The following is a 72,089-nucleotide window of genomic DNA, read 5'->3' on the forward strand; positions in this document are numbered from 1 at the left end:
AGTATATAAATATATGGTTATTAGAGGTATCAATCGATAGATAATTTAAAAAACCTATTGAAGAGGCAACAAGCCAAGCGCTCCCTCTTGATAATACTATATTTAATTGCGTCATTCAATACTATATTTCGATATAACCCTTCACTAGAAAGATTAAAAATCACTTAAACTTCAAATATGAGGTCTATTTTATCCCTAATACAAAATTAATAAAAATTTGTAGACTTAAATAAAAAATTAAATTTGTAGGCAAAATTGTCCTAAAAATATCTTAAATATGCTGAATTAAAAATTCCTATATTTTACCACAAAAAAAATTAAATTTGTAGGTAAAATTCTCCTAAAAATATCTTAAATAAAAATTTGTAGAAAAACAAAATTATAAAAAAAAATAACATTAAAAAAAAAATATATACCTTACAAATAAAAAAAATTTCTTTAAAAGAAATAAATATTGTTAATGGTGAAAAAAACAAGAAAATTTTACTTTTTTATAACTTTTTAAAATAGCCCAAAATTTATTTTAAAAAAGATAGATTTATTTTGGGAGAAAGAAACAAGGGGAGGGATTGGTTTTTATTTTCTAAAATATTAATTTTAAAAAATATACAAAGAATTGGTGGTGCCAGCTAGGCTCTAAATTCATTCAAAATTAAAATAAGAAACATAATAATAATATGTGTATTGTGATTTGATTTGTGACTAATAAATTGAATTTATTTAAATGTATTATCTTCCTTTAATCTTTTTTTTAATTGTAGAATTTTTAGATTAGGAATTCTTTATTTCCAAACAAAGGATATTAATTTTTGGAATTTCGATTAAGTTCATGTTAACAAAATTTCCGTTAAATAGAGTTTAAAATTCCTGAACCCCAACCGCCTTGGCTGTAACGCCGTGGTTCCCTCCATTTGCATCGACTGTGGCCATCCTATCGAATCGAAAGCTTACCATCTGTTGCACTGCAAGTTCTCCCATGGACGACAACCGCGTCATAAATCTATTAACAACATCCTCCTAGCTGCTCTTAAAAAAGTTAATATTCCATCCACCCTCGAACCAGTGGGCCTCTCAAATGAAAACGCCATACGCCCCGATGGCATATCTCTCATTCTCTGGACTAATGGTCTCCCCCTAGCTTGGGACTATACCTGTGTCGATTTTGCTGCCAAGTTCAACCTCTCATTTTCTGCCATAGAAAAAGGCCGAAATCCTAAAAAAAAACAAATATGCTTGCCTCACTAATACCGTGTTTATCCTAATCGTTACCAATACCCTAGGCATGTTCGGAAGTGATGCTCTCAATTTCATCAAAACTATTGGAAAAAAATGAGGCAGATCTCAGGGGACCCAGGATTTTACCTTCGCCAGCAGATTAACATTTCCCTGGAAATCTGCCGGTCCAATTTTTTAAGCATTCACTCTTCTCTATGGTGATTTGTACCCTTTTTTTTTTAAATTTTTTTTTTTTTATCTCATTTCTCTTTTATACATAGAAATTTTTTAAATTCATTTTTAATATATTATTAGTTTTTTTTATATATATATTTTTAATTATAATTCGTAAAAAATTTGTGAAATTTGTTATTTAAATAAAGTATCTCATCCATAAAAAAAAAATTGGCAATCTAGCAGATATTTTTTTCTTATTATTGTTAAAAATAAAATGTTAAGATCTAAACATGCCCATTAAGAGAAATACGATGTTCAAACATTTTATACGAGTAACCATATTTATTTTTTATCCCCGAAGTCAAACTTATATACACCATATTTAGGTAGAACTAGACTTATTTGATACCAATCCATCATATTATTTTGTGCCTATAATAATCCTAACCTACGTAGTAATTGCCATAGAGAGGTCTAATTATTCAATAGTTCTAATTAGCTATCGATTGATGCCTTTAATAATCATATATTTATATACCTTAATAAGGTCAAGGAAAAACAACTTAAAATATATTGGTTGTGCTTGTGGTTTGTGCTCATCGCTAGTTTAGTCGATTTTTAGACTTAAGCCACGTATCTGGGTTTTACACAATTAACCAATAAATAACACTTATATAAGCAATTGAGTTTCATAAAATATAATAAACTATTTATTGAGTTTACGACTCAAGTCGAGTCGCGACTTTAGTTCATGACTCAAGTTCATAACTCGAGTCGTAAAAATGAGTTGATTTTTTTGACTAAAAACTCAACTTAAGTCGTAGTTAAGCCGACTCGGCTGAGTCGTTTAATAACACTACCTCTTGCAATTGACCATTCCATCTTACCCCATTTCAACCTTCCCAATCACATTTCATTTGACACATCTACTATCTAATTATTTTCTTATATCATTGCCCATCTTGCCACATTTTCAACCTTCTCTATCATATTTCATTTGTATCATTCTCATTACTCATCATCCATTTACCAATTGACAATCTTCTTCCATCTATCCATTTGCCCATCTTGCCCCATTTTCACTATCTCTACTAATATTTCATTTTGTCCCATTTCACCATTATTAATTCCATCTCATTTGACGCTTTGATTCACCCCCATCCATCTGACAGCAGAATACATCTCTAAACTATTCATTTTTTCTTTAAAATTTTTTTTAAAACAAAACAACATTTTTACAATACCAATATCAATTATTTTATACATATAACATTGCTTTCAAAAATTCTAGATAAATATATAATCATTTACCTGCTACATTCATTCCAAAAAAATATTTAAAAACACCATATTCTAATCGGTTACCACCAAATAAATTGTCTAAGAATATATATATATTTTCAATCACTCATTAACATTAAATATATATTATCTTCCTTTTTTTTACATTACACATATTAGTATTATATTATATTTACAAGCATACATTCCTTCCATTTTCCCTCATTACCATCAACATCTACATAAGACAATTTAATTAACAAAAATTACAAAAAAAAAACAATCGAACAAATATCAATACAATTAATTTTCATCAATAATTCAAATTACAACTGTTCCAAAACCTCCAATTTCAATCAAAAATAAACTAAAATTACAATTAAACCCATCCACATAAAATAAACTAAAATTACATATAAACCCATCCACATATACTATACCCACATTATTAATACCATCCAATATAATAATCCACATTTAACATATCAAAATTACAAAACATAATTCTCTCTATACAATTATTAACTTTAAAATACAACTAAATTTAACCCCTACAAATCATTTATCTTTTAACTAACATCAAATATTATCCTTTACTAATTTCAACATTATTTCCATTTAAATATATACCATTACCATATTATAATTATGAAAACAACATATCATTTATAAAATTTACTCATTTATTCAAATTAACTCAAAATCAACCTTCAAAAATTCCTTCCAAATGTCGTAACACTTGGCTAACGTTGTTAATTATATTGATAAATCGTTTATTCGTAATATATGATATGCAATTATAATCTTGTTGAATATATCATATCATATTATACACTGGGAAGACATCCCACATTAAGTGGGCGCTCCACCACCCCATAGAGGGTGTCTCCAGTGCAGTGAATTTGCATTCACTGTTTGGCAGTAATAATTTACCCTACTGTCAGGGCCCGTTTAATTTAAGAGGAATTACGGTACCTCTCGTGAATAAGCAAAGTTCCATTAAATTGACAGTAATTTACCCTACTGTCAGAGCCCGTTTAATTTAAGAGAACTTACGGTATCTCTTGTGGATAAAACTAGCATCCACTGAGTTGATAAAGCTATATAATAGTAGGGTAAGAATTAGAAATTTATATTTAGTAAGAAAAAAAAGGTGTTATTAAATATATGTATATAAGAAAGAAATAAGTAATAATGATATAGGTAATAGAAGTTAGACTAAAAGGAAATAATTGGTAATTGGAGAAAAGATTTTAGATTAAATTGAGAAAAATTAAGATTTAGTATTTGTTAGGTAAAAGAAAAAGAAAGCAGACGATTTGATAAATTGATAGAAGAGAAGGGAAAATGCAGACAATTTAGTTTAAGGTTAGAAAATAACATGATGAATGTAATGTTATTAAGATTAAGGTAAATTAGTTGTAAGGTAATTAAAAAATAAGACTAAAAAAGGGGGGAAAAAAGAAGGTATAAATTATTATATTATAAAAATTAAATTAAAGGAATTGATATGGTTTTGAGAAATAGTGGTTAATAGATAATAGAGATAGGAAGAAAAGAATGATATAATAAAATTTAGTGGTAAATAAATTCATTAAGGGAGGGGAAATAATAAAGAAAGAGTTATATAAGGATTAGAGATTATATAGGTTAGGATAAGGATATTTAAATATTTGAATATACTTGGTTATCTTCTTAATTATTGGTTATGAAAGAAAAATATTATAAAAAATTGTGATGTAGGTACTGACAAAAATTGTGAGTATATTGAAAATAAATTTATAAGTTGAGTATCTTGTAGAGAAAATTTTCATTAATGTGTAATTGATAATATGAGATAAAAATGGATAAGGTAATCTAAAAAATAAAGAATGTATTAAGTGAAATAAAAATTTAGCCTAATCTTGAGAAATGAAGAGACATTGAAATTTGAATTATTTTTTTATTCACATAATTTATTTCATTTATATTCAGAAAGTTGAGGGAATATTGTTTATATCAATTCAACATCATCCATTTATCCGCAGACGACTTTTTTGGTATTGTCCCTCTAATTCTTATTTTTTTTAATAGGTGTTTTGTCGTATTGCTAAATCCAAAAAAATTGCCAATAGATTCCCAAAGATATGGTTAGTTAATTTAATAGATTCCCAAAGATATGGTTAGTTAATTTAATAGATTCCAAAAGATATTGTTAGTTAATTTAATAGATTCCCCAAAGATATTGTTAGTTAATTTAATAGATTCCCCAAGATATGGTTAGTTAATTTAATAAATTCCCAAAGATATGGTTAGTTAATTTAATAGATTCCCAAAGATATGGTTAGTTATGTTAATAGATTCCCAAAGATATTGTTAGTTAATTTAATAGATTCCCAAAGATATTGTTAGTTAATTTAATAGATTCCCAAAGATATTAGTTAATTGAAGTAACTATTGCTAAATCCAAAAAAATTGCCCATAGATTCCCAAAGATATTGCTAGTTAATTGAAGTAACTATTGCTAAAGCCAAAAAAATTGCCAATCAAAGATATTGTTAGTTAATTTAATAGATTCCCAAAGATATTGTTAGTAAATTGAAGTAACAAGGTTAGAGAGAAATCACAACAAATATCAAAGCTTATAAATTTAGAAATTAAAGTATATATTATTTAATTTACATATAATAATTTATATTTTTAAGAAAACTAAACAAAACAAAGATTGTATATTTTTTAAAGGATATGATTATGTGTTCCATAAATCTAGAAAGAAAGCAATCTATTTCACCTGTAGAAGAAAATGTGGAGGAAGAGCTAAACAAGTTTTCTAAAAACATTTAAAATGTTATGAGTTTATTTTATTTAATTTAGAATAAATCAAAGTTACAAATTTTATTTTATTTATTTTGAAATTTTACATCTATTATCAAACTAAAAAATCAGGCTTATATAACAATTTTCATATTAATATATAAAAAAATCAATCTACACAATTTATATAAAAAAAAATCAATTTATATAAACATTTAAAAAAAATCAATTTAAAGGTTAGTATTAATCGGTCATATCAACATTCCACCCTTTAAAAAAATGATCTCCACTCAGGTTTTTATTGCATTGAATCTTATCGTGCAGTCTTTCATAGTCTTGGAAAATGATATTTATTTTGGTTGTTCATATGATTGTTCAAGTCGGTCATAAGTCATTGTAGTCGTTGGCTTGATTCTATCACGTTGATTTGTTAATATCGTTCTGAGTACGCTGGCTCGTCATCAAGCTCAGTCATTATCATTGTCAATTTTACAAAATTGTTATTATCATCAATTGTAAAATTATCATTATTAAATAGGATTTCGGAATATATGAATAATTAGAGAATCGATCAAATTTGGATGTTAGAATAATAAAAGGATGATAAATCAACAAGGTTGTTTGATAATATTTTTAGCGTTTTTTTATTTCTTATATATTTTTTTTTAATAAAAGATGATAAGATGATATGTACGTCTGTACATCCACGTCTGTACATCCATCTCTCTCTTCAGAAATTTAAACTTTATGCCCTTATTTTTTAACTTAAAAAGTATTTTGAAATAATAATAATTCATAAGATTGTTTTTAGTAAAAAATAATTTTTTGAGCCTTAAATTTTTAGAAAAAGATCTCTTCATAACATCCTTGAGTATTATTTTAGAATGAAGATGTTTAGTTTTTATATGACTTCTCTTAGTGATACTTTTAATTGTCTTCAAATTTATAAGTCTCAAATTTTTTTTATCGCATTTAGTAAGAGTTTTTTTAATTTTATTATTTTCTTTAATCTTTGTTTCATTGTTTTCTTTAATGTTTATTTCCTTTTTTTTCTATAATCACTAATATTTCAAATTTTATTATATAATTTATCTCTTTTAGTTTATAAGAATCTCTTTCATTTTGAATATTTGGTTTTTTCAATTTTTTGTTACTAAGAGATTTATTTTTAATAGAACGATTTTCTTTTATTTCTGTAGGACATAAACATTTTAATGTACACAATGCTTCATCATAACTTAAATTTAACTCTCTTGGAAACACTGCTTACATGACTAAATATAATTTATCTGGTAAATTACCTATTAAGCTTAGAGTATTCTTACTATCATGAAATTTTAAATAATCTTCTAATTTGTCAATGGACTTTGTTTTATAATTATTATTGTCCCATATAGGTTTATTCATAATTTAAAGAGTTATGATTAAAATTTTTTAATTATTCTTTACTTTTTCAAATTAATCATTTCTTACGTGTTTTTAGAATGATATAAATATAACATTCCAGAACTTTTTTATCTAGTTGTCTATGTTCCAGTAGCTAAAATCTTATTGTCTGTGGATTTAGAATATTTTGTAAGTCATTATAGCCCAATTTTATTTAGTTCGTCTAATTTGATATATACCTCATGTAGTCTTCTTGTAAAGGAACCTGCTTTTTTCTATGTCCGAGATCTGAGTGTCCTTGAAGATGTCTTCAAATCTACTCAACAAAAGATCGCTATTGCCTGAGTATATTGGAAATTCAATATTTATATTAACATTATTATTGGGAACCTGTTTAATATTTATTTACGATTTCCTCGAATATGTAGCGGAACTGTCACCATAAAGTTTTCTAAAAATAGATGAAATGTTACGAGTTTATTTTATTCAATTTAAAATAAATCAAAGTTACAAATCTAATTTTATTTAATTTATTTTGAAATTTTACATCAAACTAAAAAATCAGGCTTATATAACAATTTTCATATTAATATATAAAAAAATCAATCTACACAATTTATATAAAAAAAAATCAATTATATAAACATAAAAAAAAATCAATTTAAAGGTTAGTATTAATCGGTCATATCAACACTTACTGTTACTGCCATAAAACATTTAGAAACTTGCAAACCAAAATAAATAATTTTGATTAATATTTAATCTTAAATTATTTCCTTAATTACTGAATTAATGCTTGTGTATTTATATTATAGTATCAAATGTGACCTAGACTGACGATTCATTCATTAAAATGCATCAGCGTCGTTGAATGCAAATCAGCTGTACCCGCCATTTTAGTAACCCATATGATAATTATTCTCATGTTAAAAACTACTATTAAATTGATAACTTGCTTCTATTACCTCGATGATCAGGTAATTCTTTAATAAAGTTTGCATCAGATATAGGAATAAATTAGGCTCTCGTTTAAAATTTTAATGATTACTGTAAGCAAATGGTGTCCCCAGCTGATTTGCATTGATGTACATTTTTAATGAATGAATCGTCAGTCTAGGTATTATTTATGTCATTGGGTGGACCCAAACTGATTTTTTTTGAATATATATAATAGTTCCGCGATACATATAAGAAAACATTATTGATTGATTGACTTAACTCCCAATCTTCACGTCAGTAACAACAAAGATAACAATCAAAATCAAATTTAAGATAATGGATACCAAGTTAAAATAAACGAGGACGTGCGCCACCCCCCGCTGGATCCGTTCGTCAGAATCTATGAAATGTGGGCTAAATAAAGGAGTTTTAATGCTACAGTATGTCTAGGAATTATAATTAAACAGGAAGTTTGGGTTAAAAATAATTTATTAAATGTTCATGAAATTTACTATTGAAGTCTACTTGATAATAGCCATGTTAGGGGGATTTTGGATATAATACAAATGGCATGTGAAGCTATTTTGCTTTCTCCCTTAACACCAAATCCTAATTACATTTACTTAATATGTTAAGACACTGGGTTATGACCCACCAATTATTTTTTATCTTCTAAATAGCCTATTGCAATGGGGTGGATACCACCAGTATTTGTGAGATAATAAGGTTTGCCACCATAATTGATTCGAATTTATGATGGCAGGCCTTTTTTTAAGAGTATTTAAATGATTCTTTGAGATGTAATGTAAATTTTATAAAGTGAGGATTGCATCTGGATGTGGAAAATTTGTTGAAAGATAAATATCAAAACTCACAAATCATTTTTTTTTATTCCATAATATATTTGGCCTTTTCTCTAAAAAATTATAGAAATCTTGAAGAATGAATACGGATTGACTATTCTGAATAATCATCGTCAAATGAAGGTAAAATTTATTATTTATCCATCAGTTAGTATTAAAAATAATAATATATAATCTAGCAACACATGATAATTACTATTGGCTTAACATTTGCATGAAAATTTTTATTGTATGAATAATTTTTAGAATACTATAGGTTAAATGTGATTTAGGTTGTGACACAGCTTTTACGTGATACGTGATATATAGCGCTTTTGCCCTCTAACGTTGAAGATTCAACAGAGCTACGCTAGGTTTTCCTCATTTCCATCTAATTGGAACAATTTAATTTTGGTATAAAAGTAAAAATATGAGGAGCCCTCCACACGTTTGTGGGCAAGCCGCACGTACTTGTAGGCACAACATTTCGAAAAATGTTGCTTAAACCTCTATAGGCTTTAATTTAAAAGGAGTGGGATAAAGAAAAAGCCTATACCCAAAAACTACAGTATAATTTAATTACTTTAAAGGTGGGTGATGGCTGATTTTAAGCTTAATTTCTTTAGTGTAAGTTATAATTACTATCAATATTGAGATATAATGTTCATAGAATCTGTAAATAAATATGATTAAAATAAAATAATATTTACCGTTCTATCACTTCAAATTCGTAAACTAGATTATAGATAGATACTACTAAGTCAAAGTATGAATCAATGATTTAAATCGTTTTACGATTTAATTGAATATTAGCTTTTATCAGAAAAAGGAAGGAGTTTTAAAATTTTTGGGGCATACTAAACAATTACCACAAAACTAAAAATCAAGATTATTTTAAATTAAGGGTAATCTTAAATTTGGCACAAGAACATCAATTGATAAATAACAGAAGCTAAAATTAAAAATAATACATTTCATTAATCAAAAAAATAAAAATTTTAAAATTGGGTTAACAGTTTTATTTGAGGATATTCATAATAGTATTCGTTTTAGAAAATGAATGATCCTCTTTCCGATTCACTGATATCGATTAGTTATTTTTTCAAAATAGTTTGCTGTAACTTTTCTAATTAAATATTAATATTTGATTTAAATCAAAAAAATCACAAATTTTACCAACCCCAAATTTCAAAGCAGATGCTAAGGTTTCAAAGGACCGATATTGGATATTTTTAAAAAATCATGTGCTGATTACATTTTTAATTTAAAATAGATTATGATAAATCTAAAACTTTTTCAGAATCTCTGCTGGAATAGGAGCCTCAATAAATTTCATAAATAAAATTCAGAACCAAAGCCTAAGATCACATAGGTTCAAGTTCCTGGTGAAAAGCGGAATATAAAATTTTCCCAGACAACATTAAATCTCAATATGTACATAAATAATGTTTTACAAAAGCCAAAATAAATATAATACTTGTTTAGAAAAATTTTATAATATTCTTAAAATTTAAGAAGATTGATTGGTTAATATAATATTGAAACATTTTAAAATAGAAAATGTAGTTATAAATCATCACCATAAATTATAAATATTATAACGAAAAGAAAATATTTTTGTCCAATAAAATATTTCAAAAAAATTTTTTTTCTGTAATCAATTATAAAAAAATTTGAGCATTCATTTATTGCTCGTATTCCCCTCCCCTTTGATAACGAGGTGGGAGATTAGCATCTCCATAATAATGGGAACTATTCGGTAGAGGTGGTTGGTATGGGACGCCTGATCTGTAGCCTTCCATCTCGTCTGGTAGATAATGGTAATGGTTGTTAACATAAGACGGTTCTTGGGGATAGTATTGGGATGACGGGGGTGGAGGTCTATTCTGATATCTAAAAATTTTTCAATTATATAAATATATTATGAAAAATAGCTAGAATGAAATAAAAGAACAAGAGATAAACATTAATTTCCCTAATCCTTTTAATGAAAACCTATTGACAATTTTATTAGAGATTAACTTATATTCGTAAGCCATTTGCTGCTGGGGATGAGGCCTAGAATGATACAGTGGCCCTTCTTCGTAATGCTGTTGTTGATGTGGCGGGATACTTTCGCCTTGATACATCCTATTCATCTTATAACCATCTGAAGACTCTATAGGATTTCTGTTAAAACTGGTATTCTCATTCATCCTATAAGAATAATAATTTTCGCTAGGGTTCATGGGATCCACGTTCCTTGGATTATATAATGGTAACGTGTGATTTGGAGGAGGCCTCGTACTCAAGTAGCTTTCAGGAGGAATATGGGGAGGGGGTGTTGGTTGAGTGTTGTAATACTCGTGGGCTTGCTCATAATGGTGGTGATAAGGTGGTGGTAACATGAGTTGTTGATTGTAGTAATCCTTATTATCTGCTTCTAAAGGATTTCTGTGAAAATATAATGCACTCATGGTTATTATTCATCATAAACCCTTGAAATAAATAAGTTATAATATCATTAGATTTCTATTGTTAGGCTTTAAAAAATGAAATATTGTCAACCGATTGTTTTAATACAACTGCTAAAAAAAATCAAAATCATTTAAGATTATCGTTAATGGCAGAGTAATGTAATATTACACAATTATAGATGTTAATTTATAATTTCGATTTAACACCAGATACTTTCCATTACACCATGTCCAAGCTCACTGAAATTAGCATGGATTTTCTCGTCGAATTTATGAAGGAAATTGGCTACTAATTTTAGTAATACATCTTAGCTAGGCAAATTTGGTCACAATAATTCCCAAATTGGGCTTGAAAATTCATAGCTAATATCAATGTGACAGGATATTAAAATTAAATTTGATATTTAAAGAAAATACTTTCATCAACTTGTTGCTCAATAATCGAGATGTGCCCGTTCAAAATTAGAATATTTCTTAAAAAAGTTACCCTTCTCCTTGAGTAGTTAAATTAGCAGTACTATCTTCGCCATTTGATAGGAGGAAAGAGGATGGTTCGAAAGTATCTTTCAAATCTTTGATATTCTTGGTGACGATGGTAAGCGATTCTGACCATTCCTTGAGCTTGGCGGAAATTTGGCTCCATTGATTGCTAGTTATAATTCTGTCTGTACAAAAATCCACAATGACACATTGGGTAGACTCATCGATACTGCATCTGACTAATTTGGTTCTTATAGCTAATTATTAAAAAAACAACAATATTTTTTCTTCAAGTGGAAAAAGGGAAAATAGAACAAAAACATGCATTAATATATATATATCATTTTTTTTAACGAAATTTTTAAAACCCTTAAAATTATTTATAGTTAATTTTTTAATTAAAAAATAAGAGTTAATCTTTTTAAAAATTTAATTTAATAGAAAATCCTCTCTTCGTTTTGTTAAATTACTAATATAAAATTTGCCCCCAAAACTCACCCTACTCCCAAACGAATAAAATATGTCATTATAAACTAATTTTATATTTAACAGAGACCTTGCAAAGGTACCATTTGCAAGGCCGATCCAGATTTTTTTAAATATATTACATTTATTCTTAATTTTTAAAGCCAATGGCGATTTAAAGTATTTTGGTTCTAAAATATTGAGCACAGCTAGGGTATTTTTTGTAAAAAAATTTTAAACCCAGCCCTGGTGTATATAAAACAATTAAAATATAGCACGGTAACCCAGGCCTGCAGGATATTAAAAATCAGTATAAATTAATAATTTTTTAAAAATATTGACTTTACTTTAGTATTATTATATTTTTTCAAAAAATGAAAAACTAAGGTTGTATTTTTAAAAATGTAACCGATGCAAAGTCCTTCAAAAGAGGGGCCTAAAAATACTTAAAAAATCACTGAAAATCCTGTTCTTTACAAAAATCCTGGATATGCAAGCAGTGAAAATGAAAAATTACCAAAAAATATTAAAAGATTATATTTTATATAATGATAATAGTATAAGTAGAATAAAAAAAAACAAGGAATTAGAGATATAAAAATATGTAGCATCACATAATATAGATATAAAAATTGTCATTGTAAATAACAAATATAGTCAAAATAACTACATCAAATAAATAAACCATCTATAATGAGATCTTCCGTTAATGTAGCATCTATATCCAATTCTAAATTAATTTTTTCGAAGGGAATATTTTGGCGTCCAGCTTCAGATGCAAGTTGTAAGAAGGTCAAAATTCTCATTTTGTACAAGTTCTCTTCGTGATTTAAACCTTCATTTATAAAAATTAGCATTAATTTTTTTTTATAAATTTATAAAATATGACCATCAGATAAGTTTTAATTTTCATATATTTTATAGAAGAGACTTTCAGAGGTATCATTATTTGCATGACCCAACCCGAATTTTTATTAATAATTTTCAGCCTAGGGCGGATTTTATATAAACAGGCCCGACCAAGTCTGGATTTTTTGTTGGCCAGTCTTGGATTTTTAAAAAATTTATTACATTTATTTTTAATTTTCATAGCTAATAATTGCGATTAAAAATATTCAATTTTAAAATATATGACCTTGCCCAGGTATTTTTCTTTAAAAAATTTAGAACCTGGCCCGGATATTTTAAAAAAAAATTTCGCCAACCTGGGAGGGCTTGCATGCAGGTCTCTGTTTTATAATGCTGTAAAGGTTATTTCAAAAAATAAACGCGCTACTCATTACACTTGAAAAAGGGAACACATTACCGTTATTTTGTGAAAAAAGTAACGCGTAATTCGTTATTTAAAAGTACCAAATATTATATATAGTTTCTATTATTTATTTTTTTCCCAGAGATAATAAAAATAAAATTATACAAAAAATGATATATTATAAGATAAGATTTTTTAAATAATTTTTAAAATTTTGATCAGATAAACAAGCGTTTAGTGCTAACACAGATTTAGCTAAGCTGTGCTAAAAACACGTTCATGGCGTAGAGTATGCGTGTATTATATTTAATAAATAAAAGTGTTAATTAAAATATTTTATTAAAAATATTTAAAGAACGAACTTTATTTTCGAAAATAATTATTAGATAATCATCACAAGTATTTTCACTCTGATCCTTGATGATTTTTTTTTATCTTTATCAGAAGTTAATTTGGTACGTGCTTTATTTTAAAAAAACCAAGTCTCATTTTTGTTTGTATTTGTCTTTGATATGAGGCATAATCACTTACAAAGTGTAAACCTAATGCTCTTAAATTTCTTTATTGGTGTAAAAAAAAGTTTCATACTGGGACCAGGGCAGAATCATCTTCATGTGAAGAAATAAATACTAGTGACATATATTCTTTATAATAAATTATAATATTATAGAATATAAATTAATATACTTTTATTAATTCAATATTAATTAAATTAATAATCTTGACTTTATAAAATTCAACAAAAAAATTGTAATAAATATGAAGAACTTTGGGATTAGATTAATCTGTATTAAATTCTCGGCTTAAATTTTTATAAAAAAAATATATCATAAATTAAAAAATATATTTTCCATATATTTCAAGAAAAAATTTAAAGTAACGGGTAACATTTTGTGTTACCGTTACTCAAAAAAATAAACGCGTTACTCACTATCTTTTGAAACAAGAGGCGAATGGTGCCTTTCCTTAAAGAATAACGCCGTTACTTTCATCGGCGTAACTTTACAGCACTAATATTATGTTATAGTAAATTAGTTTTGTGTAACATGTTAATCCGAGTAGTAATGAAATAATCAGATAATTTCTCAATTACCGGAAAAATATCTATGACTGCTAAAGCTCACATTTTATATAGTTCCTCTTGAATGATAAAAAAAATTCTATGGCCGCATTCAATGCTATGTTATAAATTGGATAATGTAGAATGTTTAAATTGTCAGATTTATTTCTAAATTTAGTCTTAAGTGGAAATAAATGTTTAGTTAATATTAGGTTTGTAATCTATGGTGTATGAATCAAATATTTCGTATTTTTGTGAAATTCTAACTATGTTTTTTTCTTATTTGGAGTGACAAATTCTCAAAACCTCCATGCACCAACTAAAGCAACGTAGATGAAGTTTATAAAAAAGGTCATTGCCATTTTTTTACATATATCAATTCTATAATTAGATATTCAATTATCGCATAAATGAAGATCTCGTCAACCAGAAAATTCGTAAGAGTATATCATAACCTAAGATTGATTAAAAATATTGAAGCAAACCTCACCCATATATACATATAATAAGCTTTTATAGGATTTGGTTGACGAATTTTTATTTTCCTTTGAATATCTTAGAACATTGAAGATTGAATAAGGACCATAATAAGTTGGCGCCATTATTAGTGTGACCAAAGAGTTATTGATTTATGATCAAAATAAGTTTTTTTATTTGGCCAATATTTTAATGTTTCAATTTACAGAAGTGCTTATAGCTGTGAAAATGTTTCCCGTATCAAAAGTTGCATTTATCCTCTTTAATAGTAAGTATGGACTGCCTGCTTAGATATCGCCTTCCTAGGATATCATATTAGTTATACTCAACGGATTTTTCTTTATTTTAATACCAATATAATACATATTTCTAATAAATATATTATTTTATAATGTTTTTAAAATATAACTTTATCTATATTTAATTTATAAAAATTTAGATAAAACTAAAAAACAAAAATGACCATCGATTTTTTCGATTAAACAGTTAAACATGAAGGTAATAAACATTCCTAGCAAATATCAACACTACGAATATTAAAGTCATTATTCGATTCAATTTGATTCCAAAATTTTCTAAAGCTTATAAATAGATTATTTGCAAAAAAAAACAGATGAGGTGTTTTAAAATGACACTTTTAAGGATTCTAAAACTAATTGCCATTAGCATATCAAAATTTATAGAAAATAACAAACGAAATAAAACCCAATGATTTCATAATGTTATCCAAATAATTTGCCAAAACACCCGATTTTAAGAATTAGAATTGCTTAAAAATAATAAATTATTTTCTATACGTTATTTCTTCTATCTAATATTCTAAAATTTGCATGATTATCATGTTATATATTAAATTATTTTCTATACGTTATTTCTTCTATCTAATATTCTAAAATTTGCATGATTATCATGTTATATATTAAATTATTTATTTTATTATTTTTGTAAAAAGTTTATTTTATTATATTGTGAATTTGCATATACAAAAAATGGGGATTTTATGAAAAAAATACAATAAAAAATTTAAATATTTGGCTAAATTACTACTTATATGTTAACGATAATCTAAAAATATCTGTCGAAAATACTATAATATGAACTAAATATACATTAGATCTTATTTTATAAACATCAAAATAGATCCGAATTCGACAACCAGTTTTTCAAGTATAAAGTCTTTCTAATGGTTTCTTCATTCAAATACATTTTATTCTTTATTATCATATTTGTCCACCTCCCACATGAAGCCAAAGATCCCTGAATGGATAATATATCAGTTGCCATTTTCGACAACATAAAAAAATGATCCCCATGCAGTCTCCGCCTTTCTAATGGACTATTAATAGAAACTATTCTTAATTCATTAAGATATGTTTCAACCTCACATATTAATGAGATGATATTTTATTTGAAAATTTTATCCAACTTTGTATTAATTATATATTTTCTTAAATTTTTTAAAGTTGATGTCTTTACGTTCAAAGAATTCCATTATAAATAATTTCGAATAATACGAATAAAAAATTAAATATTCGAGGTATACTTTTTCTCATTATTCATATTCATATTCGATTCAAATAATTCTGTTATTCGTATTCGTAAAATACGAATCTAATATCGAATAACAGATAATTCGTTTTAGGTATATGCTATTGCTATCAGTCTAAGACATTATTTTACTACACAACTATCAAGAGGCACGAAATAAATAATCAAAGCATCCAAAATTTATTATACAAAGTCGATGTTCCTTCACATCTGGAACCTCGAGATACTTCAGTTATAAATAATTTGCCAACTGATGGGAATGCTTTATGGAATATGGGAAAACACAGGTTCTGGGATTTTACAAGCATACATTTTTGCCCCCTCCAATAATAATCATGATTCAGGAATATTTAAGAAAAGAAAATCTCATAAATATTCGCATCTAGCAAAAAACAATATATTTATGTCCAATGTATAAGCAAACTGTTTATTCAGAAAAGAGTCCTAAAACAACAACTTTGAGAGACTTTTGAAAAGAATGATAAACATAGGATGGAAAATCCTATGAGGTTGGGAAATATGTATTGGATTTCTATTTTATTCAGAAAAGAGTCCTAAAACAACAACTTTGAGAGACTTTTTGATCAAATAAAAAATTAGTTTTGAAATCATACTCTTCAACTTTAAATAATTTAAATTTTTTAAATTGTTTTCATTAATTTTCTTAATATGGGCATATTTTTATAATCGTCATCTTTTTTTTATAAGTTACCTTTATGTTTTAAATTAACTGATTTCTAAAAAAACATGAATAATATCATTTTCAATTTATAAATTACCTTTATGTTTTAAATTAACTGATTTCTAAAAAAACATGAATAATATCATTTTCAATTTATAAATATCTAATATAGAATTAAAAGATCTTAACAGCCTTATAAGTTATATAATTAATTATGAGTTCATTCAAATAAAATGGCCAGTAAAATTACTTATTAGATTTTAAAAATTTGCATCATTATGAAAATTATATCATCTTAAAATTATATGTGTGATGCCCAAAAAAATATGTATATCTTAATAATCTTTACAAATTAAATATTAATTATAAAAATTGCATACCATTTTCTTCTATGAATGATTTATTTTCCTCATAAAATTTGACATAATCGGCCAGCTTTTGCTTCAAGAATATGTTGAATAACTAGAAAATAAATTATACACGAAAAGTAAATAAACTATTGGATGTAAAGAATCGAAGTCTGCATTGGGTGGGTTTTTAGTCCGCCCGCCTAAATCGTAGGGTAGGCGAGAGGGTTTAAATTTTTTTAAAGAACAGGTGGGCGAGCGGATTAAAAAAAATATTTAAATTTTGGCGAACAGGTTAAAAAATTTAAAACCTTAATTTGTTATTGATAATCATTTAAGTAATTAAAAAATATATGCTCTATGAAATTTTAACATTTTTATTACAAAAATTATGATAATCGAGGATGTGGATATCAAAATATTTGGATTTGATTTCCATGGAAGAATATAGCATCAACTTGTATGAAAATCTGATTTTACTCGTTTCCCAAAAAGCAAAAATAATTCAATTAAAGGTATTTAATTATAAATGCAATGTTTGAAATAGATAGCATCTACGTCATAATTAAACAAAAACAGATGGGAAGATGTGGCTGTTAGAGAGGATTTAGGCTACTTAATTTAGTTTAAGTTTACAATTTATAAACAATTAATTTAAATTACTTTTTTTTATTTATTATTAATGGTTTGTTTCACTTTTTATTCAAAATATCTCACTTGAGTAGGATATTTCAAACAAAGATCCTACTCTAGTGGGAACGATAAGAAAAATATTTATCAAAGCAATCAAGATAAGTTAAAAAAAATATTGGCAATTCCAGTAGCCAGTGCTTCATCTAAACAATGAATTAGCATTGCTGAAAGGTTTTTAGAATAAAAAAACCATAATCCAGAAAATGTCGATTCATTTTTTTTTTACATAAAAATTTTATTAGGTCAAATAAATTCCTTATCGATAATTTAAATTGAATATCTTTTTATGCTTAATATAGCAATTTCTTAAATTATAAAACATTTTTGTAGGAATGTTACACTGAAACTGAATCATTATTTAAATTAAATTTTTAAGAAAATTGAAGGAATAAACTTTTTAAATTTTATATGTAAATTCTTTTATAAGTAATGGGCAGGCAGATAAAATATTTTAAATGGGGCAGGTCAAGTTTTTCTTAAAATATTGGCCGGGCGGGCTTGTGGACTAAAACCTCCCCAATTGCAGACCTCTAGTAGATACACTTTAATCAGGACATTTATCTTGGCACGCATTTATATAAATTAACCCAAGGATGTTTTTTATACTTTTGTGGTGAAATTTCTTAAATTCCTAAGGTGGAGCAATTTTGCCTATTAAAGTATGTGCAAAAAACTCCCATTTTTGGCTGCCACAGATCAAATTATTAATAATGCAACCCTGAATAGTTTAAATAGTCTGTTAATTAAAAAAATGTGCACTCTTTACCTAAAAATATTTAAAATATTAAATAAAACTTAATAGGCTAGCTTAACCAAATTTTATAGATAAATTTTGTTTTCATTTGATTGTCCCTATTTTGGTCTGGACATAAACATTATATTATTACGTTAATAATTTGTAAATCTATACGATATAAAAATGATATTTGTTCTTATTAACATACATTTATAAAATTCACATTTAGTGAATTTAATTTATAATAAATTTTAAATGTTTAGAGCTTCCATAAATTTTAAAATTGTTTTAATAAATTTAAGAATCGAACTGTATTAAGTTAAGGTTAAAAATTTTTAGGCCTCATCATTTTAAATAACAATTTTCGGCATATCTTTAAGAACAACTTTTTTGAAAAAAAATATAAAGGTTTTTTTTGTATAATAGGGATAGAAGATGACTAAATGAATAAGCTAGGCATTATTTTTTTAATAAAATTAAATCTTTATTTCATTCCCAGCTTTATTAACCATTGCTAAATTCAATCTCTCAGATCTCTATTAGGTGGGACCTTAACCATAGAGATTACATTTATGAATTAATATTTATAAAATAGATCCTTACTTTATCAACCAAGTCATTGTGCAATGTGTTGATATTAGGGAGAGCCAATAAATGATCAAAAAGGTAGTTCTCGGGCTCCTTTATATGTAGTATAATGCACGATTTAAGGTCTTCTTTGTCAATCTCAACCTTTTCTTTGCTACTGGAACTCAGCTTAAGAAAATTTGTTAACAACTTTAGGCCCATGATTCTTCATTAAAAATGATATGCAAAAAAAAGGTATAAGAATAGCAAATAAAATAAGGGATATTATAATTAATGAACGCCTATAGGTAAAATCTTAAGAAAGTTCATTTTGGAAGTAATCAATAATATTATTTTTTAATTTAAACTTTTAATTTTCATCTCTTCTTATCTTAAAATTAATAATAATTTTTAATCTTAACTTTTTTTCCTAAAATAATAATTAATATTTTATTAAATATTATATTTAATTTGAATTAAAATATATTTAAAATAATTTGTATTTATAGTTGGTTTGGTGATTAGATGCCTAGCCTTAAACAAAGATAATTTTAGATCATGTTCATGATAACTGAGAGATTAGTACTATATATGATTTATTTAAAAATAATATGTTGAAGAAAATGGATTGAAAGACAAAATATTAGGATATATAATCATTAACTGTATTAATTTGATTTCTATTATTTTTTATAAGAATAAATCTATTTTTTTCATCTAATAATAATCAAATTTTAAAAATTTTTTTAAATGAAAACATTATATTATTTACGATTTTCCGCATGTATAAAATTTATCAACCAATAGCTTTATCAAATTTCGTTTTTCGTCATATTTGAGTCTCCAAAGAGTAAACCAATTTTTAAGCTAAAAAAAGTGTTTATATTTAAAAATATATATTATAAATATTTTAAATAACTAGACTAGATAAAGATTTTTTTATGAAATTAGAAAATTTAACATTTTTTAAAACAACATATAAATAATTTAATAACTAGATTTTCTTTATCAAGGTTATGCAAAGTTAAGGATAGATCTCTTACAGGATTTGATAAATATCCGAAAACCTGGTAAGTTAAAGTTGGCTTCATTTTTAGAAAGTATTTAATAAGTGAGAGCCAGCATATGTAGAATCACAAAAAAATAAAAAGCTTTTAAAAAAATATGAAATAGCGAACCGAGAGGGAGTGTCTAATGTTAGAACTGAATGATGGGTATGAGACAATAGTTAAGAATGAAATAGAAATATATAGAAGTTTTGAAATAATGGTTTATAGGAATGTTAACATTGAAATCATATTTAGACATTCCACATATTTGGCATATGAACCATAATGAATATTGGGTTAGCTTATGGTTAGATATATAATTGTTCAGTTTGTAAAAATAGTTTTTTTTAATTATAAAATGATTTATTTTTACATTATATAAAGTAATTAAAAATAACTTGCAAACTATGTATTAAAAAACATATGAAAAATTTTATAAATTTAAAAAAAATATATATACATTAAAAAAGGAAGTGAAAAGGAATCATCATTAAAAAGACAATGGAGAGAATGTCCTCTTTCACCTACTTGTGCTTGCATCTTTGACATTTATAGGGCTGCAATATTTTAACCCCCTGATTAGTGTTGCGTAATCGGCTAATTTTAGCCGACTACAAAATGGCTTAGCCGAGATTTTCGGTGAAAAATCGGCTAAAACTTAATTAGTCAAAAATTCTGCATCGGCTAATCGTCTGTAAGTGTTCCGTAAGATATGCCTGCATTGATTATTATTTATTTATTTTAGTAAAATAATTTATTTTATTTATATTTAATGTAAATATTTTATTATTATCAACAAATAAACATGATATGATTTAATATTTTTCATTTATATTATTATATTATAAAATGAAATGAAAATAAATTTATTTATTTGATGTTTTTTTAATAAAAAATAATATGCTGCTATTGTAATATTTTTGTTACAATTTATTAGTGATTTATTTTCACGCCTAAAATTAAGCAAAAAATATTTCATCATATTGAGTTGATAAGAATTTAAAATCAACTTTGTAAATAAATCTTTTTTTGAGGAATTCTTTTGTAAATTTTATTATATAGATAAACAATATTTTAGGTAAATTTTTTTATATAATTTTTGTAAAATTATCTATTGTACACATTAAAAAAGGTGTTTTTTCTAAATAATTTTATAAAAATATTTATTAAAAAATTTTTATGTTATTTTATATGATCTTTTTAAGGATAATATTTTAATGTGACAATTGTCATATTCGTTATTTTTTAACATTTTTGAAATTTTTGACACAAAAGGGTAAAAATATAAATTCTATGAAGATGTTCCTTGAAAAAATGACAATTATCATAATCGGTATTTTTAAACATTTTAGATTTATTTTGACGCTAATGGGCAAAAATAAATATTTTTAACATGTTAAATTAAAATTTCAATTAAGATGTACCATAGAAAAGTGACAATTGTCATAATCGTTATTTTTATAGTTTTTTGACGAAAATAGGTTAAAATAAGTATTGATAACATGTTTAAATAAAACTTCAATGAGGATGTACCCTAGATAAGTGACAATTGTCATAATCGTTATTTTATAAAGTTTTTTGAATTTTTTTGACGAAAATAGGTTAAAATAAGTATTGATAATGTTTAAATAAAACTTCAATGAGGATGTACCCTAGATAATTGACAATTGTCATAATCGTTATTTTTTAAGTTTTTAGAATTTTTTTGACGCAAATGGATTATAAAAAATAAATTGTAATCTATTTTTATCATATGTTTATAAAATTCAAAATCTTAACTTTAAGGGAGGGATGTTGATTGTATCATATTGATAAATAATATTCATATGGTTTGTAAGTTCTTTTCATAAAAATCTTGTCCTGAATTCAGACTCAGCACGATTTCGCGGTGAGCATGGATGCGAACCCGGCAAAATTTTAGCCCCGGGTTCGGTTTAAGTAAAAAATAAAAGGTGGGTTCGGTTCGGGTTTGGTTTATGGAAATATTTTTGAACCCGGGTTTGGTTCCGGGTTCAGCTCGGGTTTAAGAATTTTTGAATTGATATTAAAAAACTAGGCATAAATTTGGTTTAAAAATAAATTTTTTATTTTATTTATAGGCAAAATACATTTAAAAATACAAAACAGTCATATATCAATTTTAAAAATTTTATTTAGGCGGATTAGCATAATATCTTCCAGGAGTTGTTCACTCATCCTCGATATGTGGTGAGAGAATGAATTTCAAATGTGAAAATGATCTAGTTTCTATATAAATTTTGGGTTTTTTTGTTGATAGCATTTCTTGATATTTTGATTTTTCATTCATATAATTTAGATATTCTTTATTGTGATTTCTTTCCAGATGTCTTTCTAAATTAGACAAATGATTACCAGACATTTTTAATTTGCAATATGAGCATACTGATTTATTTTCTATGGTATCAAGAGTAAAATGCTTCTCAAATATGACTTTATCTTAAATCTATATAATAATGAGAAACTTTTATTAAACCTTGTAATAAAAGAGTTAAAGAGAATAAATTTTAAATAGCAATGATTTCATAGAATTAAAAAACAGATATATAAATTTAATTTCAATTATAATATACACTTCATTAATATATATTAAAAATTAATCTGAACAAAAAATAAATCAATATGATAGTAATCTTTGAGACTAAGTTATAAATTAAAAATAAATGGCGTGAATGTATTTAATTGCTTTAATTTTATTTAACACTCCAATAGGTATCTTTGAAAATAAATTTTAAAAAAAATTAAAAAATGGCGTAAATGAATTTAGTTGTTTAAAATTTATTATCACTTCAAAGGTATTATGATAATATTATAATATCTCAATTAAATTATTAATATTTGTATTTACAATTGTACAAATATCTTAATATATGATTTTAAACAATACACTGAACCCGCTTGAACCCGGGTTCATAAAAATTCCTGGGTTCAGTTCGGGGTTTTAAAAATTTTATAAATGGGGTTCAGGTTCGGTTCGGGTTCAGATTTTTTTATCAAAAACCCGGTTTTTGTATACGTGAATTCAAGGTTATACATTAATAGATGTACAAGCTATATTTTTAAAGACAAAATAGAAAATCTTAGAGATTATCAAAATAAAGAATATAAAAAAACATGGTTTATTATAATTGTTAAACATATTAAAAATTTTATATTACAAAATATTGAATAAATTTTATATTTCAAAATATTGGATAAATTTCATATTATAAAATATTAGTGCTGTAAAGTAACGCAAAAACGTAACGTCATTACCTTTTTTGAAGAAAAGGAACGCCATTCGTTACCTTCTTCTAGAGGTAAGTAACGGTGCAAAACGTTACTTTAAATTTTTTCTTAAAAAATATTATAAAAAGAAAAACATATTGTACTATTTTAATATAAATAATTCAAGCTGAATATTTAATTCATATCCAACACCATTCCTTCATTTTTATTTTAAATTCTCAGTTAATTTTCAGAATCAAAATTCAAAGTAAATGTTAATAATATTACTATTCTATTTTATAATTTATTTTAAGAATATTATGTCCATAGTACTTACTTCTTCAGATGAAGATGATTTAACCCTTCCCTGGCCCCAAGTTGAAACATATTTCAATTTATAAATTAAAATTATGTCCCAACACAAATATTACAACCTCAATGTCCAGCAGTTCAAAATTAAAAAAGCATATGAAGTTAAAAAGTGAATTAATATATAATTATTTTAAACATTACTTTAATAATAGAATATTAAATCATGGATATTATAAAATTACCATTAAAATAAGTATTCTTTCATAATATTTTGAAAAGCTTAATTATGAAATTAAAATATAAGCAAATGGATTATACTATAGTATAGGGCTGGGAACTAACATTAAAAACCCAAGATTAACAAAATATTGGTATTAGTTCAAAATACTATACTGTGTTTAAACAATATCTTCTATTTCCTGTTTTAGTATTGCTATTGGTTTAACTTTTAATAAATTTAAAGAATAAAATAGTGATTTAAAAAAAATTGTTTAAATATATATATGTATTTTTAAATAAATATATATGGAATAAAACTATGAAGTAGGGATGTTTTTTAATAATAATAAAATATAGAAAAGAATACAATAAAAAAACACCGTTAGACATTTTAGTGAATCTTGGTAGAAAGTTAAAATAGACCAGTCCAAAATTTTTGTTTTCTAAATTTGAATGATAAAAAATATTTCATCTAGAGGATAGAGAAATATTTTTTTACTATCATGAGTGTAAAAAAATGAGTAAATTTTAGTACAGTGGAAGAAGGTTGCGTACATGACGTGGATTGGGCCATGTTACTCAGTGGGTGTGTTGATTTAGGAGGCTAACGGGGTAGTATTTAGAATTTTTAAAAAAATATATTAAACCCATTTATTATTTTTATATTTTTGGTAAAAATAAATAATATTGAGGCCTAGCGGATAGAATATTATTTTTTTTACTTTTATAAAAAAAGGATTATGATTAAATTAAATTTTATAAAAGTATTGAAGCTAAAATATCTAATAGAAAATTTTTTATACCTGTCCAAACACTTATTTTATATAAAAATTAATAATTCTCAATTAATATTAAGAAAATGAAAGCTCACTTAGAATATGATCGTAAATATAATATATAAATAAAAAATTATTTATAGCCGAACTATATTTTTCAGCCGAGCGATATTTATATTTAGTAATAAATGATTGTCATTAGTCGAGAGACATTTTATTTATTATGTGGTTAGCCGAGCGACATTTAGTAATAAATAATTTATTATGTGGTTAGGCGAGCGACATTTCTCAGCCGAGCGATAAATAGACCCACCGGCAAAATTCTCAAAAATATAACTTAAAAATAAAAAATTGATAAAAAAAATATCATAAAAATAAAAAATTGATAAAAAAAATATCATAAAAAAATAACAAAAAATAAAAATAATATACCACCCGAGAGTGGCAGTAACCATTTATTTTATAGAGAAACTTTTAAAGAGAAAACAATTATAGAGAATGTCGTTTATAGAGAATCTCATTTATAGAGAATGATTTTGTAGAGAATCTCGTTTATAGAGAATGATTTTATAGAGATAGATTTTTTAGAGAATGATTTTATAGAGAATGATTTTATAGAGAATTTATTTTATAGAGAAACTTTTAAAGAGAAAACAATTATAGAGAATGTCGTTTATAGAGAATGATTTTATAGAGAATATCGTTTATAGAGAATGATTTTATAGAGAATTTATTTTATAGAGAAACTTTTAAAGAGAAAACAATTATATAGAATGTCGTTTATAGAGAATGATTTTATAGAGAATATTTTACAGAGAATTGTTTTACAGGGAATTATTTTACAGAGAATTGTTTTAGAGAGAATTATTTTATAGAGAAGGATTTTATGGAGAATAATTTTATAGAATTTTATAAAGAATGATTTTATAGAAAATGAATTAAGTATTATTTTAGAAATAAATTTTCTCAAAAAAACAAGCTAGATGCCGTCATATAAATTCTCGGAACCCTTGAATAAAAAAAGGGAAAAAATAATCTTAAAAAAATTTTCACGTCCCTGATTTGTATTGCTTATGAATAATTATGATAATATTTTTGAGTTTCCTGTTGTTTTTTTTTAAATACGCTAACAATTAGAAGTAGTAATGCTAAAGTTATGATAATGTTTCCTTCTTTATCAGTTTCTATTAGTGCTTTGCTTTAACTAGTAGAGTAGCCATTTAAAAAAAAACTATTAGCAACAAAGCTAGCCTTACGCCAATTGTTTTAGAAAATTTTGTCAATATTTAGTTGCTTTGTGCATTTTAATCTGCTTGGCCCGGCCCCGATTTTTTTAAAATATATTATATATTTTAAATTTGCCTAGATAATAATGGTGATTTAAAATATTTGGTTTTAAAATATATGGCTCGGCTTGAGTTTTTTAAAAAAAGCTTTTTTTGACCCGGCCGGTGTATTTAAAAAAATAAAATTTTGGGTTCGGCCCGGGTATATTTAAAAAAATTAAAATACGGCCCGGGTTTAAGGTCGGGCCTGTAGGTCTCTGATTTATAGTGCGCTTTTATAATTTCCCTTATAAATCTGATTTTACCAATTCCGAAGAGAATTTACCCTGGGAATTTCATACGATTGCGCTAAAAAATTTTTATATTTAATAATTTTATTTTGTTCTATTTTTTCATTTTAAATCATAAATTGAGCGCGTTTTATTAAATTTTAAATCTGATTTTGCCGAAAATACATTTTAATATGTGTAGAATACCCGCAATATAAATTTCAGAAGATCATATATTGAACCTCTGAAGAAATTTTAATTTACATTAATCTGAAATTTATAAGTAGTGTTAGTAGCCTAAAAATCAGCTAAACATAATTTGGCTTAACCGAAAAATCGACTCCGCCTATTATTTTTTATAATTTTTCAAAATAAAATAACATCTTGATTTATTAAAATATATTAATTTATATAAAAGAATGTAAACAAGATAAAATTTTATAAAAAAAACAAACGATTTTAATTTTACAATGTAAAAATATATTTTATGCGAATGTCCCGCAAAACATCCACAATTGGAAATCTAACTTGTATGTGTGTATAACATTATAGGAATAGGCGCTTAATTATCACGTATCGTGTTTAAATATATAATAAGGTAATGTTGTACTCATTTCAATGATAATTATTTTATTTATTATTGTTCAATCACATTATTATAATCATTGCAGGAGAGTGTATCTACATCCATTGCAAAACTAAAATATTCTCCAAAAATAAGAAATAATACAGATGCAACTACGGTTGCAGCAATTGTAATCACTTATCTTGTAGTACAACATTCACAGAGCTACTTATCATTACAATGTAGATAGAATCTTTCCTCATAATATTTAACGACTCCAAGATAAATGAAAACTTTATTTGTAGAACAAAAATGAGCAAGGATATCATCAATGTTTTAGAACCTGAATTCAGGAGGTCAATTATTGACTATTTGAAAGATGGGCATAGATATGCAATTCTAACAGATGCAACTAATAAGGGAAATATTAAAATATTTCTTTTGATCCTTCGCTATTTCAACAAAATTAAGGACTTTTCAAGAAAACTATTAATTTTTTTCCCCTCAAATAGTGAAAAATACAAAGACATAGCTAACCATATAATGGTAAATATAGGAGATTTGGGATTATCATTAAATTACATGTCAACTTTCTGATCTGATAATGCCTTAGTGAATTTGGGAAAAACCAGAGTGTATTTACAGAATTGAGTCAGCACAATGTTGGTTGCGATATGTTCCTAATACCCGCCATCTATAGAATTTTAAAATTTTATAAACCTTTGAATATTTCTTAAATAAAGATTATAAAAGCTGTCCTAACATTTTGAAAATTTTTTGCAGTAATGAATGGCAGAGGTTTATTTAGGAATGATTTTACATGTAGGAAATCTATTACATACTGTTAATGTGCAGTTGCAATCAGAAAAATCTTAACAAAGATTCACAAAATTATTCTACAGAAGTTAAAAATTGACAACAAATTTTATGGCGCCATTGCTAAAACTATTAAAATGTTCAAATATTTTAAAAATACCGATATACATTCATGTCTTGTTTGAGGATATTGTAATGCTCTCTATTTTTGATTTACAATGTAAAAAATATATTTATTTTATGCGAATGTATATATAAAAAAATATGGAAAATTAAATATAATGTTAATTATATATTATTTGAAATTTAAATAATGGAACTAAACGTTTACCGTCGTTATTAAGATATTTATAAAATTTCTGGCATGAAATATTATAAATTTGTTTAACCATTAGCTCGGCCTCTAATGTTGTTAAAGCAATCCTTTTTCCAGGCATTCATCAGGCTAGAAATGCGCTCGGATGAGGCATTAGAATGAGGTAAAGAAGACATACTCGCAATTTTTTTCCAAGCATGGGGATTTATTGTTATTATGAAAAACAGTTTCTCCTCTGCTTTTAGACAATCTTTAAGCATTCTGGTGAATCATAAAAAATAGAGAGAATTACAATCTCCTCAAACAAGACATCAATGTTCGATATTTTTAATATATTTATTAAATTACAAAAACCTTAATTTATGGTTTCTATTTCAAGGTCATAATATTTCTATATTTGTAAATAGAGTTATTAAAATCAAATTTTGATTGTAAATATTCTAAAATTGTCTTAATAAAAATATCTACTTCATTTAAATGTGTATTAATTAGAGTATTATTTGAACATTTTAATATAATATTTTTAGCAATAGCGCCATAAAATTTATTATCAATTTTTAACTCTAGAGATGAACAGAGCTGTAGGATAATTTTGTGAACCTTTATTAATAAAAAATATTTTGATTGCAACAGAATATTAACTGCATGAAGTAGATTTCCTACATGTGAAACTAATCCCAAATATGCTTCTGCCATTTCATACTCGAAAAAATTTTTCAAAATTTTTGGACAGCTTTTAAAATTTTTATTTAAGAAATATTTTTTTTAAGGGTTTGTAAAATTTTAAAATTCTTGATAGGTATATATCGCAACAACTCACACCATTCCAAGTCAGACCAATCCACCAACTCTTTGAATTCATTAACTCTTTTAGTTGATGAATTAAATTCGTTAAAATATCTCATCATAATTATTTCGACATCCACATGCTGCCTCAATTCGGTAAATACACTGGTTTTTGCCAAAATTTACAGAGGCATTATCAGCGCATAAAACTGACATGCAATTTATTGATAACCCTGAATCAGCTATATTTACATTATGTGGTTAGCTACATCTTTAGATTTTTCACTATCCGAAGAAAATAAGTTAACAGTTTTATCTGTCAGAATTGCATATGGTTGTCCATCTTTTTTCAAATCATCTAGAATTGACCTCTATGATTCAGATAGTAAAACACTTGTGATAGCCTTACTCATTTTTGTTCTATGGTTTGCATTTATATTGGAGTCGTTAAATATCATGGCAAAAAGATTCGACCCACATTGTGATGATATAGCTTTGTGAATGTTGAACTACATGATAGATGTATACGATTTTTGCAACTGTAGTTGCATCTGTATTATTTATTATTTTGGAGAATATTTTTGTATTGCAATCGATGTTGATATGCTCACCTGTCCTGATGAATGAAATGATGTTGATTTATTATTGGATAAAAATAAAACAGGATAGAAAGAAATTTATAAACTAGACATGTTTTTAGAATAAATATTTAAAAATATAAAAATGATCAATTATTGTCTCTCAAAATTATCATTTATATATTAAAAACGTTAAAAACTTTTTTTAAAAATTGCGGTAGATTTTTGCGGGAGATTTCCAATTTAGGTAGTTTTGCGAGAGAGAGATGTCTGCGTGTAAACTAAAAAATTGCGGGAGTCTCCCGCTGATGGGGGGAGACATGGCAACCCTGATCATGATACATAATCTGAATTAGCTGAAGAAGAAATGTTAGTTGAAGACAATAAACTAAATATTATTTAGGTAAATATGAAATTATCTCTTAAAAATTAGCTAAAAAAATAAGTTTATTAAATGGAAAAAGGATTTTCCTAATCAAAGAATAAAAACTCATCAACAAAATTTAGTTATTCATCTGCCAGGAGTAAAAATAAAGAAAAGAAGCTAATAATCCAGAAAAATGTTTTGATAACACCAAAAATGATTAAAGAGATTATTTATCATACCAATGAAAAAAATAAAATTTTATGTAAAAACTATACTGACCAATATGAAAGTTCTACTAAAGAAGTTGATGTAACACAATTCAAGACATTATTGGGAAATCTTTATTTAGCTGAAATTTTTAAATCTAACCATCAAAATAAAAAATATTTTTTTCCAAATATGTAAAATAAATTTATGTTTAGAACACATTAATGTTTTATGTAATAAATGTTTTGTATGTCAAATTTAACATATTTCAATGTTCTATATTTTTTGTTTGAATGTATTAGTGTAATTTTTTTTTCTATTGAAGACCCATATTATGAACATGATTATATGATAAATAAGTTATTTTTTTATTATTTGAAATTTAAAAAAAGTAAGCTTTTTTTAGAAAATTTTTGCACAAATTATAATTATCCTCATCAACTTTAATCTAAGCTTAAGAAATAAAAATAAATAAATATTTTATCAAGAAGGTTAGTTCTATCTTATATTCAAATATTAAATAAAAATAATGAATATAAGGAGATATATACATTTGAAATTGGGGTCTATTAAACCCCACCCGAGTACTAACGTCATTTTTTTCACCGGAGTATTGAAGGGTTAATATATTTTTTTTACGATAACCTTTGAAGGTTAAGAAAAACTTTATTTTAGTGTTAGAATTAGGGTTAGGAATCTTGCTTTTTATTACCACAATCATGCTTTTTACATTGGGTCGAAGAGCGTAAACAAAGTTAGACCAGGTTTTCCTAATTATATAGTCTAATGCAAATCATTGGTTACAGAGGGGGACATGGAGTGGTCAGTGGCGTCACTAGGGGAGAGCGCGCAGGGGCTCGAGCCCTCTAAAAATTTGAATAGCATACTGAAGCAAAAATTTTTTTTTTAATGGCTCTTTAATATCCCCTTGAACTAAAATTAAATTTGATTGCCCCCTGAATGATTTCTTTTATAATTCTATCGAGTAATATATAGATTTAATTTTATTATTTAAAAATTAATAAGCCTATCTAAATTTTTATTAAATGATTGTAATTATTAGATTAGACTAATACATATAAATTATATTTTCACTATGTCAGCTTGCAATCAAATTCTGTGTTATAATATAAATATCACTCACTAAATATTAATTTAGCATTAACAGTTGAAGCTTAATTGACTTTTATTATTTAAATTATTTATATAACCCCAATTAAATAAATAAAATCATTATTAATTGAAAATTGACAAATTTAATATTGTAATTAGCCGAGTTCAAAATCACTAATCAACTATATAATTCATTTTTAAATTTAATTACCATGCCTCTTCCTAAATATTTTTTAAAGATCGAAATAAGTATAAGAGATATCTTTATAAAAAGTAAATAGAATTATAGTTTATAATCCTCTATTAAATATCATTGGTTATAAAATATTTGGTAAAATGCCACTTTTACAGACATATTTGACAGTTATATAATATATTACAGTTATAATTTAATAAATTTTACTAATAAATGCTTTTGATAATAAATAAAAGAAACAATTTGCATTCAATTCTTTAACGCCATCTTTTTATTAAAATATTATTAAAAATTAAACATCTTATTATTCATATCATAAGTTTTAATAAATTAGATATATTTTTTTCTCTTTTTTACGTGTTTTTAGGAAAGCTATTTTGAAAAACAGTTTTGAGTTAAATTTTTAATACGAGTATATTTTTGATATTATTACAAACTACTATTATTTTAAGACATAATATACCAACTAGAGGTGGTGCGATAATAATACATAAAATCTTAATTGCTTTCATCATATCACTCTTGTTCTTATTTTATAGTTACAAAATGTCTCATTTATAATATGGCATCCTTGCCGTGTAAATAACTCAAGGCTCCAATATATTTGCATAATTTCTTCTAAATATTTTTAGTGTTTTTGTTTTATCAATTTATCATAAATTCTGATATAAGTTAACTTGAGTGTCATGACTATGACTGAAAATTAACCAGCATCTATTATTTGTGTGGCTATGTATTTCATCATCAGATTCTGAAAATCAAAATTCAATATTAGATGAATTAGAATTACCATGGCCCAAATATCAAAAATATTTCACTGTTTTAAAATCAATTCCGAGATATCCTTTTTTTTGACGTGGAAGAAGAGGGCAGATTGGAGGATGATAACATAGCTCAATTTTTTGAAACAATGGATAAAACATTAAATGTTTTTAATAAATTCCCCCTTTTAAAAGAATTGTTTATCAAGTATAACACCGCAATCCCTTCATCTGCCCCTGTTGAGCGAGTTTTTAGTATATCTAACGCTGTATTAACTGACAAGCGTTCATGCCTATCAGATAAAAATTTTGAAAAGCAATTATTATTAAAAATTAATAAGAAAATTTTTTTATAAATTTTTTTTTTATCGCTCTATTATATTGTATTTATAATTATATTATCAAAATAAAACTATTATTTTTTATCATGGCTAATATATTGTGTTGAAAAATATAAGGCATTTATTTAAATTAAATTTTAAAAAAAATTTATCATAAAATTTTGAACGTATGAACGCGTTCATGAACTTGAACGTATGAACGCGTTCATGAACTTGAACGCGTTCCTTTTTTTGAATTTGAACGTGAACGCGTTCGATTTTTGTCAATGAACGTTGAACGCGTTCGATTTTTTTAAAAATGTTTACAGCACTACATCATTCCTGTTCAGCACACACTTTAAATCTCATTGCAAGTGTTGACATTGAAGAGACACGTAACGATGCCCATTTTAAACCATTTCAAAAATTACACTTTCTAAATGTTAGCTATTGTGAAATAAACATGAGTAATCTTCAAACTGTGCATACATTTTTAAAACATGGGAAGATATCTGATTAAACCGGTTATAACAAGGTGGAACTCTTTTTGTAACTCCATTAAATTAATATATAGTCTTATTAAGGAAAATCGCCAAAAATTTGATGAATCCTGTGATAAATCTGAATTACAGAGATTTTCAGATAACGAGTCGTTCATGGATGAATATTGTATGATTATTAAGAAATATGATATGCATAAATATGATTTTATAGATTATGGAACCGATTACTACGGTTCTCAATTTGGGATATCTCACTCACACGATAACTATTATAATATTAAAACTAGGGGTGAACCGATATCACTTTTTGGAGGCCGATCTGATCCGATATTAAATTGATATCGGCCGATTACCGATCCTATATCATATCTAATTTTGTATTCTGTAAAGATACCAATGGTTTTAATTTGTAATATACTTTTTATTAATATAACATCTATAATTTAATTACATAACTTATATCATTTAAATATATTATAATAATCAGTTATAGTTTATATTCAACTCTATTGCTATTCTAAAAGTATATAAAATATTTTTCTTGTTAAATCACTTTTATATGACAAGTAACAACATTATATACATAATAAATAATAAACAAAAATATTATGAAATTTGAATAAATATTTAAAATAATATTTAACATTAAATATCGAAGATTTCTTTTTAGAAAAACCAAAATTTCAAATTTATCAGTCAGCCTGCGGTGATGGTAACTGTCAATATCACCTGCTTCACTAAAAAAAGATTCTGAAGAGATTATCGCACACTTTTATAAACAGAATGCGCAAAAAAATAACAATATGGCAGAATATTTATTAATTAATTATTTATATTAAAAAAATATGGATTTCGATTTTATTTTTAAAAATAATGATTTTAGATATAACTTTTTTTAAAAATTTTATAACATTTTATATTTGTTAAAGACGCCATTTCATATCGGATCGGCAAATTTTATAATATTAGCCGATAACCGATATTTTAAAATAGGTGAAATATCGGCTCCGATCCGATAAAAAATATCGGTACATCCCTAATTAAAACTTTAAAAATTGGCTTTAGATAATTTCAAGTTTTGTAAGCCGCTTATCAAACCTGGAAGGCATAGATAAAAGGTATACAGTTCAAATATTGCTTACAATATATATTTTGATTATCTTTTATTTTCAGTAGATTACACATCTATAAAGATGAATATATACTATCCGCAATAATTTACACACTATATTAAATGGATTGGCCCTGGATAAAATAGAGGTCAATAAAGGAAGAATGCTGGAACTTATTCCCAGTTTGAGAAAAGATCTTGATAATGAAAGAGCAAACTTAATTCATTTATCCAACACACACACACATCAGAATATTTTCTGATAAAGATTGTTAAGATGATCTATAAGCTTTTTTCAAAATAAAGTAGGGGTGTACCGATACCACTTTTTAGAGGCCGATCCGATATTCCCAATATTAAATTGATATCGGCCGATTACCGACCGATATCATATCTAATTTTGTATTCTGTAAAGATACCAATGGTTTTAATTTTTAATATACTTTTTATTAGTATAACAACTATAATTTAACTATACCATAACTTATATAATTTAAATATATTATAATTATCAATTAATTATAGTTTATATTCAATTCAAAAAAATATTTTTATTGTTCACTCTTATATAATAAGTAATACATTAATTTATATATATAATAAGTAATAAACAAATATGAAATTTGAAATAAATATTTAAAATAATATTTAACATTAATATATCGAGGATTTCTTTTTAGAAATACCAAATTTCCAATTTATCAGAGGTCAGCCTGCGGCGATGGTAACTGTCAATATCACCAGCTTCACTAAAAACTGATTCTGAAGAAATTATCGCACACTTTTATAAATAACAATATGGTAGAATGTTTATTAATATTATTAAAAAAATATACTTAAAAATGTATTTCGATTTTATTTATAAAAATAAACGATTTTAGATATAACCCTTTTAAAAATTTTATAACATTTTATTTTTGTTAAAGACGCCATTTTATATCGAATCGGATCGGAGAATTTTATAATATTGGCCGATAATTGATATTTTAGAATGGGTGAAATATCGGCCCGATCCGATAAAAAATATCGGTACATCCCTGAAATTTTAATAAATTCCCCGAATTAAAACTTTTATTTATTAAATATAATACAACTCTCACAGTAGGGAAAAAAAAATTTTTTATATATATAATATTTAGTTTTTTAAGTAACGAGTAACCCGTTAATTTTTTGAATAGTGTGTACCGCGCGTTCCTTTATAAAAAGGTAACGAGTAACGGTAACGCGTTTCTTTTTTGTAGTAACGTTTACAGCACTACAAAATATTAAATAAATTTAATATTACAAAATATTGAATAAATTTTATATTACAAAATCTTGAATAAATTTTATGTTACAAAATATTGAATAAATTTTATATTACAAAATATTGAATAAATTTTATATTACAAAATATTGAATAATTTTTATATTACAAAATATTGAATAAAATCTATATTACAAAATATTGAATAAATTTTATATTACAAAATATTGAATAAATAAAAAATATTATTATTTTGCCATGGCAAAATATCAATATTATTAAAATTATTATAAAATAAGTTTCTAATTTTTATTCTGATCAGAAGTATTTTTAATACTGCAACATGCTTTAATTATGTTTTCAAAAATAGGTAATTTAATAAAATTATCCGTTTTGAGGTTAAAACCCCTTGTTTCTCCTATTTTGCTTTATAGTAAATACCCCTAACTTATAAGGATGACATATGCCAGTTGCAATGTATCTAGATTGAATGAAGTATTTAGCATTAAAATGTATTTTAAAATTATAAAAATTAGTAATAAGATTATAATGTGTCTGATAAAAATAATATTTAATAAGTGTTTCAACTTTTATTAATATAAATATAAGGGTTAAATTTCAATATTAATTATAAAATTTAAAATTAATTTAATATATATGATAAGCTAATTTTAAAATTTTTTTTCTTTATTGAATAATAGATCATATATAATTTAACTAAAGAATATTTGTTCATTTTAAAAAATAATAATCTCTAATTTGTTATACGAAACGTTAAAAAAATTCACTCTGAAAGCCTTGTCGGAGCGGCGTCAAATCAGATGTTTTGACGTAAAATTGGATCCGTCTCCACTATGAATGCAGCCTTAATAAAATTTTAAATCTTCTTTATAAAAAAAATCTTAGAGGTGAAATCTTTTATAATTTTTGTAAAATTATCTTTTTTTTAAGTATATTAAGTTTTTCGAAATAATTTTTTTAAAATATTAAACTTTTTTACGTTTTATTTTATATGATTTTTTTAAGGATAATATTTTAATGTGGCAATTGACATAATCGTTATTTTTTAAGATTTTGAAATTTTAATTTAACATGTTAAAAGTACATTTTTGCCCATTAGTGTCAAAATAATCTATGTTTAAAAATACGATTATGATAATTTCCATTTTCCCAAGGAACATCTTCATTGAATTTATAATTTAACATCTTTACAATATAAATATTTTTACCTTTTTATGTCAAAAATCTTAAAAAATAACGAATATGACAATTATCACATTAAAATATTATCCTTAAAAGGATCATATAAAATAACATAAAAAATTTATTATAAATATTTTTAAAAAATTATTTCAAAAAAACTACCTCTTTTAATATACTTATAAAAATATATAATTTTACAAAAATGATAATAAAAAAAACTATAAAAGATTTCACCAAAAAGGTTGTTTATTTATTATAAAATTCACAAAAGAATTCCTCAAAAAAGATTTATTTACAAAGAAGATTTAAAATTCTAATCAAATCAAAATATGTTCAAAAATCTTTTTTAAGTTAGAAAAATATTTCTTGCTTAAAATTTTGAGCATGAAAATCACTAATAAATTGTAATAATATAAATAAAAATTAATAAATCATATGTTTATTTGTTGATAATAATAAAATAGTAACATTAAATATAAATAAAATAAATTATTTTATTAAAAATAAATGCATAATATGGAAAGCTGACGGACGATTAGACAATACAGAATTTTTGACTAATCAAATTTTAGCCAATATCACTGATTAGGCTTAGTAGGTTTCTTCACCTAAAATCTTGGCTAAGCCGTTTTGTAGTCAGCTAAAATTAGCCAATTAAGCAACACTAATCACCAGTTTCAGTAGAAAAAGCATTTTCGTCATTTGGAGTGCATTCCTAATTTTGAATTATTTTCCTTACGACATTTAAATTCAAATGAATATCGAAATATGGATAATCAGGGTTTTGAAATGAACCGAAAAACCGGAAAGAACCGTTATAATTTTGTGAACTGTAACCATTATAAAGAAAATATAAAAGAGCAAACTAAGTGTTATAAATATTTTTGAAGAGGTATAAACCAGTTCATAACGGTTTTTAAAAATAATTAATTTTAAAATTATTAACCTAATTTTAAAATGTTATTTTTCTTATGGGGAAATTTAAATTAGTGATTTCTTTTCAAATAAAATTTTTATACAATTAAATTGCCATTATCTTCAAATCAATCAATACGAAGTTTATTGTTTTTACTTTATATATTCAATTTAATAGAGATTAGGCAAATTACTAATTAATTAGATAAGAAATAATCTTCATGGTTAAATTTAAATTAAAAAGATTTTTCTCTAAGATTAATATATATATAGTTTATGATTAATTTTTTTTAAAAATCAAATTTATAAAAACCAGAATAAACCAAAAGGAACCATTATAAATTATAAATCGAACTGATATAACATTTCTTCAAAAAACCAAAATGGAAAAAACTTTTATAAAATTTTAAACTAAAAATTAAAATGAACCATTATACTTAACGATTCGAGACCCTCTGAAATGCTTGTTATTGTTAATTTATTATAGTAATCATATGGCTGTCTAAATAATTCTATATATTTGTAATAACTTTTAAAAATATATAAAAATGTCATTTTTAATTTTAAAAATTGATTATTATTATTTTACATTAAAAATATTATATGTTTCTCACATTGAGATTAGAATTATACAATTATTAGTTTTTTATACATTATGTCAAAAAGTAATGATAAATCAAGTAATTTAATTTTTTTATCAAATAATTAATATTATATCTTAGTATTTTTTAGTTTAGAAAGTTTAACTTTGGACTATAAGTATTTCATTAAATATTGATCAAATTTAGGAAATATAATGTATTAAAAATATTTAAATATTAGATATTTTTAAAAAATATAGATGATTTAAATCAAATTGATTTTTATTGGCTAACCCTAATAAACGGGCATAAAATACACGCCCCCTAAGCGCCCCTTATCAAAGAAGCCCAATTTAAATTATAATAATATAGAATCGTATTTAACTTTCTTCATAAGATGAGTTAGAAAATGTTTTTTTTATTTAAAAAAATGATAAAAGTAAAATTTAGGAAAAAATTTTTTTTACATGACTAAACTACATGCACTAATACGCGCCCCCTATTAAAGAAGCTTAATTCATAAAAAATTATAGCATATCATATTAAGCTCATTAAAATGAATCCAAAAATGTTAATATTAAGTTTATAAATTATTTATAACTTATTTAAGATTTTAAAAAAACAATTAATTTTTTCTTTTTTTGACTAAAACTATGCGCAATATACATTATTTTTAAAAAATGGATACAAAATCATGTATAGCATTTCAAGGAGATTCAGAAAATGGTATTATTCATTTTTTTTTAAAAATTTTAATTAAAAAAAAAATTATGACTAAACTGGGTTCCCATTCTAAATCGCTAAATATTGGGAACATGGCTTATATCTCCTATTTGGATGATATTTCTTCCATTTTAGGGATTTTTTTTAAATTTTCAATTTAAATACAAGTATTTAATCCCCTGGTATCTAATAATATTAATTTCAAATTTACTTTAAAAATTTTCTAGGAGATATAAGCCATGTTCCCAATTTTTAAGGATTTTTGTTTTAGCAATCCTATCCCCTAAACTGTGCCTCCTATCAAAGAAGCTTAATTCATAAAAAATTAAAGCAGGTGTGTTAGTCAAAAAAAATGTGTTTTTTCGAAAGCCCTTTAATCCCCTGGTATCTAATAATATTAATTTCAAATTTACTTTAAAAATTTTCTAGGAGATATAAGCCATGTTCCCAATTTTTAAGGATTTTTGTTTTAGCAATCCTATCCCCTAAACTGTGCCCCCTATCAAAGAAGCTTAATTCATAAAAAATTAAAGCAGGTGTGTTAGTCAAAAAAAATGTGTTTTTTCGAAAGCCCATTAAGTTATAAAAAGTTTTAAAATATAATATTAACATTTTTTCCATTTATTAAGCTATATATATTCTGTGTTCATTTTTTATAAATTAAGCTTCTTTAATAGGGGGCACAGTTTAGTCATGTAAAAAAATATTTTTTTATTAATTTTACTAAGTTACCATTTTTTAAAAAAATCAAAAAAACATTTTCTGACTCATCATATGAAGCTAAATACGATTCATTATTAATATAATTTAAATTGAGCTTCTTTGATAGGGGGTGCATATTTTAGTCATGCCCCTAATAAACAGTAATTTTAACTTTGGAAAATCATTATGGTGGTTTGAATACCTGGAAAGAAGATCATCAGATTATATTCAAAAAGGTGATTATTGGTATGGGCAAGAAAAATTGCAAATGCTCATCTCTGAAAAAATAGTGAGATGTGATTAGGGGAGATTGCTGAAATTGGATATATAAATGACATTTGATAAGAATAAATGAAAATATGGATATTAGAAGAAGTTTATGAACATTTTAAAATAGATGATAGGAGGCTTATTATAAAGAATAAAATAGTAAAATATATAGATACAAAATATCAGAATATATAATAAAAGTATCATTTCTAATAATTTATATATTAATACAATATATTATTACTATTTTTATGTCTGTTTCAACAAAGGTTAGGTAGTTATATGATTTGATGAGTTTTAGCAATGAACAATAAATATCATATTTAATATGTCGTTTCTCATCCATCATCCTAAAAAAGCAGAGCAAGCTATGTAATTAAAATATTGCATTTAGTGGAATATGACCAAAAATTATGCAAGAATACATATTTATTTAAAAAGATTAAACCTTTTAAACAAGACTGTATAATATTTTGTCAAATTTTGATGCTCAACTAAAATTTGGCAAAATCTTTTTATCTGTTCATCCTGATTTTCGTTAGTTTCTTTAAGAAGATAAACTATAGTGGTCAAAAAGTTTTCTAGGTCTATTTTTAAACAAAATTAGTCTATAATCTAAATTGCCCATACCTATTAAATTTATTTTTAGAGTTGCATCGTCAAGTTTGTCTAATAAATTATCTAATCCTTGCAAAGTCATTGTTAATTCTTTATCTTTTAGGGTGTTTAGACTAATATTCAATGAGAAGAAAAATTTATTGATATCTTCGTACTTTCATAATGATTATAAATAAACAGATTATATATATATTAAATTACTATTTCTTCGTTAGAGCATTTGGATTTAAAATAACTATTTTCATAATCAACCATTATAATTAAAAAAATTGAGAACGGATGAGATGAAATGAATATACCTTAATATACCATAAAAGTTAACATTGATATATGCTAATTGTCAAAAACCTATCAGATTTGACACTTTCGGGCATTAAGGATAGAAGGGCAAAGTTTTAACATTATTTAATATCATGTCATAAAAATATAGCTTATGGCTCGAAGAACGCATTTAAAAGTATCATAAAGATTTTTGTGAGAAACATCTACGAAGATTTTAATGACAGAATATCAAAATAAAAGCTATTCTAAAAGTGTATAGCTAGTTGGAGCCCCCCTTAGCAAGAATTTTTAAAAAAATATAACAGGGCTTCATATATTGCGAATTGAAAAGTATTCTATTTCAAATAGGTTATACTATATTCTATAATTGGTAAAAAAATTTAATTCAAATATTTATTTCATGTATATTGATATTTATCACGAAAATTTAATGTTTATTTTATTACATTTTTTAAACCCAAAAAACTGATGGTTATTAGAAAATATGATCAACAACCAAAAAAAATAAAATTTCTAGAGTGTATAAAATGTTAAGATATCCACTAGGCAGAATTTGCTGAATATTAATATTTTTGATACTTCTTGTGCTACAGGAAAAATGAAACTGCAGACCTTGATGACAAGATCATGTCATCGACTTCTAGCTGCTATAGCAGTAGCGTCACAAGAAGAGGGTGCGCAGGGGCTTGAGCCCCCTGAAAAATTTGAATAGCCACCTGAAGCAAAAATTTTTATTTAATGGCTCCTTAATATCCCCTTGAACTAAAAATAAATTTTTTTGATTGTCCCCTGAGCGATTTCTTTTATAATTCTATTAAGTAATATATAGATTTAATTTTATTATTTAAAGATTAATAAGACTATCTAAACTTTTATTAAATGAATACTATTTTAATTATTAGATTTTATTAATATATATAAATTATATTTTCACTATGTTAGCTTTTTAATCAAATTCTTTATTAAAATAGAATATCAATATCACTAACTAAATATATATTTAGCATTAATAGTTGAAGCATAGTTGACTTTTATAATTTAAATTATTATATAACTCCAGGAATCTAGGAAAATAATTCCCCGGAAAAAAAATCCCGGAAAAAAATTCCCGGAAAATAAATCCCCGGAAATTAATTCCCCGGAAAAAAAATCCCCAGAAAATAAATCACCGGATATTAATTCCCCGGAAAAAAATCCCCAGGAAAATAATTCCTAGGAAATAAAATACCCGGAAAATAATTCCCCGGAAAAATATTCCCCAGAAAATAATTCCCAGGTAAATAATTCTCCGGAAAAAAAATCCCCGGAATAAAATTCCCCTGGAAAATAATTCCCCGGAAAAAATTTCCCACTATATATTGAATTGCTAATGCATTGCTAAACTACATTGCTAAAAAGCAATCAATCATAAATCAATCAAAATTTTATTATGTATATTTTATTAATGATAATTTTTTAAACTTTTTTTAAAATATACTTAAATCATTTTTTTATTATAAATGAAGAATACTGATTAAATATCATATAGTATATAATTTTATTTTTATTTAATTATTAGTAAGAAATTTATTTTTCTAGCTTATTAAAACAAAAGTACATTTTATTCAATTTTAAAAATTAACAAATATATATCCGTAAGAGGGCGTTATATGTATTAATATGTATCATTTTAGGAAACCGGAATGATGATTGGATAGAACAATGGAAATTTTCTAAAGTAAATATTGCTGGCGTTATTTATCAAAATCTCTTCATTTTTGTTTTATACGTGTATATTTACGTGCTAAGCATTATCCTAAAAAAAATTTTGATTTGACCGATTGCCGAGTTCAAAACCGACCACTTATTAAATATTCGATTGATCAATTGCTATTAAGATAAATTGAAAAATGTTGATTTTTGTTTTATGTATCTATAATACGTATAAAACATAATTCCAAAAAATATTTTTAAAAATATCGTGATTTGACCCGAAAACCGACAGAATGACCAAATACTGCATTGCTGGCGTTATCCATGGAAAAATCTTCATTTTTGTATTATACGCGTATATATATACGTGCTAAGCATTATCCTAAAAAATATTTTGAAAATAATTTGAAATGACTGATTGCCGAGCTCAAAACCCCACTTACTAAATATTCGATTGATAAAATTTACTAGTAATATGATTTGAAAACTCCATTTTTTGTTTTATATATCTATAATTACGAGTAAAACATATACGAGTCGGTTATCCGCCAAACCACGATATTTTTAAAATATTTTTTAGGATTATGTTTTATATGTATTTATAGATATATAAAACAAAAATGAACAATTTTTAAATTATATTACTAGTAAATTTGAATCTAGGAAAATAATTCCCCGGAAAAAAAATCCCGTGACCCGGATCTGCTCTGCAGTATTTAATTAAATAGAAATGTTTTTTAAAGTCAAATTTCTTCGAGGATTTGAGATTTTAAATAATAAAACTAAAGTTAAATAAATCTAGTTCACCTTTACACACTTTCCTCAACTTTTAGGTATTTATTGAAAAATTATTTTTACACAAATTTTAATCATTATTTTAGAAATATGATAAAAGGCTTTCCAGAGTTTACTAACTCTTAAATAGCGCCCGTTTTTGTTTTTACAAGGATAAGCTATTAAATAATATAATTTTATAAATTTTGTGGCGAAATAGGAAATTAGCAATTCAATCTGATACCCTCTATTTGATAAAAATTAATTTACTGAAGTATTTACCTACTTTAAGAATTTAACTGACTGAATACAAAATCACTATAAAACTTGCAAACTTATATTTTTTACTGCCCAATTTTAATTAAATACTGCCAAAAGTAATGAAAAATGTTGACCACTTTAATCAAAATACATACAGAGGTGATTATCAGCAGTGAGTATTATATTTTTCTAATCTAACAATTATTATTTTGCTTATGAATTTTTTTCAAAAGTTACAGAAAAGAAATAATTATAATTTTATTAAATGATATATAGAATAATAAATTATATTATTCAAAAGAAACAATTCTAGAACGTATATGTTCTCCAATTGAAGAGAGAAAATTGGGCAAGTCCTTTCTCTCTTCTAAATAATCAATGCATACATTTTTTAAAATAGTTTGTTACGTTGCATAAATACGATTTTTTTTGGGAGTGTATGTCCCAATATTCCATTGGCCGATTTTTCCCATATCAACCGCTATTTCCATCCTTATTTTTTCGAGTAGTTCCCATATCTTCGGTTTTTTGTTGCCTACAATATGCTTAAATCGGTTATTCCATCCTTCACATACATTGTTTGTTCGATTTTCCCCAGCAATCGTAATATTGAACACATTCCATGTTTCAGGTGGGAACAATGGCTCTACCTTTGAGAGTTTTTCCCATGTCTCAATTCTCCATTCACATAATTTTTATCAAAATAAAACAATAATTCATTGTTTTCATCCGATACAATGGTTTTTAAATACTCCATACCTCGTTTGACATCGTGTATAGGTAAGAATGCTAATCCATCGATCATAGCTGCAAATAAGATAACATTGGATCATTCCGATATGATGATTCTAACCCCAATTCCTGATTAATACTTTTTTTGAAAATTTATAATCAGATACAATTTTTAAAAATTAAACATAAAAATTTCCATTATGTTATTTTTGTCCGGGATTCAAACTGATATTAGCATACAGAACAGAATAGTGTCATAATATTATTTTAAAGTTATATATATTTTAACAGTGGCGTGTTAGAAATAACCACCCCCTCTGCATGGTAAATATAATGTGGTTTAATTACCTGTTTAATATCTATTCAAGTCTAGATGAAAAGTAGATAAAGGAAATAACCTTTCTCTTTCTCAGTAAAAATTTGCTTTCACATTTTTCTTTTCAATTCTAAATTAACTCTTTCATAATTTTCATATATTTCTACGGGAATTTTTTTCCGGGTAATAATTTTCCAAGGATTTTTTTCCGGGGAATTATTTTCGGTGATTTTTTTCCGGGGAATTATTTTCCGCTTACCAGTAAATTTGATCAATCGAATATTTAGTAAGAAGTCGGTTTTGAGCTCGGCAATCAGTCAAATCAAATTATTTTCAAAATATTTTTTAGGATAATGCCTAGCACGTAAATATACACGTGTAAAACAAAAATTAAGAGATTTTGATTTATAACGCCAGCAATTCAGTATTTAGTCATTGGGTGAGCTACGAGTCGGTTATCCGCCAAATCACGATATTTTAAAAATATTTTTTAGGATTATGTTATATACGTATTTATAGATACATAAAAAAAATCAACATTTTTCAATTTATCTTAATAGCAAATTTGATCAATCGAATATTTAATAAGTGGTCGGTTTTGAACTCGGCAATCGGTCAAATCTAAATATTTTTTAGGATAATGCTTAGCACGTAAATATACACGTATAAAACAAAAATGAAGAGATTTTGATAAATAACGCCAGCAATATTTACTTTAGAAATTTCCATTGTTCTATCCAATCATCATTCCGGTTTCCTAAAATGATACATATTAAAACATATAACACCCTCTTACGGATATATATTTGTTAATTTTTAAAATTGAATAAAATGTACTTTTGTTTTAATAAGCTACTAAAATAAATTTCTTACTAATAATATTAAATAAAAATAAAATTATATACTATATGATATTTAATCAGTATTCTTCATTTATAATAAAAAAATGATTTAAGTATATTTTAAAAAAAGTTTATAAAATTATCATTAATAAAATATACATAATAAAATTTTGATTGATTTATGATTGATTGCTTTTTAGCAATGCAGTTTAGCAATGTGCATTAGCAATTCAATATATAGTGGGGAAATTTTTTCCGGGGAATTATTTTCCAGAGCAATTTTATTCCGGCGATTTTTTTTCCGGAGAATTATTTTGGGGAATTTTTTTTCGGGGATATTTTTTTTCCGGGGAATTATTTTCCTATGGATTTTTTTCCGGGGAATTAATTTCCGGGGATTTATTTCCGGGGATTTATTTTCCGGGGATTTTTTTTCCAGGGAATTAATTTCCGGGGATTTATTTTCAGGGAATTCTTCCAGAGGTGTCGCTAGCCTTTACAATCTCAGGGGGCTAAACTAAATAATTTTTATGGGTGCATAGCCCTCAATATTACCCCGGCCATCGGCAGGATTTTAGATTAATATATTAAACTTTTTTAAAATTTGCTAACTCTAAACAATTATTCTGTATTTCATATTTTGTAATTTTATATTTTGCATACAAAATAAACGGTATGACTAAAAACTGCATTGCTAAATTACACATTGCTAAAAAGCAATTAATCATAATCAATCAAAATTTGATTATATAATATAATTTTTAAAATAATTTTCATAAACATTTTTTTAATGTACATAAATCAATTTTTTATTAGGTAAAAAATTGAGATTAAATATTAAATAATTTATAATTCTATTTTTACGTAATATTGGGAAAAAAATATATTCACTAACTTATTACAACTTAAATTTTATTTTTCAATTGCAAACTTTAACAAATATATATCCATAAGAGGGCGTTAAATGCATAAATATGATAATATATTCTTAGGAAACTTGAATAATTATTGGATAGCGCTTTTTTCATATTTGGGTGTAAATACATGTGAAAAACCTAAAAAAAAATTTAAAAATATAGGTTTCTTTGACATTTAATTAATGAGTAGGTTTAGAATCGAAAAATAGTAGAAAATTTGTAAGGATCATATTGCTGGCGTTATTGATCAAAATCTTTTCATTTTTGTTTATACCTATATATTTAGGTGTTAAACATTATCCTAAAAAATATTTTGAAAATATTATGATTTGACCGAATGCCGAGCTCAAAACCGACCACTTACTAAATATTCGATCGACCAAATTTTGTATTAATATTAATGATCATTTTTGGTTTATTTATCTATAAATACGTGTAAAACCTTATCCCAAAAAATATTTTTAAAATATCCTGATTTGACCGATAACCGATTTGAAACCTAAATACTGCATTGCTGGCGTTATCCATGGAAAATTCTTCATTTTTGGTTTGTACGTGAACAATAACGTGTAAATCATTATCCTAACATATTTTTTAAAAATATTATGACTTGACCGAATGGCGAGCTCAAAACCGACCACTTACTAAATATTCGATCGACCAAATCTGGTAGTAATATTATTTGGAAAATGATCATTTTTGGTTTGTTTATCTATAAATAAGTGTAAAACATTATCCCAAAATATATTTTTAAAATATCGTGATTTGACCGATAACCTATTTGAAACCGAAATACAGCATTACTGGCGTTATCCATGGAAAATTCTTCATTTTTGGTTTATACCTGAACAATAACGTGTTAAGCATTATCCTAAATAATTTTTTGAAAATATTATGATTTGACCGAATGGCGAGCTCAAAACCGACCACCTTCTAAATATTAGATCAAATTTGATAGTAATATTAATTGAAAAGTTCATTTTTAGTTTGACGAAACGTTAAATCTAACCGAAGGCAATAATACGGTCGGATCGGACGAACTCTTAGACAATGAGGAACGCTCCCCTGCCCTGGAGGAACGTGTCTTACCTCCCCCGCAATAACATACTCTTTAATACTTGATAGCCTTTGTCACTAATACATTATATAGCAATCATAAATTGATATAGTACACATATTTTTGTAAATAAAACACCAAAATAGGGGATAATAGTCCGCCAAACCCAATTACTTAATTTTATAAGCGTCGACAAGCCCCTATATATGATCGATAGATCTATTTGCTAAGCATTGTAAAGTCGATAGACTTCCCTTGTCTTATGGTCGGAAACTTATTAAGGATACCCTCCTCGGGTGAGCAGAAATAAAGTTCCATGCATATAAATGCTAACACAAGGTTATAAAATTACTTATTATTAAACTTGAATTAATATCCTTTTTAACTCACCATGTATACCCTTAAAAATTTCCGACCATTTTGTAATAAGCCATGATTTATATCCAGTGTAAACTCCGCCATATTTTAGTTTACCAAATTGCAACCAATTGTATTATTTTGATAATTGTTTATAACAATCATCTTTACTTTAAAATTGTAGATATATAGTTTAAATAAAAACAATTAGAAGGGCCTAGCACAGCCTCAGCTTACTAAATTAAATATGACAGGAAATCAGACATTTTAAAAACAATATGATTTATAATTATATAATAATTTTAAATTTTAACGGCTAATATTTGAAATTATTATTTTTTTACGTATTTTCACTTTTCATTTATTTTAGCTTTAGGAAAATGCCAAAATATAATTTATTAAAAGTTTTTAGAATTTTAAATTTTCATGAAATTGAAAAATAACAAACATTTAGGTAATCTCGACGAAGGTGGAGGGAGGAATAAATTTTTGAAATATTGAAATTATTTTTTTTGGAACATTAAAAATTTATTATAATTAAGATTATTTATTAAGTGGTGGGGTTTGAGCTTGGCATTCGGCCAAATCTTAATATTTTCAAAATATTTTTCAGGATAATGTTTTACACGTATTTATAGATAAATAAACCAAGTGATCATTTTCCAAATAATATTAATACTAAATTTGGTCAATCGAATATTTAGTAGGTGGTCGGTTTTGAGCTCGCCATTCGGTCAAATCATAATATTTTCAAAAAATTATTTAGGATAATGCTTAACACGTTATTGTTCAGGTATAAACCAAAAATGAAGAATTTTCCATGGATAACGCCAGCAGTGCAGTATTTCGGTTTCAAATCGGTTATCGGTCAAATCATGATATTTTAAAAATATATTTTGGGATAATGTTTTATAGGCGCACAAATTGAGCGTTTGCGTTTTGCGGTACTTTTTTTAATAAAAAAAACGTAACCCTTGCTTTGTTTAAATTGAGGCGGCGTTTTTAAATTATTTATAATTTTGTAAATAAATGGAGTTTATTAGTATGGATCAGGAAACGATGTTAGCATTATATTTATTGACAAAACATAAAAGAAGGAGGAAAAACATCTCAAATATGACAATTATTCTCTAAGTTTATTACACTTAATTATCATATATTTCATAAAAGATATTTAATAGCTGGTATGTTCTTTTTACAATTATGTTGCATACATAGTTAAATCAGTATGCAGGGCAATTTAGAATGCTGCCAAAGATATTTACATGCTAAAGCCTTCAAGAAAGGATTGGGGAAGAGTACATTAAATTTATATATTCTAAAATTTAATATATAATTACTTAGATTTCCCAAGAGTTTCTGATCTATTCAGGGTTCCTCAAATGTATTGTTGCCTTGGATGAGAAACATATTTATATAAAATATCCTCCCAATAGTAGATCTCAATTTTTTTTTACAAACATAGATTCACAATAGTTTTGTTGGCCTTAACAGACATAAATAGATAATTTGCTACATAATATAATAATAAGCAATGAAGGAATAGGTGTGCAAACATTTTAGTACTTTATATTTTCTTTATATGTAAAAGATACAATGTCAAATCTGATTACTAGACCATTCTTTATTGGCATAGACAGAGAAAACAATTCATCAACAATTGAATCAAGAATTTTAAGAGATAAATTTAAAATTTTTTTAAATTTTAATCATTTTTTTATATATCATTGTTATAAATAATGAATTGTATCAAATATGTAATTGATTAATGTTATTATTTAGAATATTACCTAATAAATTTATATAATAAAATAGAATTGTGTTTAAATTTTTAAATCTATTCTGATCACCTTGTAATTTAAAATCCCTGAATTTATTTGACAAAAAATTTAATAAAAAACTGAAGTTAATGAGTTATTTATTAATTATATTATAATTTCTATATTATTCAAAGCACTTTCATTTTTATTAGAATTAAGTATTTATATTTTAATAAATCTAATTTTTCAATCTTTATTAATAAATTTGGACACTATTTTAAAAAATAAAAACTTTATAAATATTTATTTTAAATAGTAAAAGATATCTAAAAACAAATTTGGACATTAGAATAAAATTTTATTTAGGAATAAAAATAAATACAATAAAATCATATATATTTATAAATAATATCTATATATACACATAATTTAATCATTAATGCTTAAATATTTCAAGAGCAGTTTGACCATTTTCTATTGATTGTTCTATTGGTTGAATGTAATTATTCATTGTGATGGAATAGAATATTTTCATTACTTCGGATTTAAAAAGGTATTGGTTAGGTATACTAAAACCATCTAGCCCTTCTTCCATTGAAAGTAGAAATAATCTTGATAAAATATAAGTTTTTTAAGACAATTTTAATTTTACATGTTTGGAGATGGCTTCTATTTATAAAATTCAATAATTTTTCATTCAATTTTTGGCTTGGGGATGAAGTAACATTCTTAATACTCTTACTAGTATCAAAATTACTAGTGGTTAGCCTATCAGCAATTGTAGGCTCCATAAATTTTATATACTCTAACCATTTGTATGTTGTCTATCAATTCATATTTAAAAATATATCATATTTCTTACATTTTTGAAGGAATATCCATATTTTATCGAATCAAAATTTTTGTTTTGTAGAAAAAAGTTACAAAAAAAGCAAACCAGATTGCGTTTTTTAAAATTGGCGCAATTGGAAAAAGTAAAAGTGCGCAATTTAAACGAACTCATTTGAAATGCATTAGTTGCGTTTGCAGCGCAGCGTTTGAAACGCTCAATTTGTGCGCACTATTACACGTATTTATAGATAAATAAACCAAAAATGATCATTAATATTAATACCAAATTTGGTCGATCGAATATTTAGTAAGTGGTCGGTTTTGAGCTCGTCATTCGGTCAAATCATAATATTTTCAAAATATTTTTTAGGATAATGTTTAACACCTAAATATACACGTATAAACCAAAAATGAAGAGATTTTGATCAATAACGCCAGCAATATGTTCCTTACAAATTTTATATTATTTTTCGATTCTAAACCTACTCATTAATTAAATGTCAAAGAAACCTATATTTTTTAAAAAAATTTTAGTTTTTTTACATGTATTTACACCCAAATGTAAAAAAAGTGCTATGCAATAATTATTCTGGTTTCCTAAGAATATATTTTCATATTTATGCATTTAACGCCCTCTTATGGATATATATTTGTTAAATTTTGCAATTGAAAAATAAAATTTAAGTTGTAATAAGTTAGTAAATATATTTTTTTCACAATATTACGTTAAAATAGAATTATAAATTATTTGATATTTAATCTCAATTTTTTACATAATAAAAAATTGATTTATGTACATTAAAAAAAATTTTTATGAAATTATTTTTAAAAAGATATTATATAATCAAATTTTGATTGATTATGATTAATTGATTTAGCAATGCATTTTACTAATGCAGTTTAGCAAAGCAGTATTTAGTCATACCCCAAAATTAACTAACATATAAATAATTAAAACAATACAAGATATATCTAAAAATAATATTTTTTAATACAAAATCTATTTATTACAGTGTAAAATAATTTCGATGGTTGATATAAAAAAAAATTAGCGTTTAAAGAATTACAAGTGATAAAAAAGGTTAATCAATTCATACATAGGCCTCAATTGATAATGGTTTTTAAAAACCAAATAAGGCTATATAATTCTTAGCAACTTACATTGACAAAAAATGATGAAACTAATATAACTCTCTGTTACCATTTGAGACAATGTTTTATAGAATGGACTAATAAGAAAAAATTTATAGGCCTTACCAAATTAACAATTCTTGAAGAAGAGAATATAAACGACCAATCCAAATCATAAAACTATATGGTAGTTAGAGCTTTATCTTAGATGACATGATGGAAGCTAGATAAGTAATCGAGAAAATTATTGTGAGATATTAAATTTCTAAAAGATTATCTTTCATTTTTAATGATATATAAACAACTACACAGTTGACCATTATTGCATATCTAAAATATGCAATCATATGCTCTCAACAGCTGTAGTAATAATCCTAAATTACATAGCCACACATAATAGATGCTGGGTAATTTCCAGTCATAGCCATGACACTTACGATGGTAACCCATATCAGAATTTATTATGTTAGAATTGATGAAACAAAAACACTAAAAATCTTTAGAAGAAATTATGCAAATATATTGAGTTATTTACACGACAAGGATAACATATTAGAAATGAAATATTTTGTAACTATAAAACAAGAACCAGAGTGATATCATGAAAGCAATTAAAATTTTATATATTATTATCGCACCATCTCTAGTTGGTATATAAAATCTTAAAATAATAGTAGTTTGTAATAATATCTAAAATATATTCGTATTAAAAATTTAACTCAAAACTGTTTTTCAAGGGAGATGATAGACTTACGCCAAATGGCGTATTAGCAAGAAATAAAAGCTATATTTTTTTCTTATTTATACGCATTTCCCGGAAGAAAAATCGTCTGCGAGAAAATGGATGTTGTTGAATTGATATAAACAATATTCCCTCGTGAATAGTGTTGTTAATCGGCTTAGCCGAGTCGGCTCGAACAGAGCTGACCCAAATTTTGGGTCTTTTATCGACCTCGACCCGAGTCCAAGCCGAAAAAAACGATCTCGACCCAAAATATGGGTTGTTTTTTTCTACTCAGACTTAAAGTTTGGGTCGTTTTTTTCGACTCAGACTTAAAGCTTGGTTGTTTTTTTCGACTCAGACTTGAAGCTTGGTTGTTTTTTTCGACTCAGATTTTTTGTTTATTTTTTTAAAGCCAATGTATAAAAATATATTTTGCAAACATGTTAAATTAAAATTTCAGTGAAGATGTACCATAGGAAAGTGACAATTGTCTTAATCGTCATTTTTGAACATTTTTCAATTTTTTTTAGACAAATACAAATGGGTAGCAAACATGTTAAAATAAAATTTCATTGAAGATGTACCATAGGAAAGTGACAATTGTCATAATCGTCATTTTTGAATTTTTTTATGGCAAATGGGTAAAAATATATTTTGTGAACATGTTAAATTAAAATTTCATTGAAGATGTACCTTAGGAAAGTGACAATTGTCATAATCGTCATTTTTAAACTTTTTTGAATTTTTTTTAGACAAACGGGTAAAATTATATTTTGTAAACATGTTAAATTTCAGTGAAGATGTACCATAGGAAAGTGACATTTGTCATAATCGTCATTTTTGAACTTTTTTCAATTATTTTAAGGCAAATGGGTAAAAATATATTTTGTAAACATGTTAAATTAAAATTTCATTGAAGATGTACCTTAGGAAAGTGACAATTGTCATAATCGTCATTTTTGAACTTTTTTGAATTTTTTTATGACAAATGCGTAAAAATATATTTTGTAAACATGTTAAATTTAAATTTCAGTGAAGATGTACCATAGGAAAGTGACAATTGTCATAATCGTCATTTTCGAACTTTTTTGAATTTTTTTAAAGCAAATGGATAAAAAATTACGATTATGACAATTGTCACTTTCCTTTGGTACATCTTCACTGAAATTTAAATTTACATGTTTACAAAATATATTTTTACCCATTTGCCTTAAAAAAATTCAAAAAAGTTCAAAAATGACGATTATGACAATTGTCACTTTCCTATGGTACATCTTCACGGAAATTTAAATTTAACATGTTTATAAAGTATATTTTTACCCATTTGCCTTAAAAAAATTGAAAAAATTTTAAAAATGACGATTATGACAATTGTCACTTTCCTATGGTACATCTTCACTGAAATTTAAATTTAACATGTTTACAAAATATATTTTTACCCATTTGTCTAAAAAAATTCAAAAAAGTTCAAAAATGACGATTATGACAATTGTCACTTTCCTATGGTATATCTTCGCTGAAATTTTAATTTAACATGTTTGCAAAATATATTTTAACATATTTGCCTTAAAAAATAAACTTCAAGTCTGAGTCGAAAAAAACGACCCATATTTTGGGTCGAGGTCGTTTTTCGGCTTGAACTCGGGTCGAGGTCGAAAAAACGACCCGAACTTTGTGTCGGGGTCGCGATTCGCGGCGTTTTAACAACACTACTCATGAATAAAAAAATAATTCAAATTTCAATATCTCTTCATTTCTCAAGATTCAAGCTAACTTTTTATTTCACTTAATCCTTTCTTTATTTTTTAGATTACCTTATCAATTTTTATCTCATATTATCAATTACACATTAATGAAATTTTTCTCTACAAGATACTCAACTTATATATTTATTTTGAACATACTCACAATTTTTGTCAGTACTTACATCACAATTTTTTATACTCATTTTTCTTTCATAACCAATAATTAAGAAGATACCAAGTTTATTCAAATATTTAAATATTCTTATCCTAACCTATTTATAATCTCCAATCCTTATAAATAACTCTTTCTTTATTTTTTCATCTTCTTAATGAATTTATTTATCACTAAATTTTATTATCTCATTATTTTCTTCCTATCTCTATTATCTATTAACCACTACTTCTCAAAACCTTATCAATTCCTTTAATTTAATTTTTATTATTTTTATAATATAATAATTTATACCTTCTTCCCCCCCCCCTTTTTTAGTCTTATTTTTTAATTACCTTACAATTAATTAACCTTTAAACATTACATTCATCCAGCGTCTATATGACAGGATTTTTACTGTATGCAAACCCCTTTCAAAAACCTTTGCCTACCCCCCCCCCCTAAAAAATTTCATTGCCTTCGGCTATACTTTTCAAAGAATTTTAAAGGATAACTTAAATTAATCTATCTCTATTACCAACTATCGATATTTTGTGAATATAAGGGATTTATTTTCTAGTTAATAAATTCAATTAAATCCTCCATTATTTAAAATGAATTCATTATTATAACTTTATGAGCTTGCTGATATATCTAAACCTTTTAAATTAATTTAAAAGGATAGCAGAAAGTTTTATTTGGTAAACAATATGTATGATTGTTTGTAATATATAGATTTGGTCGAATTGTATTATAATAGTTGTATAATAAAGTATTAATTTTTAGCAAAAATTATGTCCTATTTCATCTCAAAATTCAATAGATAACCCACCCCCCCCCCCCCAAAAAAAAATTTTTTATTTTATTTTACCCCCATTAAAGCCGCCTACCCCTACCCCCACAAAAAAATAGGATGCAAACTGTTCCTACCCCTCCCGCTCATGTAGACGCTCATTCATCATGTTATTTTTTAACCTTAAACTAAATTGTCAGCTTTTCCCTTCTCTTCTATCAATTTATCAAATCGTCTGCTTTCTTTTTCTTTTACCTAACAAATACCAAATCTTAATTTTTCTCAATTTAATCTAAAAATCTTTTCTCAAATTACCAATTTTTTCCTTTTAGTCTACTTCTATTACCTATATCACTATTACTTATTTTTTTCTTATATACATATATTTAATAACACCTTTTTTTCTTACTAAATATAAATTTATAATTCTTACCTTACTATTAAAATATATCTTTATCAACTCAGTGGATACCAGCTTTATCCACAAGAGATACCGTAAGCTCTCTTAAATTAAACAGGCCCTGACAGTAGGGTAAATTACTGCCAATCTTTTTAGTGAATCTTTACTTATTCACGAGAGGTACCGTAATTCCTCTTAAATTAAACGGACCTGACAGTAGGGTAAATTACTGCCAAATAGTGAATGAATGTACTGCACTGGAGACGCCCTCTATGTAGTGGTGGAGTGCCCACTTAATTGTGGGATGCCTCCTCAGTGTATAATAGGATAGGATATGATGCATTTTCCGAATCGATAAAAGTTACGAAGTGGTCAAGAAAATGGATGTATAAATAATATCGTTAACGAAATTCAATTACCTCAAAATTTAAAATTCGTATTTAGAGTATTGGATTCACAAAAAAGTACAGACCTTATTGTTAATAGTAAATTATATATTCTAAGGTATGATGATATCTAATCTATTGCCAGCTTTTCAGTAATATATCATTTATTTTAATTTTGGCCACTCCAAGTAATTGTAGTTGTTAATTTTTTAGGATAATTTTTGATATATAAAATAAAAATAAGATGACAATGAATTAGGAAATTTAGAATGATTGAGAAAAGAAAATATATAAAGAAATACATTTTTAATTATATTGTATGTCTTATTTTAACGGTTACTTGGAAATATTAAAGTTCTTACCTTGTGATGACTTATTCTATAAAATTGACACACAACAATCCTTAGCAAGCTTCAAATACAAACTTAGGATTTACAGTATTGAATTCACAAAAAAGTAAATTGACTTTATTTATTGTTAATAGTAAATTATATATTCTAAGGTATGATATCTATTGCCATCTTTTCAGTAATGTTATATATCTTTAGTCACTCCAAGTAATTATAGTTGTTAATTTTTGATATATAAAATAAAAATAGATGGCAATGAATTAGGAAATTTACAATAATTGAGAAAATGATAAATTTAAAGAAATACATTTTAAATTATATTGTACGTCTTATTCTAAAGGTTACTTGGAAACATTAAAGTTCTTACCTTGTGATGACTTATTCTATAAAATTGACACACAACAATCTCTAGCAAGCTTCAAATTTATAAACAATTTATCATTTTTTTATATAAATTTTTTTATTGATTTTATTATGTTAAAATTTATAAATTATATCTTTTGATATTTTTTTTAAATAGAGTATAGAAAAATAAATTACTCTTAATGAGCTCCCATAATCTTCTTAATTAATTACCTAAATCAATATAATTTTAAAAACTTATGAACCATTTGGAAAATATTTATACCAATTTCTAACAGACTTCTTGAGATTTTTTTATGGTTCTTCATGGTTTCTAGAATTACTTCAAACTGGTCAAATTATGTATTTTGGCAAAATTTTTGTCATTAAAATATTCATTACAAATTTTAACATTTTATTAAAACTTATTTGGTGGCAATTTTTTTTATTTAAAAAAATGATATTCATGTTATATACTAAATTTTTAATATAGCCATTTTTGAGTTGATGATAAAAAAGATTAGTTCACATTTTAACAAAATTTCCAAATTTATTTTTAAAATGTGAAATTGTATAAGCAATACAAATCAAATTAATCTAAAGTAAGCATAATTGGTGTGATTATATGGTGCTTTAATGAAATGTATATAAAAAAGGTATGATTAAAAAAGATATCTTTATTCTATATATTTATTTATAATATGCTTAAAATAGGATAAATAAAAAGTAATATGCATAAAAACTAGACAAATACAATCAACTAATATACTTTTAGTAAAGATATCAACATTTGTAATTAATCTTCAAAATCAATAACATTAACAAAATGGGACCCAGATTGTAAAAATAAATGTTTTATATTTCAATCATCATATTTAAATAGCAGATACATTTGCCAGCAAATGAAGCTCCATAGTTGGCATACACCATATCGGGGTAATGAGAAATGTGGCCAGAGTTGTACATTTGCTCAAAATAAAAAGATCTTTGAAGATCGTAAAATTTGAAGATCTTTTATTTTTTAAAAATTTTGTGTAACTATCTTCAAAGATCATGATATTTTTTTTTTTACCCCTTTATTAAGAGCTCAGATGTTTTTCAATTTTATTAATATAATATTTCTTTTATGTTTTATACCTCTCCTCCTGCCTTGATGAAAATTGAAAAACATCTGGGCTTTTAATAAAGGGGTAAAAAAATAAATATCATGAAGATCTTTGAAGATCGTTACACAAAATTTTAAAAAAATAAAAGATCTTCAAATTTTACGATCTTCAAAGATCTTGCTCAAATTTTTGAGCTTGATCTCGCTCAAAAATCTTCAAAGAAGATCTTTTGTACAACTCTGAATGTGGCAACACTTTGCATCATTGCCCATTCAGCCTTCTTATTTACCTTTTCTATTATATACTGTTGTACATCATCTTCGCATGTATTTTGACCTTAAGCATTCTAATATATTTTTTTGCAGCATCAGCAAGACCATATGTGATCTATTCCTGTAATCTCCATATATCTAATTATTTTTTTAAAAAATTTAAATACGTTACTATTTCTAAATACCAATCATGCTTTAAAAAAAATAATGCTCTAATTAATATAGGATATAATCATTAAAATTTAAGGTAAAGAAATAAATAAAACCATATCCTATGAATATTAGTATAAAAAAATACAACTATAATCTATAAAATATGAACCTATATAATCAGCAAATTTTTTTATGATTTTTAAATTACCAGTAAAAACAATTCTCATCTGGTTCGATTGTTTTCATCCTTGATGGAACAGTTAGCACCCTTCCTATATTTTGTAGGACTTTCTTTTTTACTGTCACTAAATTTAAGTGAGAAGCATATTTTCTCCATATTGGTAGTTGGATTATAAGAATGTTTAAATGTATGTTGAATGATCTTAATGAATGTGTCATCTATGGCTTTAAATATTTAAAAAAAATTAAATTAATCATGATTTTTAAGAATTACAATTAACTGAAAATAATTACAATTTTTTAACTTTGAGTCTGAGTATCAAAGTCTACTAGGTCACTTGTAGATCCTTCAAAAGGTGTAAAGATTTTTTTATTATCTAATTAAAAAGGTTTATAAATTGGTCTATATCAACAATATACCTTTGGTAAGAACTATTGTGAACATCATATAAATTTTTAACTTTTTATTTATGATTTATCCTTTCTATATAATTTACTATTAACAATTAGTGTTGTTAATCGGCTCGAACAGAGCTCACCCAAATTTTGGGTCGTTTTTTTCGACTCCAACTCAAAGTTTTGGTCGTTTTTTACGACTTCGACCAGAGTTCAAGCCGAAAAAAACGACTTCGACCCAAAATATGGGTCGTTTTTTTCGACTCCGACCCAAGTCCAAGCCGAAAAAACGACCTCGACCCAAAATATGGGTCGTTTTTTACGACTCCGACTCAAAATTTGGGTCGTATTTTTCGACTCAAACTTGAAATTTGGGTCGTATTTTTCGACTTAAACTTGAAGTTTGGGTCATATTTTTCGACTCAAACTTGAAGTTTGGGTCGTATTTTTCGACTAAAACTTGAAGTTTGGGTCGTATTTTTTGACTCAAACTTGAAGTTTGGGTCGTTTTTCTGACTCAGACTCAAACATCGGGTCGTTTTATTCAATCCGACCCAAAATATGAATCTTTTTTTTTAAAGACGACTTAAAGTTAGGGTTGCTTTTTTTCACCCCTAACCGAATTATCTAGATCATTTTTTTCGACCAAAAGTCAAATAACATTTAGTATATATTAATATTATAGGCGGGAAAGTTATTTAAAGCTTCTTTAAATTATAATGCTCTGATTAACTATTCATCATAGTTATATTTTAAAATTTTTAAGTGATGTACCATAGAAAAGTGCCATTTGTCATAATAATTATTTTTGAACTTTTTTAAATGAAATAGATAAAAATATATATTGTAGACATGTTAAATCAAAATTTCAGTGATGATGTACCATAGATAAGTGGTAATTGTCATAATCGCTATTTTTGAACTTTTTTGAGTTTTTTTAAAGCAAATTGCTAAAAATATATATTCTAAACATGTTAAATTAAAAATTCAGTGAGGATGTATCATAGATAAGTGACAATTGTCATAATCGCTATTTTTTAACTTTTTCAAATTTTTTTAAAGGAAATATCTAAAAATATATATTCTAAACATGTTAAATTAAAAATTCAGTGAGGATGTATCATAGATAGGTGACAATTGTCATATACGCTATTTTTGAACTTTTTCAAATTTTTTTAAAGGAAATAGCTAAAAATATATATTCTAAACATGTTAAATTAAAAATTCAGTGAGGATGTATCATAGATAGGTGACAATTGTCATAATCGCTATTTTTGAACTTTTTTAAATTTTTTTAAAGGAAATATCTAAAAATATATATTCTAAACATGTTAAATTAAAAATTCAGTGAGGATGTATCATAGATAGGTGACAATTGTCATAATCAATATTTTTGAACTTTTTTCAATTTTTTTAAAGCAAATAGCTAAAAATATATATTCTAAACATGTTAAATTAAAAATTCAGTGAGGATGTATCATATATAGGTGACAATTGTCACAATCGCTATTTTTGAACTTTTTCAAATTTTTTTAAAGGAAATATCTAAAAATATATATTCTAAACATGTTAAATTTAAAATTCAGTGAGGATGTATCATATATAGGTGACAATTGTCATAATCGCTATTTTTGAAATTTTTTTAAAGGAAATATCTAAAAATATATATTCTAAACATGTTAAATTAAAAATTCAGTGATAATGTATCATAGATAGGTGACAATTGTCAAAATCGCTATTTTTGAACTTTTTCAAATTTTTTTAAAGGAAATAGCTAAAAATATATATTCTAAACATGTTAAATTAAAATTTCAGTGAGGATGTATCATAGATAGGTGACAATTGTCATAATCGCTATTTTTGAACTTTTTTAAAGGAAATATCTAAAAATATATATTCTAAACATGTTAAATTAAAAATTCAGTGAGGATGTATCATAGATAGGTGACAATTGTCATAATCGCTATTTTTGAACTTTTTCAAATTTTTTTAAAGGAAATAGCTAAAAATATATATTGTAAAGATGTTAAAATAAAATTTCAGTGAAGATGTACCATAGAAAAGTGACAATTGTCATAATCGCTATTTTTGAACTTTTTCAAATTTTTTTAAAGGAAATAGCTAAAAATATATATTCTAAACATGTTAAATTAAAATTTCAGTGAGGATGTATCATAGATAGGTGACAATTGTCATAATCGCTATTTTTAAACTTTTTCAAATTTTTTTAAAGGAAATATCTAAAAATATATATTCTAAACATGTTAAATTAAAAATTCAGTGAGGATGTATCATAGATAGGTGACAATTGTCATAATCGCTATTTTTGAACTTTTTCAAATTTTTTTAAAGGAAATAGCTAAAAATATATATTGTAAAGATGTTAAAATAAAATTTCAGTGAAGATGTACCATAGAAAAGTGACAATTGTCATAATCGCTCTTTTTGAACTTTTTTCAATTATTTTAAAGGAAATAGGAAAAAATATATATTCTAAAAATGTTAAATTAAAAATTCAGTGAGGATGTATCATAGATATGTGACAATTGTCATAATCGCTATTTTTGAACTTTTTCAAATTTTTTTAAAGGAAACATCTTAAAATATATATTCTAAACATATTAAATTTAAAATTCAGTGAGGATGTATCATATATAGATGACAATTGTCATAATCACTATTTTTGAACTTTTTCAATTATTTTAAAGGAAATAGGAAAAAATATATATTCTAAAAATGTTAAATTAAAAATTCAGTGAGGATGTATCATAGATATGTGACAATTGTCATAATCGCTATTTTTGAACTTTTTCAATTTTTTTAAAGGAGATAGCTAAAAATATATATTCTAAACATGTTAAAGTCACCTATCTATGATACATCCTCACTGAATTTTTAATTTAACATGTTTAGAATATATATTTTTAGATATTTCCTTTAAAAAAATTTGAAAAAGTTCAAAAATAGTGATTATGACAATTGTCACCTATATATGATACATCCTCACTGAATTTTAAATTTAACATGTTTAGAATATATATTTTAAGATGTTTCCTTTAAAAAAATTTAAAAAAGTTCAAAAATAGCGATTATGACAATTGTCACCTATATATGATACATCCTCACTGAATTTTTAATTTAACATGTTTAGAATATATATTTTTTGCTATTTCCTTTAAAAAAATTGAAAAAAGTTCAAAAATAGCGATTATGACAATTGTCACCTATCTATGATACATCCTCACTGAATTTTTAATTTAACATGTTTAGAATATATATTTTTAGCAATTTGCTTTAAAAAAACTCAAAAAAGTTCAAAAATAGCGATTATGACAATTACCACTTATCTATGGTACATCATCACTGAAATTTTGATTTAACATGTCTACAATATATATTTTTCTATTTCATTTAAAAAAGTTCAAAAATAATTATCATGACAAATGGCACTTTTCTATGGTACATCACTTAAAAATTTTAAAATATAACTATGATGAATAGTTAATCAGAGCATTATAATTTAAAGAAGCTTTAAGTAACTTTCCCGCCTATAATATTAATATATACTAAATGTTATTTGATTTTTGGTCGAAAAAAATGATCTAGATATTGGGTTAGGGGTAGTGTTGTTAAACGGCTCGTTTTGAGCCGATTTTTAAAAACGGCTAACTCAATATTTTAGCCAGAAAAAAATTATTTAAGACTCGAGATTTCGCTAAGAGATGTCCAAACCTTTGTTCCTTCTACAAACAAAATCTTCAGGCTTGCGTAATACTATCCTGGATGAAATACTGAGTTAGCCGTTTTTAAAAATAGGCTCAAAACGAGCCATTTAACAACACTAGTTAGGGGTGAAAAAAAGCAACCCTAACTTTAAGTCGTCTTTAAAAAGAAAGATCCATATTTTGGGTCGGATTGAATAAAACGACCCGATGTTTGAGTCTGAGTCAGAAAAACGACCCAAACTTTGAGTTGGAGTCGAAAAATACGACCCAAACTTCAAGTTTTAGTCGAAAAATACGACCCAAACTTCAAGTTTTAGCCGAAAAATACGACCCAAACTTCAAGTTTGAGTCGAAAAATATGACCCAAACTTCAAGTTTAAGTCGAAAAATACGACCCAAATTTCAAGTTTGAGTCGAAAAATACGACCCAAATTTTGAGTCGGAGTCGTAAAAAACGACCCATATTTTGGGTCGAGGTCGTTTTTTTCGGCTTGGACTTGGGTCGGAGTCGAAAAAAACGACCCATATTTTGGGTCGAAGTCGTTTTTTTCGGCTTGAACTCGGGTCGAAGTCGAAAAAAACGACCCAAACATTGAGTCGGAGTCGAATAAAACGACCCGAGGTTTGGGTCGGGGTCGCGACTCGCGGCGTTTTAACAACACTAATAAATAAAGTCAATGTACCTTTTTGTGAATCCGATACTGTAAATACTAATTTTAATTTCTGAGGTAATTGAATATATTTCTCGATATTATTTATACATCCATTTTCTTGACCATATTAGTAATTTTGTTTTCTAAAATTAAAACTAAATTATTTATATATAGTTAGATTGCTAACTTTGAATTATAGTGGGATTAATTCTTCTCTCAAGAAGAAGTTTGATATTGTTTGACACCGTTTTAATTTCCATTATTATGATTAAAAATAAAAATATGTTTACACTTTTGTATTTCCCGCACTTTAATGGACCAATCACAGAATTGGACGAAACTTTACGATAAAGTGTCCAAACGATCATAGGCACGGAAATCAAAATTTTGCATGAATAATTTTTAAATTTTTTTTTAGGAATATAACCTAAGTTAAATATTTTAAAAAAATGAATATTTTTGAAAACTAAATATATTTTAAAAAAATAAATAATATAGCATAATATTTCCCCGAAAAAATTCCTTCGGAGACTATTTGCACAAATTTAGTTTATAACTAATAAAATTTTGTCATGTCTTTTTCATTTTTCAAGTGAAAATGATCATCCATAAATATGATTAGTATGTGAATAGATGATTCTTAATTACAACAAAAATGAAGGAGAATAATATTTTGGGCTGGGGGAGGAAGGAGGGAGGGTAAAATTAAGGGCGGTGGCGTCACTAGGGAGGTCGCGCAGGGGCTCGAGCCCCCTGTAAAAATTGAATAGCCCCGTGAAGCAAAAAATTTTTTTTTTAATGGCTCCTTAATATCCCCTAATAAATTTTTTTGATTGCCCCAGATTTAATTTTATTTTTTAAAAATTAATAAGGCTATCTAAATTTTTAAAATTAATACTATTTTAATTTTTAAATTATATTAATACATATAAATTATATTTTCGCTATGTCAGCTTTTCAATCAAATTCTGTATTAAAAATTTAATATCAATATCACTAACTAAGTATATATTTAGCATTAACACTAGTTTAATTGACTTTTATTATTTAAATTATTATATATCCATAATTAAATAAATATAATAGTTTATTAATTGAAAATTAACAAATTTAATATTGTAATTAACCGAGTTCAAAATCACTAATCAACTATATTATTCATTTTTAAATTTAATTACTCCTAAAAATTTTTCAAGGACCAAATAATTATAAGAGATTTCTTTATACAAAGTAAGTAGACATATAGTTTATAATCCTCTATTATATATAATTATTAATAAAATATTATGTAAATTGCAACTTTTACAGGCATATTTGACAGTTATAGAATAAATAACAGTTAATATTTTAATAAATTTTACTAATAAATGCTTTGAAAATAAAGATAAGTAAGATTTACATTCAATTCTTTCACGCCATATATTTATTTATAATTATATATTATTAAAAATTAAACATCTTATGGATGTTATCCATATTAAATATCTTTTTTTTCCTTCTCTTTTTATTGTGTGTTTTTAGGAAAGTTCTACTTCTTTGAAAAACAGTTTTGAATTAAAATTTTTAATACGTTAATATTTTGATATTATTACAAACTACAATTATTTTAAGACTTAATATACCAACTAGAGGTGGTGCGACAATAATATATAAAATCTTAATTGCTTTCATCATTGATCCTTATTTTATAGTTTCAAAATGTTTCATTTCTAACATAGGTATAACTCAAGGCTTCAATATATTTGCATAATTATTTCTTCTAAAGATTTTTAGTGTTTTTGTTTTATCATTTTTTATAACATAATAAATTCTGATATGAGCTTACATCGTGAGTGGCATGGCTATGATTGCAAATTAATCAACATCTATTATTTGTGTGGCAATGTAATTTAAGATTATTACTCCTGCTGCTGAGAGCATATGATTGCATAGTTTTAATGAACAATAACTGTCTAGTCGTTTAAATAGCAATAAAAATGGAAGATAATCTTTTAGGAATTTAATATCTCACAGTAATTTTCTCGATTACTTAAACTTCCATCATGTCATCTAAGTGGAAGCTCTAACCACCATATAGTTTTATGATTTGAATTGTTTGTTTATATTCTCTTCTTCAAGAATTGTTGATTTGGTTAGGCCTATAAAATTTTCCTTATTAGTCCATTCTATTAAACATTGTCTAAAATGGTAACAGAGAATTATATTAGTTTCATGAACTTATGTCAATGTAAGTTGCTAAGAATTATATTATATTATGTGGTTTTTTAAAATCATTATTAATTGAGACATATGTATGAATCAAATAACCTGTTTTTTGCTTGTAATTCTTTAGACGCAAAATTTTTTATATCAGTAATCGAAAATATTTTATACTGTAATAAATAGATTTTGTATTAAAAAATATTATTTTTAGAAATGTCTTGCATTGTTTTAATTATTTATATGCTAGTTTATTATTATTTTGTATGCATAATAGAATAAATGACAAAGTATGAAATTCAGATCAGAGTTAGCAAATTTTAAAAATATTAATATAAAACCCGGCCGAAGGTAGGGCAAAAGAAGGGGGCCTACCCCCATAATTTTTTTTTTAGTTGAGCTCCTTGAGATTCTAAAGGCTAGCGACGCCCCTCTGCTATGGCATTTTATTTTGGATCTAGAAGAGCCTATTTACTTAGTTTTTGGATATATATCAGAGAAACATATATTTCTGAAAAGGATACATTATTAGATTTAATAATACTGCCAATTTTTTTTGGAATATATCAAAAAATTATTTATTACACAACAATTTCTGCAATATTTTTTAAAATAATAGATTTAGCTGAACTCAGGAGAATCGCGAATATTATTATATTACAACTTAGAAAACCAAAGATAATATTGACCAGGAGGAATTTCTCGAGATTTATGTAGTTGAAGGTTAAAACGAAGTAACATGATTTTGGAATTCATAAACCTCGACTTTCATGATAAAAAATATTTCCAATATAAACGTGGACTCAATTGATGATTATTATGAAGAGAAAACGAGAAATATATTTTTTATTATTAAAAAATGTTCATCCATTTACTATATATATATTTTTACAAAAAATAATATTTAACTAAAATAAAAATATAATCTTAAAATAAACTAAACTATAAGTTACGACTAAAATAAAGGTTACCATATGAAAACTAAAATAAAGGTTACAAATTGTAAAACTAAAATTATATTATTCAGAAATGTTACAATTTGTAAAACTAAAATTATATTATTCAACATTCTCCTTCTTCTAAAGAAGCCTTCACATAAGTTTAATTGTATTGTCATAGTTAGTTTGTTGTCCAAATGTTTTAACATTTTGACCATCAAGTTGTTTCATAAGTCATAGTAATCGTTGGCTTGTCCCAATCGTTGGTTTGTTTAAATCGTAAGCTTGATATCCTTATCGTAAGTTGTCCTTATAAATCCTGAATTTGTCATATAGCTTGCTTGTAATGCTCAGTCGTTATTATTATCAATTTTCAAAATTGTTATTATCATCAGTAAGTTGCGAATAATGAGAAATAATAGTTCATCAAGTTGGATATAAGAATTAATGAAGAATGATAAATCAAAAAGATTGTTATATAATATTTTCAGCGTTTTCATTTTTTGCCTTTTAGTGTAAGCGTTTTAATATTTAATTTACTTCATTTTAATATTTATTTTATTTTTATATTTTAAGTTATGTAGTCTTTTAAATAAACAGGTTTTTGTTTAATTCGCATTGGTCTAGAAATCGGTGTTATATCATTTTTATCAGTAATTTTTATATTTTTGTCCACACTGTTTTCCTTAAAAAAATCCTTAGAGTCATAATTAATAAGTGTGTTAAAACAGTTTCTAAATCTTAATTGATCTAAATGTCTCCATAAAATACCTTTATCTGTCTTAACTTGGAACATCATGTCACTTTCTTTGTGTGTGACCATGCCTTTGCACCATTTTTCATCACCTTGTACTTTGTACCAAACAAAATCTCATACGTTAAAGGTTCTATTTCGTGGTAAAGTAACGTTTATCTTGTTCTCCTTTTCCTCCAACGATAAGTCCCATTTAATTCTAATATCTCGATTGAACATTCTCTGAGATGGTGTAACTCCTGTAGTATCATTACGCATATTTCTGTAATTAAACAAAAATTTGTCAAGTGCGATGTCTAAGGCAATTTTAATTTCATATGTGTTTTGAACGTTCTTACCATGCGTTCTACCTGGCCATTGGATTGCTGGTGATAAGCAGATGTAAGCACATGTTTGATACCATAATTATTGCAAAATTTTTCAAAATCATTACTTGTAAAGTTAGTGCCGTTATCCGTAACTATAGTTTCAGGTATTCCATGTAGCGAAATAGTTTTAAAAAATTATTTTAAAGTAACATCAGTCGTAATATTTTTAACAGGAATAATAATTGGAAATTGGCTGTAGGCATCGACTATTATCAACCAATTTCTTGTGAAGAACGGACCCGCATAATCTATGTGTATCCTTTCAAACGGTTTGGTTACCCATGGTATTTGAATCTTTTTAGAATTATCATGATATATGTTACAATCGTCACAACTTTTCACTTCCATTTCTATGTCATTATTTATACCAGACCACCACATGTAATCTTTGGCTAAGGATTTGATTTTTCCTGCTCCCAAGTGACCTTCATGTAATGACTGTAGTACATTTTTTTTCATAGAAGACGGAATTATGATTCTGTTGCTCTTGTAAAGACAATCCTTAATAATACTTAATTCTAATTCAATGTTTTTATAAATATTGTTCATTATAGACCTGTTGTTCTTAATATCATTTATGACTGTTTTAATTCAATATCTTTCAAAGTTTTATCACGAATTTGATTAAAATTAATAGGTAAATCCCCATATTCATTTATTATAGTGATATTTTCAACAGCTTCACCATGACATTCTTGTGGTAATCTCGAGAGACAATCAGGAACAACATTATATTTACCTGTTTTATACTTTATATTAAAATCATATCCTCCTAATGTTATATTCCACTTCTGGAGTCTTAAGGACATGATACTATTATCCTTAAGACCCTTGGTAAAGACGTGAACTAGAGGTTTATGGTCAGTAATAATTGTAAATTTTGTGCCGATTAAATATTCCTGGAACCTCTTTATAGCGAACATAATAGCGAGAGCCTCACGCTCAATATTGATATAGTTCATTTCGGATTTTAATAAAGTTCTCGACGCGAAAGCTATTGGTTTTTCTTTGCCGACTTTTTCAGTATGAAATAATACAGCTCCTAAACCACATTTAGATGCGTCAGTGGCTATTCTTATAGGTAAATCAGGATTAAAATATATCAAGGCAGGAGGAAGACTAATCAACTTCTTAAGATCATTAAAAATAGTAGAGTGTTCTAAGTTCCAAGTCCATTTTTCTTTGTTGACGATTTTATATAGAGGATCGCTATTTCTGCAAAACTGTTCAAAAATTTTCTATAGTAGCCAGCCATTCCCAGGAATGTTGATAATTCAGCAGCTGATTTTGGTTCTGGCATATTAATTATTGCTTCAATTTTGTCGTGATTAGCATGAATCCCCTTGGTGTCAGTATCATGACCCAAGAACCTCACTTTGTTTATGAAGAACACACTTTTGTTGAAGTTAGGTATTAGCCCAAACGATGATATTCTATCAAACACTTTTTTTTATGTTATTAAGGTGAGCTTCATCGTTTTTCCCAGTTATAAGTACAACAATATAAAATATGACGTCATCCATGTCACCGAAGATTTGATTCATGATCTGTTGGAAGATTGCAGATGAGGTCTTAGCCCAAAAGGAAGTCTAGTAAATTGGTAATATCCCTTGTGCGTAGATATAGTTAAAATATCTTTGCAACTTTTATCAATTGGGACCTGTGAGAAAGCATTTTTAAAGTAAATTTTCGTAAATTTCTTTCCTTCTGAAAGTTTAGCCATTAGATCATTGATTCGTGGTAGAGGGTATCTGAAATCTTCTAGAGCTGGGTTTACAGTGTCCTTAAAATCAGCACAAATCCTAATGCTCCCATCTTGTAGACAGCGGTAACTTGCCCATCGGACATCATTCACCGGCTCAATAATTTTATCATGTATCCATTTTTTAAGTTCATTGCTTACAAGATCAATTTTTGAATAAGGAATACGTCTAGGCGGTATAATTTTAGGTTGGGCATCTCTTTTTAAATGTAACTTGACACTTGCGTTGTTGATTGGCCCATTAGTCAATTTGGATTCACACTCTTTAATCAATTTTTTTATTTCATCTTCATAATTAGTGTCAACATTTGCTATAAATTTATTTAAAATATTTTTGAAAGCGTTGATCCATGTACCTTCCAACAAGGCATTTTTTTCTTGATTCAACGACTACCGCTTGTAATTATTTTGAGATACCTTCATAAGTCACTTTAACTTGAGTAATGCCGATGATCTTGATTAAATTTCCGTCATAAGCTGTAAGTTGTAACTCGGATTTCTTAACATCTATAATACCAAGTTTTTTAGCCAGACCATGAGTTATAATAGTATGTTTGGAGCCTGTATCGACTTGCATACTCGTAACAATATCGTTCACTTTTATAGTAGTCATAAATGCATTATCTTTGTCATTAAGCATGTCCCCAGATAAGTTGTTAACATTGAAATTAATAATTTCTTCAATATTCATATTGTAATCGTTGTTGTTGTATTGTATTTGTTTTCTATTATTGTTGTCGCTACCTCTATAATTATTTGAATTGTTGTTATAAGATTGGTAAATGTTACGATTTCCGTCACCATATTGGATCTGTTTTCTTTGATTATTATCATGCCATGTATTATTTTTACCATAATTAGATTGATTATTATTGTTGTGGTGATAGTTGTTGTAGTTATAGTTATTTTAATTATCTTGGTATCTCGAATTATTATTACCGTAATTCCTTATCTAAAATTATTGTTATAATTCCTATCTCTATTCCTATTATTATCTCTATTATCATAATTATTTCTAAAATTATTATCAGGTCTAAAATAATTATTATTGTCATTTCTATTTCTATTGTTAAGGTTTTTATCTTAATCAGACTTTTTATCATTATTCATATAACTTATATTATCAATATCTGATTTATCATTAATACTATCTAATCTAATTCCTAGCTCCAATATTTCATTTAAGGTTAAATTAATATTTTTACAAAATTTATATTTTATTTTGTCCATTTAAGGTAGACGTATATAATTTTTCTTTTAATCTATTGTCGTCTGAAAAGTTACATTTTTTATGCAGTTTTGATACCCTTATGTACCATTGAATAAAATTCTCACTCGAATTTTGCTGTAATAGTTGAATTTGTTTATTAAAATATTTTTATTTTGTACAGGTAAAAGGTAAGTTAATTTCCTAATCACTATCTTAAGATCTTATATATCGGTATCAGAGCAAATTGATTTAATATTATCAAACATCATCAAATAAATTATTAAGTAAAGTATTTATTTTAATAGAGTCCGGTAATTTGCTGGTCGAAAAATAACTTAATATTCTGTCTAAGTAAATCTCAGTGAGTGGTCCAACCGATTTTGGAATTTTGTATATTAATTCTGGTTTAGTTTCCATTATTTATTAATGATTTTTATAATATTTCATGTAAGTAATAATAATGACACTTTATATTTTTATAAAAATACACCGGAGTCGAATAAACTCCGAATCGTTATAAACGTAAAATTTTCCATTAAGTTGTTCAAAATATTTAATCATTTCCTTGAGACTAACAAATTCAAAAATAACATCATCACTGCCGGGTTCTCTTGAATAATGTATGTCACAATCGTAAGTCAATTCAAAAGGTATATCGTAAATTGATATATCCCAAGGTATATTAATAAGTTTAAAGGAAAACATAGTGAGAATAATTTTAAAATGATTTTTACCCTTTTTTTTTCTTTTATAGAATTTATTTGTTTCGTTTTTTTTTATTATTCATATTTTTATATATACCATCTCACCATAAAAATATATGGAAGAAAAAAAAATTTTTTTTTTAAATTTAAAAAAAAATTGCATAGTGGCGAGTCTTTTTTGCCAACCTCACACCGAAGCAACATGAAAAGAAAACGAGAAATATATTTTTTATTATTAAAAAATGTTCATCCATTTACTATATATATATTCTTACAAAAAATAATATTTGACTAAGATAAAAATATAATCTTAAAATAAACAAAAATATGAGTTACGACTAAAATAAAGGTTACCATTTGAAAACTAAAATAAAGGTTATAAATTGTAAAACTAAAATTATATTATTCAAAAATGTTACAATTTGTAAAACTAAAATTATATTATTCAACATATTATAAAATACCAAATTTTATTCCACTTTTGGATTTAATTTTGACTCAAATCAATAAACGATTTGTGATTAATCAAATGGCTCTATCCAATTTAAAAATATTATATCTTATAACATCCTCTGATCTGAGGATATATCAAATCTTGATATTGAAATGTTTAATATTTAGTTGAATTTTATTCCAATTAATTTCAGAATTTTAATGGTATTAATGAAAGATTGATTTTTATAGATAATCCTCTAAGAAATACATAAGATGGATTGCATACTTTTAAAAATATTTATATGTTTTCAATTTTTATGAGACTAATTAGCACAATCACAAATGAGAGGATTTTTTTTTCATTACTATCAAATTAAGACATCTTAAGATAAATTGAATAGACTAACTTTATCTTGAAATCTTACCCCAAGCAATGAACAAATCATTAAAAAATTGGAAAAGCAAAGTATATTGAATAATCATTTATTGATGATTTGATTAATTTATAAGTTCAAATGCTCAATTTTATTTTATTGTGCTTTACATACCAGGTTATATAGCTATAATATTTTTTTAACCAAGATATATTCGCTTTTAATATTTTGAATTTTCCAATATTTTATTATTTGTGATCGAAATTATCATATATTTAGATATGATTGATTCTAATAAATTTTAAATAATTGGTTCTAATAAATTTTTAAGGCTTCGAAAAAATTATCTCAATATAAAGCAATTACCCCCTAACCCATTCCCCCTCAACTACTCGATATATCTCTGGAATATAGAGGGTGCACTTGCCAATCATAAAGGATTCGTTGATAACTAAAATATCTCTTATATGTCGTTATAGTTAGAAACTCCTAAGACTCAATTATACTGTGTAAATACTCATCTTTAAGATCTATCGCAGTAAATTTACAACCACTTTGTATTTTCTCTATAACAAATCGTCTATGGTA

General features: G+C 25.4%; 1 protein-coding gene across 2 annotated transcripts; it reads right to left on the bottom strand.

Annotated features, from left to right (window-relative positions):
* Window positions 1-10,068: 10,068 nt before the first annotated feature.
* Window positions 10,069-40,765, bottom strand: LOC135931071 (eukaryotic translation initiation factor 3 subunit M-like). 2 transcript variants are annotated; one of them, XM_065467938.1, is made up of 11 exons: window positions 40,631-40,765; window positions 40,442-40,583; window positions 40,260-40,398; window positions 40,056-40,179; window positions 20,169-20,263; window positions 19,433-19,622; window positions 17,434-17,515; window positions 12,720-12,869; window positions 11,577-11,826; window positions 10,656-11,066; window positions 10,069-10,526 (listed from the first exon to the last, which is right to left on the bottom strand). In XM_065467938.1, exons 1-11 carry the CDS (start codon window positions 40,682-40,684, stop codon window positions 10,319-10,321), a joined length of 1,845 nt encoding a protein of 614 aa, XP_065324010.1. In that variant the 5' UTR covers window positions 40,685-40,765; the 3' UTR covers window positions 10,069-10,318. The 2 variants fall into 2 exon arrangements, with proteins under 2 accessions (XP_065324010.1, XP_065324011.1); XM_065467939.1 differs by lacking the exon at window positions 12,720-12,869.
* Window positions 40,766-72,089: the final 31,324 nt, after the last annotated feature.

The sequence above is a fragment of the Gordionus sp. m RMFG-2023 genome, chromosome 1, assembly GCF_954871325.1.
Source record: "Gordionus sp. m RMFG-2023 chromosome 1, tfGorSpeb1-WG-v2, whole genome shotgun sequence".
NCBI lineage: Eukaryota > Metazoa > Nematomorpha > Gordioida > Chordodea > Parachordodidae > Gordionus > Gordionus sp. m RMFG-2023.

Excerpts from the sequence above, each read along its gene's own strand:
- LOC135931071 (XM_065467938.1), bottom strand. The coding sequence starts at position 40,684 with ATGGTTGATTATGAAAATAGTTATTTTAAATCCAAATGCTCTAACGAA. Across the intron at positions 40,584-40,630 it reads AATGCTCTAACGAAGAAATA|TACGAAGATATCAATAAATT; the intron begins GTAATTTAATAT and ends TCATTATGAAAG. Across the intron at positions 40,180-40,259 it reads TATACAGTCTTGTTTAAAAG|CTTGCTCTGCTTTTTTAGGA; the intron begins GTTTAATCTTTT and ends TTAATTACATAG.